Consider the following 71,897-nt stretch of genomic DNA (forward strand, 5'->3'; position numbering starts at 1 on the left):
GCCAAGAAGGTCCCCCCCCCCACCCCCCCAACCAACTAATTCAGCCCTATGCTTCTTTCTTGGATACTGTGGATTGATCAATTCTGTTCCGGTCCCGGTTGCGTATGTTTGAATCTATACGGTTTTCTTAAATTGCGGTTTTCCTTGCACTGTCGCTCTCCGTATTTAGTTACGATTTGGAAGAAGAAATTAATGCGTCCAAAGGCTCGTTTCCCCCCTTTCAGATTAGAGACGTTCTCACAGTGACAGTTTCCGTAGATCTTGAAGCTTCGCAGCTTTTGTGTATCTTGTAGCCTCGTTGGTGATGATTGATACGGCTGAATCTTCAGTACATGCGATTCTCCTGTGAAACTATCATGATTGCTCCTTGGCTTTGATAGTGATGTACTGTATCTCAGAACTTGAGGATGGATGGATTGTTTTTACAGGCGAGCGATTTGAAGAGCGTGAAGTCGCCACAGAGTGTGTCCGCGAAAAAACGGAGAGACCCTGGTGATGCAGCCAAGAAAAGTACCCCGGACTCCAATGGTGAGAATGGCTCGGTTTCGCCATTGTCTCTGTCGGGTGCAGAAAATAAACCCAAGGATGAGATTGCTGTCCTGCGCGAGCAGATTGATGACCTGCAGAAGAAATTGCTCGAGAAGGAGGAGGCCCTGAGGTACGCGGAGAACTCAGTGAATGAGATGAATGTGGCATACGCGACCATTGATGAGCTAAGGCGCCAGGTGGCTGAGCAAGAAGCTCTGATCAGATCTACCAATTCTCAGTTGCATGATGCAAAGGTAAAGTACTGCCAACTGCTCCTAGCCTCCTACATAGTGATTTACTAGTATTCTGAGTCCATATTGTAAGTTAATAGTACTGCTCCTAGCCTCCTACCTAAGTAAACATGTAACATTGTTATCAAACTGTATAATCAGCCTAACTTGTAAGTTTAGCCCGGATAATCGATAAAGTACTTTTACTTGTTTCCGAGGGCTATAACAACCCTTAGAGCAGTGGTAACAACATCAGTGACAAAGGCTCGTGCAGAAAATCCACCTCCACAAGTAGTATGTCTTGCATTGCATTCAGCCATTCACACTTAAATTCTGGCTGTGCTTTACTAGTGCAGTTCATGGTTCTATATCTTCGAAACCTGGGTTATTGTTTGATGGCATTATGTGCAGTTTGTGAAAAGTTTCTTATCCTCATTTTGAGGATATTGCAGATTAGCTATGCCTGCTGTTCCGCACAGGTTGCATAATACTCGTGCTTCCAGCTAAACATTTGATTGAGGCATTGAGTACAATACAGTTTTTTTTATAAATCAACTTGTGGGTATTACATATTCCATCTTAGCTGATCACACATAGTGATTTCTATTCATACATGTTATGCCAAAAGAATATATTTTTTTGTTGGTAAAGATGCTCAAATAAAATGTTTTTTATTTAAGTGATGGCAACAGCCTCTTTTGACCTCTTCTTTGCCGTCCCACAGATTATGCTTGCGGACAAACAAGCGTCTTTAGAGAAACTGGAGTGGGAGGTGAAGACGTCAAATAAAAAGGTTGAAGATCTTCAAGGAGATATGTCCAATATGGAATTCGAGATAAGTTCATTGATGGCGTTATTTGAAAAAGTTTCGGAAAATGTTTCAGGCGACTGTTATGATGGTAGTATACCATCATCATATGAACTAGAGGCACTTCAATCGACGGTAAGCATATGCATCCTTGACGCACCGTTGACCTGCTTAAACCATTAAAGTTAGTGATGGAATGTTAGTGTTGTTTCAATTGCTCCTTGTTCTCCTTATATGACAAGGCAGTCCTCCTGCTGTTTTTTCAAAAAAATTCTCTTTGCTGGTTACTGAAAATACAATTGCATTTTCTAAAATGTGTGCTGCTTTTACAAACACACTGGGAATTGTATAATACTGCTACTCCTTAACACATATTGATGTGAGGTTCTTTGAAATTTGGGGGGAAATGTTGATTAGAAGCGCTGGAGAATTTTTATGGAATTTTGTGGCTTTGAAATCTAATCATGGGAGTGAAGTCTTACGCTTTTCTATAATTGGAGTGGCATTTTCATCTTGCAATGGATGCTGCTTTGCTATTATGAAAATATTAACACTAAGAAAACTGAGTTGATGGTCTACACTTGTGTGAAGATAACAATTAAGTATTTTTCTCAGAGCGAAATTGACAAGATTGAGGTCGAGAAGATAGAGCAAGAAAGGATTACATATGCTGAAGCTCTCGCGGCTGCGAGAGAGAACCCTAATGAGGAGCGCCTGAATTTAGCTGCCGAGGCACGGTCAAGGCTGCAGGTCCTTGTACTATAATGCTCCTTCTGATTGTAAGTGTATGTATGATAATGTTGAACTGCTGATGTAATTGTAAGTGTTGGCTTGAGTTGAGGTGCTTGTGGAATCGCTCTGGTGGTGATGGATTAAGCACCACCAGAGGTGATGGATTAAGCACTGGAAAGTGACTGTTGTTCTATTTTGTAATCATATTTATTCAGTTTTGAGTCCTGCATTGTTCATTATGAAATTTCAGCTGTAGTTTAGAATACCTGTTATAGTTACTACCATTTAAAGATATATGCAAATGGTTGAAGCTGCTTATGCAGATTGTTCCTTAGCTTAAGAGAACTTGAGAATTGATTACTCCCGTGAAAAGCTATGCAGTAGCTTATTAGCAAGCACAATGCCGTCCCATAAACTGTACCTATGAAAAGCTATGCAGAAAGCCACATCTGACCTGCGCCCATGGCCACAGCTGCACCGTGTGAGAGTTGGGAACAGAAAAGCCTTGGTACACCACTGGGCCTAGTTGAAAGAGCACACCATCCGAAGGAACAAGCCTGCAGGCCCACCAATTTACTAGACCGAACAGAGGCCCATCGGACACACCAGCCATAATAAACGGACAGACCCCACAAGCCAGTGGATCCCTAGCCGTTTGAAACAGCAATGGCGCGCAACAGCCGGGCAGCCATCATCGGCCATGCTTTTCATCTCCACCTCAAGTTTCCGCGTGAATTCCTCACGTCCTCTCAACCTTACCAACATGACCCCTATAACAATTCTTCCCCATCTTCCTTTACAACTCACCCCACAAAGCAAGAAACAAATCTTGCACCCCTCCCTCCAACAACTAATCCAAACTTTCCTCCCAGTTGTGGTATTGCCACCACCCTATCTAGCCAATAAAAATGTCACGTGTCTCAGTTGCAATCCTCTTCTACATCCTCGCCGTCGCTGCCCTCAGCGCGGCCGAGGTCCCAACAGAATCGCCAAAGGCATCTAAGGCCGCCACTCCTGCCAAGGCACCTGAAGCTGCCAAGAAATCTGACCCTGCTAAGGCCCCTGAAGCCGCCGCCGCCGCTCCAACGTCTAGGAAGTCTGGCCCAGCTGCCGCGCCAGCCACCACCTCCACACCGTCTTCTTCGAAGGATGACGCATCAAGCCCTCCCTTGCCGTCAACCTCCGCAGCATCCCCTGCTGCTGAGGGGCCTGCCGAGGGACCAGCTGATGCTGATCAATCCGGAGTTGCCACCCTCAGCAGTGGCGCTATCATGGCCAGCGTTGCCGCTGCTGTTGCTACCATGATCTTCTACTAAACTTGCGGTGTGTGTGTGGTGGGGTGGGGTGGGGGGAGAGGGATGTCGTGGTGAGCCAGAAGGAAAGATCGGTTGTGCCAAAATTGCTCATCTGGTCTGGAGGGACCGAGTGTTTCTTTGCTTTGCACACTTCGTTTGCTCTTGCAACATTATGGGGTCAACCATTTATATAAGTGAATGGAGTTGATTATTTGGTACAACTTGTTTGTCATGGATTGTGATTGCTTGTTCTCTTATTGGTTTACATATTAGTTAACTCAGCTTGGAACTGTAACAATGTTAATTAAAAGAATCTTAAAAACACATATCTTGGAGAATAATCTTTGCATGGCAGGGCAAATTAAAAGTGGGGCCACACATTTATGTGCAAGTAACCTTAAAATGTTGCTAAATGTACGAACTGTATGTAATAGTTCTTATGACTACCAGACTTGTATTTGGTACGTTTTATATATACACCATTAGACCAATACACAATTTTGGATTGCTCAACAAGTATCAAATTTCTTTCCTGCTGTGACGACCGACCCCGAAATCTTCCGAGTTAATCTTAATCCGAGCCCCTGATCACCTGTCTTAGTTTTTCAAGCCTAAGTGATCAACCTCCAGTCCGGTCCCGACCCCTGAGACCCGACCCCTCTCCGCTATAAAAGGGAATGCGCGAGCCCTGTCGGAGTCCCCTTCGCCATCGCTACCCTCCTGCCATTTCTCTTGCTCCCTGTTCAAGCTCCCAGTGCCACCACACGAAGTCCCTGAGGAACTCTCCTCTCCGCTCCACACCGTTTTTCCCAATTCACCCAGCCGCTTGCTCCTCCGTGCTGCGTAAGAGCTTACTTGTGATCCACAAGAAGCACCGCCGCCGCCGGAGCACCGCCGGACATCGCCGCTGCAAGTCTTAGTGTTCCAGTTCCTCCGCCCGAACCTGCTTTTTCCCGACCCCAAGCTTTCCTTGTAAGACGAAGGTAAGCTGCCGACCCCTTGTCCGCCTCGTCCGACCCTTCCGTCCGCCCGACCCCTTTTCCGTCTCGCCCGACCCTGTCTGTTCCGCCGACCCTTCTCCGCCTCGCCCGAGGACTCGGCTGTATCCTTTTTCTTTGAACCGAGGGTGTATGTGTAAAACTTGGGGACCTTTCAGCGTTGAGTCTGAGGACCCCTAGCACACCAAATCCTTTAGATTAAGGGTCAGATCTTAAGTTCCTTTCCTCCGACCCTTACCTCTTGATCTCCACCAACTCCTTTGAACCTCCCCACCCTCCTGTAACTTGTCGCAAGTTTCTGGACTCAGACTTGCAAGTGTTGCTGTTGAAATAACCGTCTAAATGCTAACTCTTGCATTGCATTTCGTGTAGAGCTGCGTCTCGCCGACGGCTACTACGAGCTGCACCCGACGCTAGAAGACGACAGTGTAGCCGAGCTCCTGCCCCCAGAAGCCGAAGCCGCCCAAGCAGAAGAGCAGCTTCCTCCTTTCTCGCTTGAAGGCAAGCCCCGAATGCATGAAATCCCCATGTTTGTTTTTTCCAAACTTGTGCATGCCTTCGTTAACATGCTTGTGCATTTACGTATAGGAGTTGTTTGGAACCATAGATGCATGACTTAGTTTTTCCCATGATCTGAACACTAGCTGTTGGACCGAGTAGCTGCTTTGCTTAACTAGGAAGCGGTAAAAGTCGAGTGATGTCCTGTCACTCGCGAGTTGTAGGAGTTGGTTGTCTTCCTCCTGTCACAACTGTAAGGACGATGGACGGGGCAGGGTTTTGGGTAACTCTTTGGTGGTCGGTTGATCACCCCGTCTGTCTATGAAACTTGCTAAGGCCCGACAGTGGTGGTGTTCGTGATCAAGTGTTTGAAAGTACTAACCTCATACTTAGTATGGGATGAGGAAGCCTAGTACCGGATTGAACCTAGATGTGAGCGGTCGCCCCATTGTTCTTGGAACGGAGTTTCCCCTGCTGGTTGTCGCACGTGGTGGCAAGCGTGATCACAGAACGGCAGAGGCCGGGTCTGTGGAACCTTGCACCAAAGGAAATGGGCCCGACACGGGTTAGGGGATTGATGGGGAAGGCCGACACAGGAAGTGACCTCTAGGTGCGCGGATGTCGTGAGGTTAGGTTCACCATGCATGGTTAAAGAACTCGAATCGATTCGTCTGCCTCTCACAGTTTGAGATTGCTTGATCGCTATGCTACCCTGAGTAAGAAAGAAATCTAATGATGACATGGTCTTGATGATGTTATATATATATACTCTTGGGTGGTTCTATGATTGCTTAGAATAGGTTGCAAAACTTAGACCGGGTAATGAACTTAGAACCGGAGCTAAAAACTTGAAAATAGGGTTTTACTTAGTGCTTCTTGGCAATCAAACCCCCCCTCAGCAAAAGAGCCTGGCATGTCTAGTTTTTGTGGAGTAGTTACTCCCTATCGGTTAAGTCTTGTTGAGCTTAGTAGCTCAGCCTTGTTGTGGCTCTTGTTTTTCAGGTGAAGTTGCTGCTCCCGAGTCTTCTCCCGCTGGCACTTGGCCGCCCCAGCTCCCTCCGGGTTGGACGGTCGAGTGGGATCCCTCCTCGGACGGCGAGGAAAGGGATCACTGACGTCTTGGGTGGCCTCACTAAGGACGTCCGACCCCTGCGTTTAGCTTCCGCTTGCTGTTTTACCTTCGGTCGTTTTCTTTTGAAACCTTGTAAAACTCTGAGGATTTGTTTTTCTGGCCGAACTAAATGGTTAAGTTGATCAACTCGGTGGACTTGTTGTATTCTCTGGAACCACTCACCTTCGTGTGAGTTTGCTAACTCGATCCTGTTCACGTGGTTAATCGGATGAAATCCGATGGCACTTCGTGTTAACTTGGCTTAGGCATGGGTGTTGCATGTTAGGCGACTTAACCCTGTTTAATCAAGTTAATCCGAAGTGGATCCGCCACAGCTGGTACCAGAGCAGGTTAGCAATGCAGAGAACACAACAAGCCCTAGCACACTTCTTTGAAAAGATAAAAGTTGCAAGAAATTCTTTGAAAACTGTCTCGTACGATCGTTAAGGATGACTTTAGTGCTAGAGGCCCTAGGGGATTTTGGGGTTGTTTTAGGTGGCTAATATTTTATCTGGTTATCTTGCTAACCCTTCCAGCACTTCGCCACGTTTATCATACGTGTGCCGAGTTCCGCATCACGAGTATGCGAGGGTTGATAGGGAGTTCTATTCAAAGGACCCTATCGTCGCGGTTGTTTCGCCCACGTCTATCATACGTGTGTAGGTTCCGTATGTAATCCATACGAAGGTTGGTACGGTTCGATTCCAACGAGCCTATCAGCACGGTTGTTCGCCCACGTCTATCATACGTGCGCTGATTCCGCATCGCGAGTATGCGAAGGGTTATACGGTTCCATTCAAAGGGAACCTATTTCCACGGTTGAGAGCTGTCCATGCAGCCTTAAACGCATGGGTGCCGTTCCTATAGCGAACGGTAATGTTTGGGAACGCTTTCGTGGGTGCTGGCACGAAAGATTCATGTGGTGGTGTTTTCTGCAGGTACACTAACCGCGTTCGCTTAGGAGACGTTGCTAGAACCGACTAGCTATTATAGGGAGAGACGTACTTGTTGCCTTGCCATTGGCACTAACTGCGTAAGACCAAGTTTTGGCAGTTGTTTTGGTTGAGAACGAGGTAGGCCGTGCATGCGACATAAGCTAAAATCTGTAAAGTCACCCTCCTCAAAAGCAGAGAGCTCTTCTTCGGTTCTAAGGATTTCTAGTTCTTCAAGCTTGTTTTCAGTTAAAAATCTGGATGCTTCTCTGTCCGACCCCTGACCTTTGGAGTCCATCTCACGTGGTTTTGGTTTCTTGGTTCCAGATGGTCGTCCCCGGACACGTTCTGTTTGGAGCGGATGACACCTTCCATTCAACGTGTCTACACTTCGAGGGCTTCCCCGCGATCTTGTGGGATACCTTGAAATGGTTTGGGTACCAGTCCCCACCATTGTATGTGGGACGACTGTACCTGGAGCAAGGCGTCCAGACGTGCAACGTACAGGCGGTAGTACCTCCTCCTCCTGTGCGGCCCGACTGGCCCTCGTTCGGGATATCCGCATATGGTCTTGCCCCAGAAGACACCTGGGAGTCCGCCGCTCTTCATCTCCTTACTCATTTCTGTCAGCTGCACCCACTGGAGATCACCCTAGACCCCATTGGCCTGTTCCCTGCCAGGAACCGGTTGGATCCGGCGTGGCTCGACAGCGTCGGCAATATCAAGGTGCTAGATACCACCTACTCTATGGTCACCATCACCACCAACATCCGGTGTATGTCAGCCCTCTATCGGATGATTGAGCTCCAAGGAAGAGCCATGACCATTCTTGCTCGGACCGCCGTGGATGCCCAAGGACACCTCCAGGCAGCCAGAAGAGACCTGGTAGGCCAAACCTATCAGCTTATCCAACGAGGCGTTCAGATCCATGACATGCAAGACAGAATCTCTGAGCTCGAAGGAGAAGTAGCCGACCTGGTGGACGGCATGATCGAGCTATCAGAGGAGAAAATGGAAGTGGAAATGGAGCTGGCGGTTGCCAATGCTCACCTGGACGAGCATCAAGCCGAGCTCGACGATATGCACGCCCTCCATATGCAACTAGAAGCTCAAGAGGACCCCAAGGAGGTTGAGGAAGTGTCCAGTATGGACATTGAAGAAGACGGCGCCCCTTTTCCTACACATAGTGTTCATTTGTAGATGAAGAGTTGCAAGAAACTCATTCTTTTGTTGTACTCCTCGGCAGCCTAAATTTTGGAAAGAATTGTAATAGGTTAGCCTTGAGTCGAGTACTCCCTATGTGGGAATACCTCTGTAAAAAGATCCCAATGAAATCAAATCCTGAGTCTGACCTTTGACTCCTTGCAAATGTTGGAATGTTAGACTAAGTGAGTTGTGCTGCGACCACACACGCTATTTTCTGTGGGTCTGTTCAAGTTTGGCCGACCCCGGTTCGCGAGATCGGATGCGCCCGACCCCTCGAGGCAGTTCTCCGCCTCGCCCGACCTTTCGAGGCAGTCTCCGCCTCGCCCGACCAACTCATATTTGGTTGGTCTTAGCCAGGCTTGCTGGAAACGCCCCAGGTCGAGCGCCTTCACGGAGCCAGGCTCTGCGCATACACCCTCTCAAGTTGGCTCACCTCCCGCCCGCAGCAACCTTCATTTCTTCTCTTCCTCGTCCTCATCTTCTTCACCTTTCCTCACCTTCCCATTACCTCCCACCGTTTGCTCGGCTCCACGGATGCAGCGCCCCTCGCCGGCATCGGCGAGGCACCCGCAACTCAGCTCAGCCCTGACTCGGGAGGGTCGTAGTGCTCGCCACCGCCGGTGTTTAGGCCGGGCGCTTGAGCTCACCTCCCGCTCCCTATGCTTCTTCTGAATAAAGCCATGGCATGCCTGCTCCAGATCTCCTCTGGTCGTCGGAGCCAAAGATTGAGCAGCCTCCAAGTATTCATCTTAATCAATAGAACAAAACGAAAATAAAAACAAGAACTCCGATTGCGGTTACATCCCAAAATTACTCATCCAAATCGATTGCAGATGCATCCCAAATCGATTCACCAAAATCGATTGTGGCATTAGTAGCCAGGAACCCACTCAAATCAATTGAAATCAAAAAGAGGGGAACAAGAGGCATATAGATTGATGGAGGCTACAACGGGATCCAACATCCCCACCTGTAAGATCATGCTGCTGCGAGGAGCTCTTCTCCAATCTCCTAGATGCTCTAGCTCATAGCCAACATTCCCATCCAGCAGTTCCTAGCACCCCCGCCCCTCGTCAATCAAAAAATAAGTGCAAATATCTGAGTCAAGGAGAATAGGACTGAATTGATTGGATGGCAAGCTAACCTCGTGCACAAAAGTGCAGGTTGCCACGCCGAGGGTGCGAGGGATGAGGGCGTACGATGGATGGATAACCAAACACAATCTTATCCTAGCCAGGCTTGAGCCGACCACGCAACCAAATACAACTCAATTGCATAGTATTAGATGGGTTTAGGCTGGCCTGGCTCCAGATTCTAGCCTGGCAAGAATAAACCCACAAACCATACAGACCTGGGCCCACTGGAAGGTTTGGACAGTCCTAGATATAGGGCTGGACACCGAGACACATCTGACATGGAGACCCTAGCATAGGACGGTGTAGTCTACATGGAAAGATAGGAACTAGTCGAGGATTAGAAAAGTACTCGTTGTAATAAAAGTAAAACTCCTCTAGTCGTATCCGACTAGTATTCTTGTAACCAACCAATCTGTAACCCTACCCCCGGCAATTTAAGGTGAGGCAAGGACCCCCTCCAAAGCAATTCAATCCAACTAACACACATGACGTTGGGTATTACGCAATCTAGCGGCCTAAACCTGTCTAAATCGTGTGTCAGCGTTTACCTTCGAGTTCCTGATCTCGACGAGCCTCACTAACTAAAACACTACCTCGGGCACCCTCCTTAGTAGGTTGCCGGGTTTAAACACCGACAGCTGGCGTGCCAGGTAGGGGCACTCATCGAGAATCCACTGGCAAACTCGATGGCACAAGTCATCATCAAGCCAATCATTGTGTTTGAAGCAAGCGCGACATTCGTCTTCGGCTCCTAGGTTTGCATCGCAGACGACGCTCGAAATTTCCACCGCCACATTGCATAGACTCCGGAGAAAAAACATCAAATCATAAAGCTCCAACGCCAAGCTCTAGAAGATCTTGTCGAGAATTTCGGTGAATTTTCAATTCTTGACCTATTTAGAGGCTGGAGGGACGTACAACTCGACTTCTCTCACTGGTCAGATTGACTTGCAGGTGCATAAGCCATCGTGCGAGTCAGATTACCACTAGAGTCGATTCCTGTTTGGACTCTGCAACACGATCACTGCTTATCAGACAACCCTATCCAAATCACAATCCAATACGGATGCGATCGAGGACCTTGACTATTACTCGGATCCGGACGAAGAGACTCCTTTATTAGGACCGCAGCAGGGCCTGGTAATCACATCAACCCCTCAAGGCAGATTCGTGTATTGGCCCAACATGAAGCCACCTGTTCTTGCCAAAGACGATGATTTGTGCCTCATCGCCTACCTCGACACTCTCCCGTACCAGGAGGGAGCTCCCCTGTCATCCATCTATGAGGAAGGTGGCACCACGGAGGTCATCGCTTCGAGCTCGGGAAGCCACTCTCCAGAGAGAGGGCTCTTCACTCTCATTACTGGATAAGAGGACAAAGAAGAAGAGCAACGGGATAGAAACCCACGACATGAGCGCTACCCAGATGACGTCTCAAAGGACAAGCTCACTGCCAATGTTGTTGGTGAAGAGACTGAAGCTCAAAGAACTCGACGACGAGCAAGGATCACTGCAAGAGCAGAGCATCACGGTCGCCTTACAGCGGACCTACCAATTTAGAACTTGGATAAAGCCTTTGAAGTAGTTCAAACGTGCCACCATAAAACTCTCTTGGCTACCGTCGCGTCTATTGATCTCATCACCCGCGCGATGCCCTAGAACAAGTACACTAGACAGTTGGCTGAACTAGCAGAACTCGTGTAAGAACAACTCGATCAGCAGAATCCGATACAGTTAGTCCAATGCACCGTATCCTAGCGTAGTCAGTACGGCAGTAGCCATAGAGGCCCTCCATCCAGACCAAGTCAACTCGAAGGCGCCAAATCAAGCAAAGCTGGAGTTGAAGGTAGTCGGTAGGACCCTTGGGAGGCCGTGGCCATCGTGGGGCTAACCTAGAGCCTGAACGCCCAATAGGAGACCTCCTCAATAAGATCAACATCAGCCGTGACGCCCATACCATCATCGATGGACGGTGTCACGAGCGCGAGTAAGAAATCAAACACCCAGTAGATGACACTGATGGGTTCCCCACCTTCTCTAGACATGAGGAGGACAACTCTACCCAAAAAATTCAAACCTCTAAGCATCACAAAGTACGATGGCATGCAAGACCTAGAACAATGGTTCCGGTGCTACTCTCTATTAGTACAAGCAGCGGGAGGAAACGACGACACCAAAGTCATCTACTTTCCCATCTGTATGGAGGCGGCGCCACTCACATGGCTTGAATCGTTGGACAAAAACTCCATCGACTCATGGAAGGACCTCAAGATGGCGTTCACCAACAACTATGCGGGGGCAATGCAACGTCCTGGCAATAGGATCGACTTGTCTCAAGTTAAACAATAAGAAGATGAGACCCTGCGGAGCTACTTACGTTGCTTCTTCGACAAGAGGGCCACAATCGTGGATGTAGCGGAGCATGACATTATTGACTGCTTCCAAAATGGCCTCCACGACTGCCGGATGTTCATGATTTCGGCAGAAAATGCCCCGCTAATGTCAAATCTCTCAAGATCATGGTACAGACGTGGGCAGATGAAGAAGATAGGGAGATCGAAAGGTTTGAGTCCAATCGCAACAAGGGTCAGAACAACAACAATCCGAACAATGGCCAACTTAACGATAAGAACCACAACGATCACCCCAACAATGACAACCGAAAGAACTACTCAGAAGGTCACAACTGCAAGCGCAAGCTAGACAATACTGCCACGACAATTTTGCAATCGTCTAAGAAAAGTGGTGACAAGAATCAAGATAGGCCCTCGTTCAACGAGCTCCTGAAGAAATAGTGCCCATGGCACCCATACCACAAGCACTCTACTATAGATTGTTTCAGTCTACGTAGAGTCATGAAGGACCTACCAGAGCCTTCCGGCACCAAAGACAAGGGCAAGGCCAAAGAAGATGAAGACGGTGGTGACAATGGCAAGTTCCAGAACCTATGCAACACCGTCAACGTCATCTTCGGCGGAACCCCGGGTACTGCTACTAAGCGATCCCAGAAGCTCACTCTTCGAGAGATATTGTCCATTGAACCTGCAACGCCAACGTTCCTCAAATGGTCCGAGGTGCCAATTACCTTCTCCAGAAAGGATCAATGGACTAGTTTCTCAGACCCAGGACGGTATCCCCTTGTCCTGGACCCGGTTGTCACTAGCTCTAGATTTACTAAAGTACTCATTGAAGGCGGTAACAGTCTCAATGTCCTGTTCGCCAAGACGCTGAAGAAAATGGGCCTTGACGTCACTGATATGCTCACCCCAACGAACTCTTCGTTCTATGAGATCGTCCTAGGCAATGCGGCTGTACCCCGCGGACAGGTCGTTTTGCCAGCTACCTTTGGGACCAAAGGACACTACTGGACATAATACATCCAATTCGAGGTGGCGGACTTCGAAATATCATACCACGCCATCCTCGGAAGACCATCATTGGCCAAATTTATGGCCATCCCACACTACGTGTACCTAGTGCTCAAGATGGTGAGACCCAAGGGGGTACTCTCCCTGCACGGAGACTTGAAGAGGTCGTATGACTGCGACACAGAAGCTGTGGAGCTAGCAGCAACTACTCAAGCACCAAACTCGATGATGCAACTCTTGACCGCATCCAAGAAACTGTTCCCGTTAGAACTCGAGATTCCCGAAAAGGAGTCGAGGGCAACCTAGGTCAAGCTGGCAAGTGAAGTTGACATCAATGCCATTGACCTTGAGACTGGTGATAGCTCCAAGACATCCCTGATCAGCACAGAGCTGGATCCTAAATTGGAAAGCACGCTCGTCAGCTTCCTCTAGGCCAACCGAGATATCTTTGTGTGGAAACCGGCGGACATGCTGGGGGTGCCCAGGGAGTTGATCGAGTACTCACCCAACGTGAATCCAAAAGCTACACAAAAAAGGCAACGCCTGCGACGATTCGCCCAAGACAGAAGGGAAACCATCAAGAAAGAGCTAGACAAACTACTTGCAGTGAGCTTCATAAAAAAAGTCTATCATCCATAGTGGCTCGCCAATCCCGTTCTAGTTCGAAAGAAAAACAACAATGAATGGAGGATGTGTGTCGACTAAACAGACCTCAACAAGAACTGTCCAAACGATCCCTTCGGGCTCCCTAGGATTGATCAAGTCATCGACTCCACAGCTGGATGCGCCCAACTCTGTTTCCTCGATTGCTACTCAGGGTATCACTAGATAGCTCTCAAGGAACATGATCAAATTAAAACCACGTTCACCACCCTATACGGAGCTTTCTGCTACACAACAATGTCGTTTGGGTTGAAGAATGTAGGCACCACTTATCAACGGGCAATCCAAGAGTGCTTCAAGAAACAACTACACTGCAATGTCGAAGCGTATGTGGATGACGTGGTCGTAAAGATCTAAAATCCCGACAATTTGATCGCTGACCGGGAAGAAACCTTTGCCAGCCTGTGAGAATTCCGGTGGAAGCTTAACCCGACAAAATGCATTGTTGGCGTGCCGTCTGGGAAACTAGTCGGGGTCATCATTAGTCCCCGAGGCACTGAAGCTAACCCCGAGAAGATCTCCTCCATCACCGATTTGCATGCCTCATCAGGCATCAAGGACATCCAAAAGCTAACTAATTGCATGGTGGCCCGAAACAGATTCATCTCAAGGCTTGGAGAATGGGACCTACCCTTCTTCAAACTACTTAAGAGGCAAGAAAGGTTCTAGTGGACCGAGGAGGCAGACCAAGCCCTACAAAAAATTGAAGGACTTCCTATCAAAGCCACCAGTCCTCACGACACCAAACCCTAACGAAGACTTGCTGCTCTACATCACCATGACTACTAACATCATTAGCACAACAATTGTGGTTGAAAGACTAGAACCAGGTCATGTATACAAAGTACAAAGGCCCTTTACTTCGTCAGTGAGGTATTGTCAGACTCCAAGGCTAGATATACCCGCCGGTCTATAAATTGCTATACGCAATACTGCTCACCTTGCGGAAGCTGCGATATTACTTCCAGAAGCACAAGACCCCCGTCATCACCGACTTCCCCCTAGGAGAAATTCTTCACAATAGGGATGCAACAGGAAGAATATCTAAATGGACTGTAGAACTCGGAGCATTGTCCCTAGAATTCAAGTTAAGGACTGCGATCAGATCCTAGGCACTAGTCGATTTCATGTGGCGGGAAAATCTACTACCAATGCCAGTAGAGCGTCCAAAGCATTGGGTCATGTATTTTGATGGATCACTCAAGCTTGAGGGCACTGGTGCAGGAGTACTCCTGATATCTCCCAAAGGCGAACAACTCAAGTACGTCCTGCAAATCTTCTGGGAAGTGTCCAACAACAAAGCTGAATACGAGGTTCTTCTACACAGGCTCCGCCTAGCAGTCTCGCTAGGAATAAAATGATTATTGGTCTACGATGACTCGCTGTGGTGATTAATCAAATCAACGATGAGTGGGATCACCACAAGGAGAACATGGATGCGTATTGCCTAGAACTAAGCAAGCTAGAGAACAAATTCTCTGGTTTGGAGTTCCACTATGTAGTTCGCGACAACAATGTTGCCGTGGACGTCCTATCCAAACTTGGATCTACTCGTGCTCAAGTTCCAGCAAGGGTTTCAATCCATGAGCTACACAAGCCTTCCATAACGGTGCCGACACCATCAAAAGCACTGGTCGAGGTCCTACGACACCAGATCGGGAGGTTATGATGATTGACGTAGACCGGAAAATTCCCTTCATCGACTACATCAAAGAGCACAAATTACCTTCAGGCAAGCCAGAAGCAGAGCAAGTCTTACGACGCAGCAAGAACTATGTTCTAGTTGGAGACAAGTTTTAAAGAAGAGGCGCAACATCAGGAGTACTCATGAAGTGCATCACATGGCAAGATGGCAAGGACATACTGGAGGAGATCCATTAAGGTGTTTGCAGCAACCACGCGTCTTCACGCACGATTGTGGGCAAAGCTTTTAGAGCAGCGTTCTATTAGCATACAGCTCTCGTTGATGCCGAGGAACTAGTTCACCGATGCCAAGGATGCCAATTCTTCATCAAGCAGGAGCACGTCCCTGCCTACAAGCTGATCACCATACCACCCTCTTGTCCCTTCACATGCTGGGGGATCAACATGATTGGCTCACTACCCATGGCGCTTGGAGGATTCAACCGAGTACTGGTAGCAATTGACAAGTTTACCAAGTCGATTGACGTGAAGCCAGTAAACTGCCCTAAGGCAGATAGAATACTCAACTTCCTCGATGAAATTGTCCACCACTACAGCTTCCCAAATTGCATTATCACAGATCTAGTCTCCAACTTCAATAACCATGAGTTTTGGGAATATTGCGAGAATAGTGGGATTGATGTCCAGTATGTCTCTATCGCTCATCCACGAGCCAATGGCCAGGTTGAGCATGCCAATGGGATGGTACGGAAGCTCTCAAGAAAAGACTACATGATATCAGAAACATGAAAGGAGGCAAGTGGCTCAAAAAACTACCCAATGTCCTCTGGAGTCTTTGTACCCAGCCGTGCAAGCCTACATGACAATCGCCCTACTTCCTGGTCTATGGATCCGAAGCTGTCCTACCTGTCGATACCATGTGGAAATCTCCAATAGTCAAGTAGTACAAGGAAGGGGCAGCAGAAGAAATAAGGCATCTAGACTTAGACAGCCTCGAAGAAGCTCGCTGTGCAGCACTTGTCCAGTCTGCAAGTTACCTTGAAGGAATCCGCCGCTATCATGATCGCAACGTCAAAGAATGTTCGTTCAATATAGGCGATATGGTCTTGGAGCGTATGCAAGACTCTGGCTGCAAAAGCTAAACTCACCATGGGAGGGACTGTTCATCGTCTCCAAGGTCATTGGTCCTTGGCCGTATAGTCTTCAACATCTCTCTAGTGAAGATGTCGACAACTCATGGAACATCGAGCAACTCTATCGATTTTATCCTTAATTTAGATTTATAAAATCAGCCATCGACCCTAGTTGTAGATTTACAATTTGATAAAGCAGACACAATTTTTTGGCGTAATTTGACTACTTATCTCTACCTTATCGCACCTTGCAGAAGCAAGTTCGCAGTACTCCTAATGAGCTATTCAGCTCCCCAGGCAAAAATCGCCCAAATACAGCTTGTATTAACAAGTCTGCAAAATCCCAATGAGTTATTCAACTCATTGGACATAATCATCCAATTGCGGCTTGAAGAAGCAAGTCCGCAGTTCACCAAAAAGGTTATTCAACTTTACTGGGACAAATTTGTCCAATCGCGACTTGCAAAAGCAAGTTTGCACTAGTCAAGGAGTTATTTAACGCCTGACGACAACTTATTGGACAACTCTGTCCAATGCGGCTTGCAAAGACGAGTCAACACTTCTTTAGGGATTACCTAATCATCTAACAAACTACTCATCAGGCTATTTAGCTTAAGTCGTGGCTTGTATAAACAAGACTGCAGTTCTAGGCTTTCTAGAGCGTAACATCAATACAACTTAGAGAAGTTGTAAAGATAGGCTCTAATCGTCGAAACCATGAAGAAATTACTTGCCCAGTGGTATACTATCTAGATACCTTGAGTACTTGTGCTGCACAAAAGGGGGCGCGTCCTAAGTACTCTACGTTGTGTATCTGATGAGGCTCATAAAATAAACCTTGTGCGCAGACACTTACATCTACCGTACGAGCAAATATCAGGGCAAGTCGAAAGTAATAGAGATTGCGAGAGGACTTAGAAAGATTTACATTACAAAACATTCATATCATATTTTCAATACAGAACTAATATTTGCTTTAATACAGAACTACTTAAGGACTAGATGATTGGCTACTTCTTTTGCAATGGGGTCCATCTCCTGCATGTACTCCTGAAAGAGTTCATCAGAGCAGTCCTCTACTATACCCTCCGCAACAGGAGCCAGATTAGCTTGAGGATAGAAAGACTTGACGAAGCTCAACAGTTGCTTGGAGACAGACTTCTCCATCTTTTGATTATAGCCAGTCAATTTCCGTGGCACATCCTTGAGTACTTCAAACAGTGGTCAGGGCTACACCTTCAACTGCAGGCTCCACCATGTCCGCTATTGGTTGGGCCGCTTCAGATATCTCCTTCAGAGCGAGTTTGGCAGCTTCCATCTCAGCTTCACGCTCTCGGATGGTCTTCATGGCATTGACTAGATCAACCTCACCATCCTTGCGCATCCGCATCTCCTTCTCCAGATCATGCTCCAACTTCTCAACATGACGCACCAGCTTGTCATGTTGATCTGTCACCCGGTAGAAAGCATTCTTCCAATTGGTGATTGACGCTTGAAGCTCTCGTTCCAATTTCTTATATTCTGTGCAACATTAGCATGGGGTCAGTAAGATCATCAGACAATCAGTAGTCGAAAGACATCAAAGGAGAGGAGACTACCTTCAAATTTCTGATTGAGACTTATTGCGAGAAACAAGATGATTCTTTTCATCCTCCAGGTCTTGAATCTGGTTCCGGAAGGCCACCGGTGTGCTGTTGTGCTTCATCATCAAGTGGAGCATATCCCTTGAGCATCTCTGATTTGCGGTGAGAGCAATTGATCGAGTCCTGGAATTTAAAAATTAGTACTCATGTTAACACATGGGTGCCAATCATCATGCCAACAGAGCAAAACAATTTCAACTCACCTCTACATAATTGCCGAGATGACGGTGCATCTCCATGATAGTGGCTATCATATTTGGGTTCAGCAGCGGATCATCAATCAACTGGATATCCTCCGGTGTTATCTTTCTAGCCCCACGTGGAACCATGGCAAGACCACCAGATGTCCCAGGCTCGAAGGATGAATCAATAGCCACAACCCCGAAGGCTGCCGCCACCCTGACTTCTATCTCTGGCTCGGGGGCTACATCTGCCACCACAATGCCAGGGGTAGTGATCGCCTCATCTGCAATCAGTTGCTCAAGGGCTGCAGAAGTAGTTACCACGTCCACAACAACTGGCGCCTTCTCGGGTACTTGATGCCCAGAGGTCGAGATATCAACATTGGTCGCCGCACCAGAAGCAGCCATCACCTTTTGGGTACTTGTTGCTCGGGGGCTTGCACTACAACGTTAGTCAAAAATGATATGACATCTCACATCAATGCTGCTATAAATGATATGGCACCTAAACTACTTGTTGTCGCAGGGTGTTCCTCTACCTGCAGATTTTCTTGGGCCGCAGCAGCATCCTGGACTAAAGGGCCATCGCCATCAGTCACGGGTCTCGAGCCAAGCCCTCCAAGTTCCATATCAGAGGATTTCCTGCATAAGACAAAGCTTTAGAGACACAACAAGTTGATTATGAGCTACAACTAGTACTGAAAAAGAACACATAGATTACTTTGATGATCTCCTCAGCTTCAGCGTCGGTTCTCCAAACAACCGCAGCGGCTTGACAGCTGGAGATGGTGCTTTCAGCATGGCCTGCACATCCACAATAGGATCTTGGCTAGCTTTGAGATCTGCCTCTGCTGCTCGAGTTGTATCTGCGCCAGTGGGGTTCATCACCTGAGGATCACCCTAAGTGACATCTTGAGGCTCTGGATCGTCCTCAATTTCGATTGGCGATTTGTTTTGAGCAGCTACAACAGCGGCCTTCTCTACTTCGGTCGCCTCTTCGAGTACCTGCATCCCACCAAAGTCATCTCGAGTAGACATGATGGTGGTGTTTTATACACCTTGCGGGAATGCATGATCCTTAGGATCCTGTCCTTCTTCAAAAGTAATTACCGTGGGAGGCACAACGTCTATGGTTACATACTTCTTTATGGGCTTCTTCCCAACTGCAGTCCGCTTCTTCTTTGGTAGCGGAGGAATTGCAGCTTCAAGCTCATCATCAGCTGAGCGCTTCCTCGATCTAGAGGATGACCGACCTTAGTAGATGGCCGGGCCTTGACTTCAAAGTCCTTCGCGGCATCGAAACTAGTGTTGTTGGAGGCCTCGAGTACTTCCTCTTCCTCGTCATCAAGCAGCTTGGCAAGTAACATCCAATGCGGGAGGAGGAGGAGCAGAGAAGTACAAGCCGACATCTTCCTGCACACAAAGACAAGTTAGCAGAGAGCAAACACTTCAAATAGGTACTCAGGGGCTACAGCCATGGGTACTTACAGGTTTTGGTGGGCGTGAGGCGCTGAATTCTGCAGAACTGTGGGGATCTCAGTCACATGTTTAAACATCTACTTCAGCCTCACCATAATTTCATTTGTGCTGAGCTCATCAGGAAAAGTCTGGATGGATCATTGACACCAGTATACTCATAGCCCCAGTGGCATCGCTGCTGCAAGGGCTGGATTTGTCGTTTCATAAAGCTGAAGGCTACTCCAACTCCAGTGAGTCCTTCTTGCTTCAGCTTGGATATTCTATCAATGAGATCGGGTAGTTGGAGGCAATCCCCATGCGTTGGCTCATCAAGCCACCGGTTGTTCCAGGAAGGGCGGTGTCCTGTCAGTTTGGGTAGTTTCGGATCATGATTACCAATGTAGCACCATTTCTCCTTCCACCCAGCATTGAAGTCTATCAACTCATAATCTAGATACAAGCCGTTGAGTTTCTCCCTCATCTGGATACCGGCGCCTCCGACTACTAGAGTGTGTTCCCTCATCGGTTGCGGCTTTACACGGAAAATTTTTTGGAATAACTGGAAGTGAGGCCTGATTCCTAGAAAAGCTTCATAGAAGTGAACAAAAATGGTAGCGTGGAGAATTCTGTTGGGGCTTAGATGAACCAACTGCAACTTATAATAATCCAGAAGACCCTAGAAAAATTCAAATGTTGGCAATGCATGACCGCGCTCGATGAAGTGAGCGAAAATTACCGTTTCAATGGGGTGTTCTTCCAATGGCCACAAATTGTCGTAGGCGGATCTCCAACTGATGAAGTCTTGATTTTGGAGCAGCTTGGCGGCCACAAACGCCTGGACCTCCTCCTCTATCAAGGATGACCGCTTCCAAGCGCACGCGGCAGTTGGCGGCGCGGTCTGATCGGTTTTCCCGTACTTGGGAGCCGGCAATTGAAAATCTTTTCCCTTGCTAGATCCTTTCTTCTTCTTTTCCTCCTCGGTAAGCTTGACAGCAGCAGCCTTCCTTCCCATCCTTGATGTCACAAGCTTCTTTTGTCGCATACGCTCGGGGGCTGAGTGGTGGGGGAAGGGCGCGCTAGCGCTCGGAGATTGGGCTACGGTGGCGCTAGGGCTACTGTACAGGAATTGCAAGGGTAAAATGGAAGGTATAACTTCCTCCGTTATTTTTAACAGTGGCATAGTAAAAACTGCGCAAATGAAGGTATTTCGAATCATAGGATTCCCAAAAATCAGGAAATCTGATTGTACCTTTATTTCTAGGAGGAGATAAGATTTCTTTTCAGAGATGGTCACGTTGACCAAAAGTTGACCCTCATACCCACCAAACTAGTCGGCTAAAGGCTCAGAGACTGTGTGCCATGTGTCCATTGACAAAAAAAATTTCTCTAGGGGAAAGTGATGCAAATTATAGATTGACCCTCAGCCTGATTATTTGATTCAACCTAAGGCTCGAGGGCTACTCCATCTGGAATGCGACTTTTGTAGCACTTCCATATAAAATTCAAGGTTGAAGGATATGAGACTGAGTTAAATGAGACTTGAGCACATTCTAGCCGTATGGCAGTTTTCGGGTATCTTTGAAGATTCAACCAGATGAAATATTTGAAAAGTACCAAAACTATTCGGTGAAGTCTACCAAAATACTCGAAACTGTTGCATTTGACTAAAAGGTATTCGAGGGCTTGTCGTACATACATTTATGGCCCCACCAGAAGGTTTGGACAGTTCTAGATATGGGGCTCGACACCGAGGCGCATCTGACATGCAGACCATAGCGCAGGATGGCGTAGTCTACATGGAAAGACAGGAACTAGTCAATGATTAGAAAAGTACTCATTGTAATAAAAGTAGAACTCCTCTAGTCGTATCCGACTAGTATTCTTGTAACCAATCGACCTGTAACCTTGGCTCCAGCAATATAAGGCGAGGCAGGGACCTCCTCCAAAGCAATTCGATCCAATCCAACCAACACACAGGACATTGGGTATTACACAATCTAGTGGTCCGAATCTATCTAAATTGCGTGTCAACGTTTACCTTCGAGTTTTTGATCTCAATGAGCCCCACTAACCAAAACACTATCTCGGACACCTCCCTCGGTAGGTTGCCGAGTTTAAACGCCGACAAACCCGACGTTTCTAGTCAAAATTTCACCGACCAACCTTTTTCCAGTAGCGCATTCTCTGGATGAATTCTGCCCATCTCTTTAGCCATGTACATCTGTGTCACAACGTCATAAAGGTCAACCATTTTTGTCATACATACTGGCAAAGATGGCCCCAGCTCACATGTGTAGCTGAGCATGGTTGTAACACGAAGAGAGCTACTACAGGCCACATTTTCCACTCCACTCTACCTAGCGCCAACGTTTCCTCACATAGTATTTCCAGTTGTTTGCACCACTGTCATCCTGCCAAGATGCGGAGATAAAAAGGGTAAACTGGACGATGCCTGCAGCTAAACATCAAGGTTCAAGGGTACCACAAACAGCATCACTTGAATCCAGCACGCAAAAGCTAGCAAGTATTTATGTGCATTTAACAACGCGTCAATTTGGGAGGAAGAGAAATTCCAGATTTCTTTCCTTGTGAAAAGATTCCTGGGTGAGTTGTGAGATCACACCTAGTTTCTTCTTATACATCACTGGATTTCAACTTGGGAGGTATGGATCTCTTGGATTTCGTACCATTTGAATGGTACATGATTATTCTTATCGTTTCATCGTCAGGCATATGCAGTGGTTAATGGATACACCTTTTTTCTCTTTAAGGATCCTAATAACTTGCCAGGTTATTACTAGCTTTTATAACTCGCCATACAAGTCTTTAAAAGATGATATACATATATTTGGAGAAAACTCTTTGCAAAACAAGACACGCTCTTGCTACTCTTATGCACTCGTGAAAATGTGCGTAATATGTCGTGCTGCAACACAATGTGCTAAATGTTGCAAACTTATCCACTTATCCGTATGCTCTAAAATGCACTACGTAATGCAAATGCATGGAAATGAGCAAACGCTGTTAACATACAAAGCTTGGATCCAAAATACCAGATACCTAACTGACTGATGCTAAGCAGAGGGGAGAAAACCTCTGATTGGCTATGCTATCATGTTGGAAAGGCAGGCACCTCGAAGCTGCCCATGAAAACCAGCAGCGCTCATGTGAAAATTAGAGATATGGACTAGTGGAAACTGCCCCGTCCAACCTTTCCAGCATTGTATTCTGCATCAATTTTGTCCATCTCAACAAACGTCCTGCAGCCAACCATTTTTGTCATTCATCCAAGTAAAGATGGTCCCATGCCAGCAGAACACTGCATTGCAATACAAACAACGGCACATCTCACATTTATCACTATCGCTTTGCACCACTATCCCCATCACCTAGCATTTCCAGTTGTTTGCTCCACTGGCATCCTTTCAAGATGGTGAGAAAGAGGAATCACAAGACACCAGCTAAACATGAAGAGCAGCACAAATGGCATCCACTTACAACCTACTCCCTCCGTCCCAAATTACTATTCATTTTAGCTTTTCTAGGTATATGACTTTTACTACGTGTCTAGACATACTATACATGTAGCTGCATAGCAAAAACTATAAATCTAGAAAAGCCAAAACGAATAGTAATTTGAGATGGAGGGAGTACAAGCAAAATGTAGAACTTGTTTATGAGCATTTGAAGTGCGATGCTCAAGCATCGGCGTAGAACTATAGTATATGTGATGAGGTGGTCTTGGACCGTTGGAGGTGTCGTATGGTCTGGACCTAGGTTGAAGGGAAATGCCCGTTTCTCCCATTCATTTGCGACAAAAAATGACTACTGGTGAGTTGTGAGATCACATCTTGATTTTTTTCATATGGGTCACTTGATTTCGATTCCGGAGGTGTGGACCATGTGACTTTAATTTGATACCATTTGAGCTGCACGGTACATGATGCTCGTTGTTTGGCACGCTCTGTGGTTTACATATATGGGGGCCTAAACCCTTCCTTTCCTCTTGAGCACTGCCAAACCAAACACACACCCCCCAGGACACAAAGAAAGAAGCCTTCCTGTCCCCGAGCACAATGCGCCTCGCCGGAATCCTCTCCGCCTCCACCGTCCTCCTCCCCCTTCTCCTCGTCCTCGGCGCGTCTCCGCCGTGCCATGGCGCCTCAGGCCACAACATCACGGACATCCTCGCGGCCCACCCGGACTTCACCGAGTTCAGCGCCGCCCTGACAAGCACCGGCGCCGCGGCGGAGATCAACAACCGCACCACCATCACCGTCCTTGCCGTCGACAACGACGTGATGTCGCAGCTCAAGGCGCAGCAGCTCCAGCCGAGAGACCTCGAGCGCGTGATCTACCTCCACTGCCTCCTGGACTACTTCGATGCCACCAAGCTCGGTAGCATCCGGGGTGGTTTCGTCCAGGCCACTAGCCTCTACCAGGCAACCGGCAAGGCGCAGGGAGGAGAAGGAATGGTGAACGTCACCATGTTCCGCGGCGGGCGTGTCGCGTTCGCTCTGTCCGGCACCTCGAACGTGCCGCCGGCCGCGTTCTACCAGAAATCCATCAAGGAAGAGCCCTACCAAATCGCCGTCCTGCAGGTGAGCGCCCCGATCTGGTCTCCAGCGCCGGTGGCCGGGGCGCAGGCGCCCGCTCCAGAGCCGCCGGCGCCGGGATTGGCGGATCTCCTGTCCAAGAACGGGTGCGGGGGCTTCGCCAGCCTCCTTGCCGCGACGGCCGACGCTGCGGCGAAATTCGAGCGCAGCGCCGGCGGCGGCGGCGGGCTCACCGTCTTCTGCCCCGACGACAAGGCGGTGACGGCCTTCGACGCCACCTTCAAGAACCTCAGCGCCGACGGCCAGCTCGCGGTCCTGCTGTACCACGGCGTGGCGGCGCACTACTCCGCGCAGTCTCTCAAGACGATCAATGGGGATGTGAACACACTTGCCACTGACGGATCCAAGGGCTACAAGTACAACCTCACCGTCCGTGCTGACGGCGACACGGTGGAACTGTCGTCGGCGTCCCAGAGCGCGGCCAAGGTGACCAAGACGGTGGTCGACAAGGGGCCCCTCGCAGTCTATCTCATCGACGCCGTGTTGCTGCCAAGTGAGCTCTTCAACGCCAGCCATGGCCGCACTGCGCCCGCTCCTGCGCCGGCCTCGTCACCTGCCCATGCGCCGCCACCTGCTCCTGCGCCGGCCTCATCGCCTGCACATGCAACTCCACCTGCTCCTGTGCCGGCCTCGTCGCCTGCACAAGCACCCACACCGCCAGCCATTGCGCCGGCGACTCCACCTACGCCCAGGCGCCACCCCGCGCCACCACAAGAGGCGGACACCCCTGCGGATTCGCCGGACGCCGACAGCCAGCCGCCTGCAGATCAGAAGAACAACGGAGCTAGGGACACGGTGTCTTGGAGTCTTGGCATGGTGGTGGCCGCCGCGGTGCCGGTGATCGTGCTCCTGCTGCAGTGAAGGGTTCATGCTGGTTAGAATGATTTCGATTTGGTGTTCCCGTGACCAATCATCTTGATTACAGGTTAGCATGGAAACAGTGTTTATGGGCATGTATTGGTCAAAATAATATGATCCTGATTATTGTGCCTGCTTAACAATGGTGTTCTTCGTGGTTGGATTGGCATTTCTGTATTGAATCTTTCTTCTAATTCTCTCTGTGTTTCTCCTTCCTGAGATTGTTACTGGACTTCTCTTTCTCTATGAGCATCAACCCCGATTCTCCATTTTGAAAAATATAAAATAAAATAGAAGACTGATTAAAACTCCACCGAATTCAAACGGGAGCGACTGAATGCAAGGGCAAACACGTTTTCTGGACTTCACTGTCGACCTACCAAAACCAATTCATTAGGCAGTATTAGTCGCAGCAGTTTCCTAAACATCTTTTTTAGGAACTTCCTAAACTCACATAAAAGATAGAAAAACTTTCTAAATTTCTCACCTGACAACCTGGAATCTGTTGGAACTACTCATCACAAGACAATGCAAGAAACCTTTGACTAGAGAGCTGTGGAGTTTTTCTTCTTTTTCCCCCATAACCTCATGATATGAAGGAAATGTGTTCGCCAAAGTTAATTTACTTTGTTTGGTGATATATCAGGTAGAATTATCTCATCAATTGTTTTAGCATCAGGTTCCCGTGTTCCATATACATCTGCCAAGCAGATGAAAAGAGCAAATAATATAAAATCAGAAAGCTAAAGTACCAAGGTTGACAAAATTAACCGGACTTTCCATAAGCTTTCTACATTGTATACTTCTGTCTACACATTCAATTTACATCTAAAAATGTGCAAATGATAGACCGAAATCAACGCATGCAAAAGAGACCATATTGAATTCAGCTGATCACGACTCTTGATACTTGATACATATAGAGGAATTAGAACATAGTATGATCCGACAACAAAATTAGTATACGTAGGGCTAAAACTAGAGTTTGGTCCAACCTAAAATTTAGACATCTCAACTTTAGCTGGTTAAAATTAGCTGTCCTATTTGGATCAAGGGTTAATTTTCAGCCCATATATTGATCTAAGTCTATTCTACCCCTGGTGAGGCCTATTGGAACACATTCCCTCACACCGTTCATCCTTTTGGTTGGAGCATATTTTGACCTTTTTGCATCTGTGGTCTAAAACTAGCCTCAATTAGTTAGATTTGGAGGGCCAATGAACTAAAGATTAGTTGGAGGGTTGGCTTTAGCCCACTTTTAGCTCCCCTATTTAGATCATCAGTGGTTAATTTTTAACTGACTAAAGTTTAGCTAATGGATCTAAACATGTCCATACTGTCTATAATTTTTGAAACGAGGAGAGTATGAGCCTGCTTGGTTGTATTCGAATTTTTGCCTAGCCAAAACTATGGCATGTCAAAATAAGGGCATGCCAAAAGTTAGGACAGGAAATTTAGGAATTTACTTGGTTTAGTGTCAAAATATGGCAACCAATATTTCTTCCACTTATGAGATTCAACAAATTTCTATTGACTTGCCATAGTTTTTGCTATAAATGTTGGTGTGCCAATTTCTTGTTATTGAACCAACTGGTAGCCAAAACTTCTAGGCATACCTAGATTTTTGCTGGGCAAACATTGGAACCCAACCAAGCATGCTCTACGTCAAGACCTGACCAAGAACATCAATTTTTTTAAGGACTTATAAACCTCGCGAAATTTACATCATGATTAATTTCTTGAGTGGGGGATACACATTTGGCGAATGTAGTGTGATATTGTGATACCAACATAGTAATCTCTGCAATTTTCTTCCATTGAAATAAATCATGGGAAAACCAGTGAATAGTCAGAAAGTGTGTATGTTTTGTTTGATTTACACTTATTTGTCTCCTTTCTTTTGCATTGATGTCACTTACACTGGTCATTCAAACGAACACATACGTTGCCCTGAACCCTATGAATACTGATGTATTATATCTAGTGCTACAATATCTTTAGCAATTGTGGAGTGAGATCGTGGAATTATCATTGCTGGATTGATGCCCTTAAGTGAAAATTGAGTGCACACTGGCTCCCTAGACTGGAATGTCCACGAACCATGATAGGTGAAAAATAAGGTAGTGATCTTTAAATCCAGCATTATATGAAACCATGATAGGTGAAAAATAAGGTAGTGATCTTTAAATCCAGCATTATATGAAAGCTAAGGATTAATTCCTTATTTTTATTAGAATTCTAGATTTGAGCACTGCGAGCGTGCAGTATAAACATGGTGAGCAGCTTCCTAAAAGTTCTTTTTTTATTTTTTCCCGAGCTTGTGCTATCACAGGGATAAAAATGGAGAATAACAGCCACCCTCCCTCCCCCCTCTCTCTCTACTTTGCTGAAGTTTTGGATGTGACAGCGAGATTCTAGACTAGCGGTAAGATCCACGCCATGCTGAGGTGGAGGATTTCGACGAGAGCAGTGTAGCGGAGCTCTATAAAAAGGTAATATGTGACGGTTGAGGGGCAGAAGCTCCATAGGAGCCGAATGCTAGGTCAAGGCGGAGCTGGCCGATCGAGCTTTGTTTTTTGTTTTTGTCTTTTTTATTTAAATAAGTTTTTGAATGAATTTTTAAAGAGATATTATTTGTTAAATTATATGAATAAATGTTTACAAAACTTTACGTGAATAACTTTTAAGAAACAAAGTTATTCAAGTAAGTTATATGAATAACTTATGTGAACAAAATTATGTAAATAACTTATTTGAATAATTTTTATAGAAAGTGTTATTTAAGTAGTTTTTGGGGGAAAATATTCATATAAGTTTCTTTTGAAAAAGTTATGTAAATAACTTTCGCAATTTTTTAACTTTTGGAAATACTATATTTTCATTTTTTTAATGGTGAAGAACGGCTGTTTGTGTAAGTTAGAGGAGCACGTGGGATGGCTTATCTTTTTCCTGTCGGAGACCAATGAGGACCTACCGTCGTTTTCTTATTGGAAATTGCATGGTCACGTGCTACATGATGTGTGCGAATTCGCAACATCTTTTTGGTCTCTCTACCCGTGACATTTTTTTCCGACAAGGTAAATGCTGGACTTCATTTCATCGGTTCTTCTATTGTGTAACTATGTTAATTTACCATATTGAAGGAACAAAGGAAAAGAAACATTCACTTTTAGAAATAGTCGGTGATTTTTGTTTTATTGTTTTTTAAGGCTAAATGGAGAGGGCTCTCCATGTGGTCTCTCAGATTAACGAATCGATCATCAGCTCATGAGAAATCGATGCATAAATAATAACATAAAAATCCACTTTCTCAGTTAAAAAAAAAGACCCAGAAAGTCTACTTGTCATTTGACCAACTCACTTATAGCCTTCCAAAGTTCAAAACAATTCCTTATTTTCTTTCAATAATGTCACGTATATGCTAGTCATTTTAAAGAAAAGCATATGCGCTTCAGTGCATGTAAATTCTGTGAATTGTGATTTATCAGTACGCCAGAGAAACTAATTCTGTATGTGACATTGGATTTATACTCATTGATAACCATTCAAAGTTGGAAACAATTTATTATTTTTCTTTCGGATAGTGTCACTTTTGGTTTTTATTTCTGAGAAACCAAACGAACTTTTAAGACCTACAAATTATGTTAATTTTGCTCTTGAATGAGTTTCACATATCATTGACTAATTAGGCAAAAGTAGTATTACATTTCTAATATAATAAAACATGATGAGTAGAGATACTTGCATGCATTTCTCTAACATACTAGTTATTAGCACATTCACAAACTAGAAAAACATGATTGGTATTTAAGTTGATCATACTCCACCTCCACTATCAGGGTGGGAGTAAAGATTTCACCACTTCCACCATTCTCTTGCCATATATATATGGGCTGCCTTTGATGTTTATTTGGAATTTTCTGAATTAATACATGGCCCAAGCCCATATATATATAGCACACATTTAGTGATGGTGCACTGTATATATAATCAAAGAACAGAGAAGCATTGCTATCCGCGCTTGCCACGCGGTACATTTAGTGATGGTGAAGAATATCGTAAGGTTACTTTGCACAATAATCCAAGCACAACTACAAAAAGGCTCATGCTGACAGTGCTTCAATATAGCAAAACTAGTTGACGATGGAATTCCTCACGTGTAGGAAACTAGAACGAAAAATGTTCGTTGTCAATTAGTAAAAAGGGGTGAAACTCTAGTCAAGCTATGGTAAACATTTTGTCCGTTTTTAAAAGACTGGAACATCGCCATTAGTCGGAATAATACTGATATGTTTTAGAGGCAAAATTGCCAAGAGCGTTGACTTTTACTCGGAGTATGCAACTGAACAGGACCACTATATGATTGAAAACATAACATAGATCTATGTGCAGGAGGTTGCGCATTTTGATGGGACCAAATATTGGTGTTTGTGTTAATGATTTATTCATGATTATAACGTTATATTCCTTAAACAATAAATATATTATTTTCTCCAAAAAATATTGCCATACATTTGGTAAAAATTTGCAAATTCCCCCCTAAGAACAATATGGGCGGACATTGCACTAGGGTTGAACTTTTAGGGTGGTAAATATAATTATTTCTATTGTAGAGGGTATTTGAAGGATATCCAACTGGGGTGGGGGTTATTTGTAATTTTGCCTAAATATTTATTGTAGCATTAATTTTACTTCCTTTTTTCTTCTACCCATTTATATACTTCTTAAATTTTCTTTAGCACATCAATATTTCCTTTTGTCAGACTTTACATGACATGTGGCTTTTCATTCAGCTTTATATGACGCGTGGCACATTTTTATGCACCTTTACTTGGCACATGGCTTATTTTCATCCAACCTCTTGTGACATATGGCCTTATTCATCAGCAATGAATGACAAGTGGCACTCATGCAAGGCTCTCATATGACATTTGTAACTCACTTTCTTCAGTAGATGGTTATAAATAAATGGGTCCTATTGACCAAGAGAAACATCTCGGATGGATATGGACAATTTTCAAGCAACCGGTCATTACGATGGTGTAGGAGGTAAGTGAGATTATGTTCACATATCTTTTGGTACCGTGTATCTAGGATGAATAAAGGTGTAGATATATATAAAGGCGGGAAAGTCGCTACCGACAAAATTACGAGTTGGGATTTGAGAAAAATAGCAGGTTGGGTTGGAGTTTGGTTGGAGCATGGGCGGTACTCCGTGGCATGGACAATATTGGTAAGAATTGGCCATGACGTAGACCTGGTCTAATAACACAGAATCAGCACAAAGATCTTTACCCACTTTGCTACAGTTTACTCGAGACAAGGTAGGATGAGCAAAATTAGACCAAGCCACTTTGTAAGTCTCATGGAGAGATGCAAGTTTTAGGACTAGGCTTTATTCGAGGAGGATTAGCAACACAGAACACATATGTTGTGGCCGTCTGTAGACATTATTTGCAAGCTGTTTAGAATGCATTTGCTTCAATTCACTTTCTGCGGTATCATGTTCTGGTTTTATATATCAAACATCATTGTTTTCTTTTTTGTTAAAAACAATCAGAAGGCAAGGAAGCACCGGAAGCCCGAAAAGCTACCCTGGCGCGTATGAGGCAGCCTGCCATGCCGGCGAACTCCAAGATCGCCGGCGACGCGAAGGAGGCCATGGACCTGTGCGTCGCGGAGTTCACTATGGACCTCATGCGAGCGGCCTGGCAGCAGTGCAGGCAAGACCAGCGGTTGACCATCACCGGCGACGACCTCATCCTTGCCATGCGCAGCCTCGGATTCGACAACTACGTCGGACCCCTGACGAGAGCACCTCCGCCGCTACCGCGTCCGGCACAGCGTGATGCCACCACCATCAACTGCCCGGCATCAGATGGAAAATCCGATTAGAGCATGGTGATATGAGAATAAATCTTTGTTTAGTTTTATTATTAAGTCTTGCTACGACGCATGGACCGTGGGATGGCACGGCCAGATCGCGTCGTGGCGAAAGATCGAGTCTGGGCAACAGCCCTTGTATCGGCATATATGTTTCAATGTTCCTTTTCTTTTCCGTAGTTATATACAAAGAAAACGCCACAAAGTAGTGGGGTAGAGTGGCACAAAACTCTCATGTGATCGTTCTGCCGGAGCCTAATTCGTGTCCATGTGTTCATATGCTTCTGTGGGTGGTCGAACGTCAATGTCTTTTTTCCCCTTAATTGCATACTTGTCATGAGGGTTTGAGATTGCGGACAAGATTTTTATTCAGTCACCGGCAAAAACTCCAAAATTCACTAACATTTCAATGAAATTAATTTCACCAAAATTTAATCTGGACTTTGACAACAGACTAGTTTTTGAGCATTTGAGTCTTGATAGTATTTAACATGAATTCGCATCTTCATGCAATGGGTAGGAAGTCATAAGGCACTCTAAAAAGAAAAATGCAAGCCTAGAATAGCATGCTTGGAACAACGCACAAAGACCAAGCTAACTGGATTTATTCTGTTCCCACCTAGAATAGCAAAATTTCCTGAAATTTTGAACCCCTCTTCAGATAATATAATTCCATGGATAACACGGTGAAAACCAAATAGCAATATATATGTTGTGAGATTATAAGCTTTTATAAGTGTGATTACCTCTTCCTGGAGTAGCTCCATCATGATTCTTGCTATCATCCGTTGGGGTAAAATTTTCAGGAACAATTCCAAGTTTCCAACGGAATTTGATTGCCTATAGAATTATATATTGAATAGCATTAAACAATTGAAATTGAGTAGCTAACAAAGTTGAAACATTAGAATTCCAGACTTTAGAAATTGGATCTCAAGGATATAATCAACAAAACCCTAAGATCAAATCCCTCTCAACTCTGCCACGTGATGACCTGATGATCAAGAAATTGTATCATAGAATCTCTACTATAACCATAAATCTCATAGATTGGCTTTTGAAGACCCAACCTCAACACCTATGTCACCATTTTTATTTTAGAACCATATTTTATGTATAATTTTTTTATTCCAGACCCATTTAATTCGCTCCCACAGGGATTCAAACCTGCGCCTGCTGGGTGCTACTTAGGTGCTCTAACCATTAGGCTAGAGGCCCTTTCGCTATTTTCAAACCATAATTAGAGGATTTTAAATGAAAGCCAAAACTTCATCATAGCTTAGTCAAATGCTCCAACAGTGTTGTCGCCTCCGCCAGCCCCTCCCCCTAGAGGAGTGAAATAGTCAAGTGTGTGTGTGAGAGAGAGAAGGAGGGAGGGAGGGAGAGAGTATTATGGGTGGAATCAGGGGACAAAGGAGCCCATGGGGGTGGTAACCTTAAGTAGTCGAAAATATGGCGCAAAGGCCAAAGCCGTCTCCCACCAAATGCCACATGCACGCCTAACCATTAATTTTGCACCAGCCCACACCTTGCAGCGCATGTTCCATGGTGCCCAACCTGTGCCCTTCTTTTTGCAGTAGAGCGGCCTCGCACCCCCTCTAGCATACCAAACATGCCAAGGTGCACGCCATAGGCCTGGCTAGAGACCTCTATCAAACACACCATTCTCTCATGCCACCTATACTCATTGCTTTTAAAGAATCCAAGCGAATGGCACCCAAATGCATCTTAGAGGTTCTAGATTGCTATTGTGTGATTCATGACATATTCCGTGGATCGGAGCTCAACATTAACCCACACTTTACCATTACTGGACACACCACATGTCTCAAACTTTGATGGCATCCACAGCGGCAAGAGGCCATCGCAGGCTCGCGAGCGATGTCACGTATGTTATCCTTGCAAATTTCTCACATAGATGTCAGATGACGACCTCCGCTCTTGTGCCTCACCTGATGACCTACCATATGGTGCCACCTTGCAAGCAGTGGTACTGGACAATAGCTAGGGTTTAGAGGGCTAGAGTATGTACCTTGTTGTAGGATTATTTAGATGCATATTTTGTTATCATAATTTAGATGGTTATTAGGGGATATATTAGATTGTTTTTTGTCATGACAGAGGTGAGTAATTAAGAAGAGGGTATTGAGGGTTATTTAAGCTACTCTTTTTAATGGTAAAGGTGGGTAATTTTGATACAATAGGAATAGATCCCATGGCTATGTATTTTTCAAGTGTGCATTTACCATGCACATAATAATAGAGACAAATGGTGGGAAATTATTAATAAATCATTTTAAGCTCAGTTGAGCCAAGAAATAATAAGTAAAAGTGAAGGTAGAATTTTTAGCGAACTATAAAGAAAAAGAAGAAGAAAAAGGGAGATTTTACTTAGGAGAGCAGTTATAGAAAGGGAGGCCGCGGATATAGGTTTAAGTAAAAGAAATTGTTTATGTGTTAAACAAAGGGTGAAAATAATTGAAGAACTGAAACACGTAGAGAACCAAGAAAAGGAGTACGCACCAGCAAGAATAAATGGAATACATGTAATTCATTGTATGTAAGCGCCTGCTTGGCAAGGCAAACGGCAAGGCTTAGCCAAAATCTAAACCAGCAAAATGGTAGAGAACACATAAAGTCCCACCACTAGGAAGCCGGCAGCTGCCCCACATATGCCTGGGTACGTGCCCGTGGCATCCCACCAAACCCAAGTGCAAAAATGATCGCGGGCCAGCAACGTGAACTCCGCCACCTGAAAAATTATATATTAATCACGTGACATTCTTGAGAGGAAATCAAATTTTTCAAGCTGATGTGTTGAAGACAAAAGCTTATGCAATCCCATGGGAACAAATTATCTAATATAATTATTTTGGTTGAAAAGGGCTATTTATATCTTGAAATATTATATTAGGTTTATTTTCAAGTTTGCCTAAAAGATTTAGCTTCATTAATATCTTTCATTTTTTCCTTGGATCCTTCCACGTTTCCTTTCATTTACCTTCTCATGACACTTGGCTTTATCTTATCATTCCCTCGACAAGTGTCCTTCATGCAAATCTTTATTAAGACAGCGTGTGGCTTCTTATTCTCAATAAGATGGCTATAAATAATTGGCAATTCCTGATGCAAGGAGACCCCAAATAGGACTATGGATAACCAACCTAAGAATCACCAAGATGGAGGTAAGTCCTCCTTTCTTTGCATATTAGTTTCCGTTATGATTGGTTATAAATAGAAGGATTCGGGTGGGAGAAGCGCACGCTACCGACAAAATATTAAGTTTTGGCAACCTCTCAAGTTGCGCACGTTACTTGTGTTCGAACATGGGCCGCTACTTTTTTTCTTGGATTCGCAAGAACAGGCCCATGATGCAAACCTGCCCTCCTCAATATCCTAGTTTCAAGAGAGAATTCACCAGACAAGACTTGTGTATAATTTTCATATCTTGTATCTATAGTCAAGGCCATGTTAGGATGGTCGAGAAGAACACTTGCATGACAAGTATATCTGTAGTATTTTTTTTTGAGTAGCTAAGTCATGGATTTGGTACAAGTTCTTTACACATATCATGTCCTAGGAAAGGCCATCAGGAGGCATAGATAGCTTGTAACAATGCATTTGTGTGAACTTGGTTTTCGGTATCATTTTTGCTGAATGATTGCTTCATTCTATCGGTTAACACCAGACCCCTTTTTTCTAACACATGCAGCCACCGAAGCACCCGAAGAGCACAAGATCCCAAGAGCCACCGTGGCGCGCATCATGCGGAAAGCCACCCCGCCGAACTCCAAGATCGGCGCTGACGCGAAGGAGGCCGTGGACCAGTGTCTCGTGAAGTTCGCCGCGTTCGTCACCCAGGTGGCCGCGGAGGAGTGCCGGCGGGACAAGCGCACGACGGTGACCGGCGACGACCTCATCCTCGCCTTCAAGAACCTTGGGTTCGATAACTACGTCGGGCCCCTGACCTTGTACCTCCGCCGCTACCGCGAGATCGAGGGCAACATGCCACGCGCCCGGCACAGCACTATGAGGTCGCAGGGAGCGCCGCCGGCGCCTGTGGCGCTGACAGTGGAGGCCGCGGCGGCGCCGTCGTCGGGTCTGACCTTGCAGCTGGGCCCGCCGTCGGTGCCTGACGTCACGGAGCTGGGACTTCACGCTGACGTGTACGCGGTGTGGCGTGGGGCTGGACCGGCACCGGCAGCAGGCACCTCGCAGGCGCCATCTTGTGCTGACGAGGAGGAGTAATGCCCTGAAGATGGCAGATTTGCTTTGGGATTGCTGGAGAATCCCAATCTGTCCTTGACATTGGTGACTGGGATTTCTCGAGAATAAACATTTGCTTTAGTTCCGCTGGTGATGGAATCCTTGCCAGTTTGGCTACACCCTCGATCGTAGTTGTAATAATAAATGAATGAGACATTTCATTGTCCCTTTTTTTTAATCTTTGGTACTGGCAGTATATCGTTTTATAAAAGGTGTTTTGTAGTAGGATGAACTGTTAAACAGCCTGTGATGTCTATTTCATCATGATCAGAATCTGCTCAGTCCGGTTGTAGCCATGGCTTCAATAATCTTTGTTCCTCGGGTGATGAATTCTGCATGCTGAATGTGGCTTTACTTCATTAGTCTGTTCTTCTCAGTGTCCTTGCAAAATTCGTGGCTGGGAAAATCAGAGCAGCAAGTAGCAAACGTGGGATCAGACGGATCCAACTGAAGAAGCCGGACTGGCCGTGAAACCAGTCTAGCCTAACTGATTCATGGACGCTTCCAAATATGCCATCATTACAGTGGCCAGGGAATCCTATGACAGCTTTGAATGCACAACTTTTATAAGGTTAGAGCCCAAAAAGTGACGGACACAGCCAAAAACCTTTGGTGTGCATGGTGAACCTGACTTTAGCCTATACATGCCGCGTCACCTGCTGAACTGAGTTTGCCCACGTACGGCAGAAGACGAGTACGTCCTCCATAGTCGACGAACTAACTTGAGGGAACATTGGCCACGGCTGAAGACGAGTCCGCCGTAGTGACATCCGGCACCGACCCAGCACTGGCGTCTATGCCTAGTGCCGTGTCTCCAACCTCGATCGTCTTCCTTCCCGGTGTCACCAGTGGCGGCGTCTTCCTTCCGGCACCGACCCGCCAGCAGCACCGGCGTCGTCTATGTCTAGCGCGGTGCCTCCAACCTCGTCTTCCGTCCGGTGTCACCACCTGTCATGCCTCCTGGGTCCTGACGTATCCATATGTGCTGTCGGCAGCGGCACGGCACCCTCTTGATCCATGGCGATTTAGCCTTCCTTTTTTAATCAGTATCGTTTCAGTTGAGCTTCTTTGGTGCTTGTTAACATAATAACATTAGACACCCAATTGTTTTTTAAAAAAACTACCAGCGCCGAAGCACCAGAAGGATACACTATTCTGAAAGCCATCTTGACGCGCATCAAGAACCGCACAGTGCTACCGGACTCGAGGATCACCGGCGATCCATTCTATCATGAAAACTTTTCAGCATAGCACTTTTTAGCACAACTTTTACGCATGACGCTTTGCTAACAAAATGATCGCAACAACTTCTCAAACATAAGTTTTCTAGCACAACTTTTACATAACAACTTTTACAAAATAACATGTACAAGTGATCAACGTCTTAGGAACTTGGACACATCTTATTCAACACAACTTTTTTGCATAACTGTCTTTCCTAACAAACTTCTCAAACATATATATTTCATTAAGCATATAGAACCGAATATATAAAAAAAGATACAATAAAGTAAAAGGAAAAGATAAAACATTCGGCCTTTAGGTCCATGATAATGATCCTAACTGCCCATTTGGAAAGGCTAACTCGAAATATATCATGTCATGCACTTCGTTACATACTAACGGGCCGTGGCCTGCTGAGCGTGAGTGTGGGCTGGTGGTGCTGGGCGCCTACTGCTGCAGGCCGTAACCCAGTTTTGAAGGAGAGTGGGCTACTTTGGAAGAAGGATGGGCTGTAAAGCCTGTGAACAAGAGGGAGTTTAGGCTAAAAAATAAAGGAAAAAATGAAAAAAATAAATGTGTTGGCCACACTTGATCATGTGGTAATAGTACCCACTTGACTATGTGGCAGTTTTCTCGGAAAACATATCGATCTACGATGAATAAGCATGTCATAAACTTATGACGTTCACCGATTAGACTTTACGACAAAATAAAACTCATCACGTTATGGCATTGCACTAGTTTATAACGATTTCTAGTTGATCATAATGACGAACACCTCATTTTCGTCACTAAGCCATAGTGATTCATATAGAACGTATAAAATAGAATCCCATAACGACGAATACCTCCAATGTTGCGAGGTAATCGTTAGGGAAGGTATGATTTGTTGCAGTGATAGTAATTAAATTTCCCCCGTCCATGTTTACTTTCATCCACCGTCACTTGACAAGTGGGCTTCCTTAGTCCACGTTCAATGATAAGTGTTATTCATGCATACATTCATTACGACACCTGCGAATTTTCTTCCTCTTTTATATCGCTATAAGTAAATGGATTTTCTTGATGGAAAGAGACACAAATAGAACCATGGATGAACACCAAGCTAACGATCAACGAGAAGGTGCAGCAGGGGCGGGCCTACTTGAAGTCAAGGGTATTCAATGGAATACCTATTATTTTTGCTAAACATTTAATTAATACTTTTATGTGTTTTGAACACTTTCAAGTTTTGATCTCAAATCTACAAATTTAAGGATATAATGCTCAACTCTGAGTTATATACCCTAATTTGTTATACAATTAGCACTATGTGATGTTATAATCTTTTATGCATGATAAAATCTAGGCTTAGGCTTAGGCCCCTAAGGCAACTTGGTCAGACCGGTTTGTCTAGACCTACTAATTTTGGTGGTCAACAAAAATGAACGTAGAATTTTTACCCAAGTATAAAGAAAAAGAAGAATTTTTACCCAAGTAGCAAGAATAAATGGAATACATGGAATTCATTGCATGTAAGAGCATGCCTGGCAAGGCAAACGGCAAGGCATAGCCAAAATCTAAACCAACAAAATGGTAGAGAACACATACAAAGGCAGCCCCACCACTAGGAAGCCGCTGCCCCACATATGCCTGCGTACGTGCCGGTAACACTCCTCCAAGACAAACCCAAGTGCGAAAATGATCGCAGGCCAGCAACGAGAACTCCTCCACCTCCTCTGAACCAGAACCCGTTCCCGCTAGCCTAAGAACACTGGACAAGCTAACACTGGAGAAAAGGAGACGAGAGACTGACATCTAGGCCCAAGGCATATATATGCTATATATATCATGCCGGGGCTATTTTCTATCTTCTTTGATAAAAAATTATATATTAATCATGTGACATTCTTGAGACGAAATCAAGTTTTTCAAGCTGATGTGTTGAAGACAGGCATATTCGATCTCTTGGGGACAAATTTTTCTAGTATAATTATTTTGGTTGAAAAGGGCTTTTTATACCTTAAAATATTATATTGGGTTTATTTGCAAGTTTGCATAAAAGATTTAGCTTCATTAATATCCTTCGTTTTTTCTAGGATACTTCCATGTTTCCTTTAGTTTACCTTCTCATGACAGTTGGCTTTGTCTCATCATTTCCACGACAAGTGTTCTCCATGCAAATCTTTATTAAGACACGTGTGTCTTCTTTTTCTCAATAAGATTGCTATAAATAAGTGTGATTTTCTTATGCAAGGAGACCTCAAAATAGAACTATGGATAACCAACCTAAGAATCACCAAGATGGAGGTAAGTCCTATCTTTGCATATTAGTTTTCAGTGTGATTGGTTATAAGTAGAAGGATTCGGGCGGGAGAAGCGCGCGCTACCGACAAAATACTAAGTCGGTTTTGAGAACCCCTCAAGTTGCGCCGTTACTTGTGTTTGAACATGGGCTGGTACTTCTTTTTCTATGAAGATATTGGCAACAACCGGCCCATGATGCAAACCTGTTCTCCGCAATATCCTAGTTTGAAGAGAGAATTCACAAGACAAGACTTGGTATATAATTTTCATATTTTGTGTCTATAGTCAAGGCCATGGTAGGTTGAGAAGAAAACTTGCATGAAAACTATATCTGTAGTATTTTCATAGAGTCGCTAAGTCATGGATTTGGTACAAGTTGTTGTAACAATGCATTTGTGTGAACTTTGTTTTCGGTATCATTTTCGTTGAATGATTGCTTCATTCTCTCTGTTAACAAACCCCTTTCTAATTTTCTAACACATGCAGCCACCGAAGCACCCGAAGAGCGCAAGATCCCAAGAGCCACCGTGGCGCGCATCATGCGGAAAGCCACCCCGCCGAACTCCAAGATCGGCGCCGACGCGAAGGAGGCCGTGGACCAGTGTCTCGTGGAGTTCGCCGCGTTCATCACCCAGGTGGCCGCGGAGGAGTGCCGGCGGGACAAGCGCACGACGGTGACCGGCGACGACCTCATCCTCGCCTTCAAGAACCTTGGGTTCGACGACTACGTCGGGACCCTGACCTTGTACCTCCGCCGGTACCGCGAGATCGAGGGTAACATGCCACGCGCCCGGCACAGCACTATGAGGTCGCAGGGAGCGCCGCCGGCGCCTGCGGCGCTGACAGTGGAGGCCGCGGCGGCGCCGTCGTCGGGTCTGACCTTGCAGCTGGGCCCGCCGTCGGTGCCTGACGTCACGGAGCTGGGACTACACGCTGACGTGTACGCGGTGTGGCGTGGGGCTGCAGCGCCGGCTGCAGCAGGCACCTCGCAGGCGCCATCTGGTGCTGACGAGGAGGAGTAATGCCCTCAAGATGGCAGATTTGCTTTGGGATTGCTCGAGAATCCCAATCTGTCCTTGCCATTGGTGACTGGGATTTCTCGAGAATAAACATTTGCTTAGTTCCTTAAAAAAATATAAATATTTGCTTAGTTCCGTTGGTGATCGAATCCTTGCCAGTTCGGCTCCACCCTCTAGCCTAGTTGTATTAATAAATGAATGAGGCATTTCGTTGTCCCTCCTTATCTGGCATACTGTACTGGCATTATATCATTTTAAAAAGGAGTTTTGTAGGATGAACTATTAAATAGCCTGTTTCTACAGGGTGGTCGTGTACTCACCGTGTGATGTCCATTTCAATATGATCAGAATCTGCTCGGTCCAGTTGTAGTCATGGCTTCAATCTTTGTTCGTCGGGCGATGAATTCTGCCTGCTGAATGTGGCTTTAGTTCATAGCAAAGTGCCTGTTACAGATGATCGACACTCCTCATATACAATGTCTGATTCAGCAGAGTAAGCAAGACTATCGCATAAGCCTTATCTACCTCAGATTTCTATTAGTCTGTTTTTCTCAGTGTCCTTGCAAAATTCGTAAGACTGGGAAGACAAAGGAAAATCAGAGCAGCAAGTAGCAGACGTGGGATCAGCCGGATCCTACTGAAGAAGCCGGCCTGGCCATGAAACAAGTCTAGCCTAACTGATTCAAGGACGCTTTCAAATAGCCATCATCACACTGGCTAGGGAATCGTATAACAGCTTTGAATGCACAACTTCTTTTTTAAGGTTAAAGCCCAAAAAGTGATGGACACAGCCAAAAACCTTTGGTGTGGTGAAACTGACTTTGGCCTATAGCACGGCACCTGCTGAACTGAGTTTGCCCACGGCACAAGACGAATCCGCCATAGTCGACGAACTAACTTGAGGGGACATTGGCCACGGCTGAAGACGAGTCGTCCGCCGTAGTGATAGTGACATCTGGCACCGATTGCCTACTGAGGTATCCATGTGTGCCGGCGGCGCCCTCTCGATCCATGGCGATATAGCCTTCCTGCCTCTCGCTTGAGTACGAATTGAAGGTGAGAAGCCTTCCTACGCTGCTTTGGCAACTTGGCCTCAGCCTACCGAGCGGCAAGCCAAAGATTCACAGTTTTACATGATAAGATTATTAAGTGATTTGGATGGTTGTCATGATGCTGAGGCAAATCTACGATTGAAGTAAAACAGCCCAAGTTTTTTTTTCTAGATTACACAGTCATATGGTATTGGTCCTTTGCACACAACACAAATGGTTTTGGAAATGCGGTCAGGAGACATTTTCAGGCAGTAAAGAACGCGACATCATTTTAGTCGAACCTTCCTTTTTTATCAGTATCATTTCAGTTGAGCTTCTTGATAACTTGTTAACATTAGAAACCCAATTATTTTTTTTTAAAAAAAACTACCGGCGTGGAAGCACCTGAAGGATACAGCATGCCACACTGATGCGCATCAAGAACCGCACCATGCCACAGGATCACCGGCGATGCGAAGGAGGCCATGGACCAATGGCCACCGAGTTCACTCATGCGGGCATATATAGCTAGTCCTCGCACGTGCGGTTGGAAACTAGCGATCTATTCTATCATGAAAACTTTTCAGCATAGCACTTTTTAATGCAACTATTTTACGCATAAAGCTTTGCGAATAGAATGATCGCAACAACTTCTCCAACATAAGTTTTCTAGCACAACTTTTACGTAACAACTTTTACAAAATAACATGTACAAGTAATCAACGTCTTAGAAACTTGGACACAACTTACTCAACACAACTTTTTTCCGCATAACTCTTTCCTAACAAACTTCTCAACCATAGAAATTTCATTAAGCATATAGAAGCGAAATATATAAGGAAGATAATATAAAATAAAAGGAAAAGGTAAAACGTTCGGCTTGACAAGTGGCTTCCTTAGTCCACGTTCAATGATAAGTGTTATTCATGCATACCGTTATTACGACACCTGCAATTTTTTTTCCTCTTTAATGTGGCTATAAATAAATGAGTTTTCTTGATGGAAAGAGACATAGAACCATGGATGAACACCAAGCTAACACTCAACGAGATGGTGCAGGATGCATTTGTTCCTATCGTGTATTATCTTAGAATGAATATAGTCACTACTTGTCAGTTGTGAGTGATGGAAACTAGGTCGGAGAAGCAACTAACGGTAAAATAGTGAGTCAGCTTTGACACCCCATAAGTTGCGCTCGTTACTTAGGCTTGAATGGGCTACTACTGTTTTCTTGGATGACATTTGTAAGAACTGACCCAGGATGCAAACTATATCCTAGTTTCGAGACAGAATTCATCAAGCTTGGTATAATTCTCCTTTTTGTTTATGTTCCAGTCAGGGCCTAGTAGGATGGGAAGAAAATCTACATGATGATGCTTTGTTAGTAAAGTGGTGACTAATGAAATATCTTTGTGCCTAACTGGTGATGGAATCGGTCTACAACTTAAACTGCTAAGGTGTGACAACCGAATAAAATATGTTAAGCAAGTTTGTTTCAAAAAATAATACAAGCAATTGCCTATTATTCTGTATACACTCAAGAAAGGTACAGGATAGAGTTTTACCAGGACTCTTCAGATACAATTGTAATCTAACTAGGACTCATACATTATAACTGATTAAGGTACTTGCCATTGAGATTGTGTGACAAACGAGCTTCAGATCCGAAAAGCCCCTCCAAACAATCTACCACCAAAAGAATATCCATAGATGGACTATTTGTACAAACATTGATATTATCCTTACTTTTCAGGGACATGTTGTCTGAATAGAAATTATAACATTGCCTAGGGATTCATATGAAACTAATTTATACCAACTTTGTATGCATAACTTGGAGATAGTCTCACGTCAACTTCAATTACTACTGCAACTCACTACTCTAGATTTTGCCTAGAACCCGAGAGCTTCATTGGTTTTCCCCGACCCCCACCCACACACTTAATATCCAAGTGATCACCTGGATCATCAACACGCTACTTCAGTAGATACAGGTTTAACATTGGTGACCAATGGGAAATTTTTTTTGCACATTTTTTTTATCATAGTTAACCAACTGGAACATGTAGACCAGCTTTATCAGATGAGCTGTGATGTGCCCTCGGTTTTAGATGGATGCCTAGAGCAGCAGACCATCCTTATTTTGGTGGTTAGTGCTAAGTGGGATGACGAGACTACGTCTGCCAGATTGGCAGGCTTGGTGGAGGTGTTGACGCAAAATCTGGACTTCAGGTTTCTGCGTCGAACAACACGAAAGACTTGGAAGATCTGCTTAACTCCAGTACAGGCTTCAAAATGGCTTGAGAAGGTGCAAGGCATGGCAGTCAATTTGATCTTAAATTGACAAGGTAAATATTAAATTCCTGAGCCAATCGGCGGCGAAGCCTTTCGAACTCATGGGTAGACGTTCTTGGAATAAACACCATGACAGACAGGTTTTCAATGTAATCATGCGGTGCAAATAAACAAAAGTATTAATAGCATGTGCCATCGGCTATATGAGCTGACAGGCTAAGATAAAGCATTGTAAAGCAACAGTCATAAAAGGAGCTCTTGCCAGTCATGCGCACATTAGATAAACTAACAGATCTAGTTAATATCATGACACATACATTGAACTTAGACAAGGTAATACGTATGAGAGGGCATCAACATCAAATATGTTAATCTAAAAGATTAGAACATGATAACAAGAACCTTTTGCCTACCGCTTACAAGCCGATTAAGCTAATGGATCTTATCAGTGTCAGGATACGTATATTGAACTTAGACAAGGTAATACGAACAAGAGGACGTCAACTTCGGCCCACTAACTTAACAGACACCAAGCTTGCGGCGGCAAGGCCTCGCACGCGTACCTATTGGCTCAATGACATCATCACGCTTTTATGAGATATGCATGATACCCAGCCGATGTATCGGCTCTCAATAGTAGCGTTATGATGTTAAGGATCCGACGGCTAGCAATACGAGGGCAGGAGTAAAAATTTATCGGATCTAGCATATATAAAGCAAGTAAAGCATGCAAGATCTAACCAATTGATATGATCAGATAACTAGTGAACGCTTAAACAAGATCAAGAAGCCGATAAAGATAACCTAATCAGATCTAAACCATTCGATAACTGTGAGCGCTTGATAAAACTAAGAGATCAATACGATGCAACTTAATAAAATCAAATAACTCGATAACTGTGAGCAACGTTGAAGACAAATAGAATATTGGACAAAGCCTAGAAAGTTCTACTTGCAATCTAAGTTAACTTGATAACTAGCCACACGATAAAAGATCAGAATATTGGACGATGCCTAGAAAGTTCTGATACAGATAACGTAATGATCAGGTGCCGATACTTACAAGCTCGCCTGAGATTGAAGCCAATGCAGCCATGCGTGCAAGAAGAAACCCATTGGTTTCTACTCTACTCCTACTCCTAGGGTTTTGGTGGCGTGGCGCCAAAAGGTTATATTGATTGATTGATGATTATTTGTTACAAGGCCCATGGGTTTATATTAATTTATACCCTAGAGCAAGCTAAAATCCTAGTCGGTTATGACATGAACCGTTACAATAAATCTAAAAACTATTAAAGATAAATCTTCACGCTTTTTCTTATTTGGTGGAGTCGATTTCGCTTCGGATTGGATCCTCCCGATCTTCTATCGGCTTCTAGAATTCGGTTAGCTGCAGCTGGCCTTGGTTGACGTTGGGTTATCAACAGACTCTTTCTCTCTCCTTCATCGGCTGTCAGAACCTTATCTTCTTTGGTTGACTTTGGTCAAAAATCGGTATCAATAGGAGGTGACAATGGAACTAGTTTCACGAGAGTCCTGGGGATGCCATCAGAGATGAAATACATGAGCAGATTGGATGAGCACATCATGTTGGTATTGGAAAGGAGAAATCATCAGCACCGGAAAGAAGACACAAGATAAATGATGCATGATTTCTAATCAGTGGATTACAAACTATTGGCTTGTGTTGGTCAATTGGAATGAGACATGTTTTTAGGAAATTGAATAACATCATTACCTTTTATTTTGTAGCTACATTTGGACTAAATAAAGAAAAATAATATACTACAATCTAGGTGAGAAAAATTACAGGTTTGTTTAATCGCACAATTTTTTTCTGCAAAGACTACAAAAACTGCTAAATATTTTTGCATGCATAAAGTTTTGGGTTACTCAGTCCGCATTTTATTAGTTTATTCATGGAAAGTATTTTTACATGAATTAGTTACAAAAATTTAAAAAAATACCATTGTTTGTAATCCACTGATTTAGTTACAAAAAATCAAAGACAATATATTGTTTCAAGTTTTCTCATTTAATGCATGGCTTAACATGAATTTTGATGACACCTAATAAATTCATAAGAACCATTGTTTTTCATGTTATTTTATCTATATTGCTTGATGAAGGTAACTTTTCTATTTCTAGAATAGGATTGCAACCCTCCTTTAATTGTCATATTATCACATTTACTAATAATTTCTAATAGTAAGTATATCATTCTAATATTGGAAAAACAAGCATTTAATCAAAAAATATTGTAATCTTTATTTTGTTGAATTTGTAAATTATAGGGTGCTTAAATATATTTCACATCTCTATCTTATATAGCTTTATTTTCATCTAACAATTCGTTAAAATATATTGGTATGGTTCTTGACTGATCACGTCCAAATTATCATGTCCATTTACTTAGATATTTATGTGAATTCCTTATTGATGCATGTAGAGGCTAGAAGTTATATATTCTTCACCTAAAAAAACGTGTACTTTCTTAAAAATTATTAACCATTTACTCAAGAAGAATATGGTGACCATATTGTGCCACAGTATAGATTGCATAAGTAACATTGAATAGTATGTCTTAGGGCTTGTCTATATGGTATACAGATTATAATAATATGGAATTGCATCAATGGATTACAATAATTTTGATTGTAGATTAAAAATAGCTGGATGAAGGGAGATAGTTGGATTATAAGAACCATGTATAGTTTGATTTTATGAAACTAATTTCTACCACCTTTTTATGCACAACTTGGAGATAGTCTCATGTCATCTTCAACTACAAGTACAACTCACTAGTCTAGATTTTGTCTAGAATGTGAAATGTTGGTGCCACAATATAGATTGCACCGGTCAATGAAATGACCATATTCTGCCACAGATATGTAAACACAAAAACCATGTTTCATTGATTGCTGCTATCAAGGACTGTATCAGAAGTATCCTTGGTGGAATTTAATTTCTTAGGCATTTATTTGGAACATCGACTAAAAATGCATACGTCTAATGCCTTATAAGAACTCGTCAAGGATGCATGGAATCTTTAGTAATGTTTTGGGTTTTATATCCCTTAAAAAATTTGCCATCATGGAAAATGTGGATTTCTATTAGACGCATTCCTATGACTTTTGATTTTCTTGCAGTGCTACTTGGAGTCTATGTATCTTGGCAGTCACACAACCTCTGCAACTTTCTTAGTTAGTAAGTAGCAAGTCGAGCCACATTTGGACATAAATTTTTTGCATTGCAAACACTATCACAAAATTAATCAGTTATTATGTTATAAAAATGGAAAAATAATCAAAACCTTTGTATGAATCATTCAAGGAACACTTATTTATAATGATTCAGTGGTGAAAATAATTTCCTTCTTTAGGTCAATATCCATGAGGCGCTTAGCCTTCCTCGAAATAACATTGATGACCCAGCACCCCATGACTTACATTTAGCTATGAAATGTTTGCAAACTAAAATAAATAATTTGTTGTTGCCTGCAAATGATCTTTTTAGCTGTGTGTATGCAACATCATTTGATTTGGTTGACTAAATATATTCCGTCTATCAGAGAAGTGATGATACTTTGTCGCCACCCGAAGATACGTTGCGATGCAATAAATATGTGAGATTTAGTGTAATCACTATGCTTATTTTCGCAACTACACTCTACTACTTCCTCCAGTAATAAATAGTTTGTTTTGACCAAGATTTGGTCAAAAAATTAAAACTTGGAGCGCCGATAATTTTTAAAATATTTATTTGCTTGCAAACTTAAAAAGATATGCGCGGAATCTTCTTGGAAATTACTTTCATGATACATATATACAATTATGTGGTATTATAATTAGAAATAAAATAGTACTCGGACTTTTACGTCGAATGGCAGAGTATCTCTTTGTTCAACTTATTAAGTTTTAATTTAAAGTTAATTTTCAAATATAATTAAATCACTTAATATGCTCTAAAAATTTAACGGTAGCATCATCAGCCTGCAATCCATCTGCATCCAGCGAGCCTGACTCTAGAGAAAGGCTCGAATTTCACCATTTCTACTCAACACCACCAAGAAGCGTTTTTTTCACCCTCGAAAGCCTCCTTCGTTGGCCATCAATACGACGGTATCCAAACACCACATGGCAACCGGATGTTTTCCTATTTAACACCCCCTAGACTGACAAGCACAGAAGACCTACACCCACCATACTACCCATGTCTATGGATCCCAAAGGCCCTAGAGCCGGTGCTTCTTGCACCATGCCAACGGAGCCCACCGCCGTTGCAAAAGAAGCAGCGGCGACCGAACTGCCGCCTGTGCCCAGCACAGAGCCGCCTGTGATCCGGGAGCAGGACCGGCTGATGCCCGTAGCCAACGTGTCCCGCATCATGCGCCGCGGGCTCCCTCCCCACGCCAAGATCTCCGACGACGCCAAGGAGGTGATCCAGGACTGCGTGTCCGAGTTCATCAGCTTCGTCACCGGCGAGGCGAACGAGCGGTGCCACACCGAGCACCGCAAGACCGTCACCGCCGAGGACCTCGTGTGGGCCCTGGACCGCCTCGGCTTCGACGACTACGTCGGGCCCCTCAACGCCTTCCTCCAGCGCATGCGCGAGATCGAGGGCGGCGGCGACGGCGGCCGCGGCTCCTCCTGGCGCGGCCCGCGCCGCGGGTCGTCCCTGCAGGTCGCGCTCCACAGCGCGCAGACGATCCGCCCGGCCGTGTACCGCCACCCGGCTTACGCCGTCGGGCCTGTTCCCCGCCCGGTTCCAGGCAGCACCGCGGCGGCGCGCTTCGGCGGCCGGTACCAGATGCCCAGCGTCGGCGGCCAGCGCTCCATGGCTCCCTACTACGGAGGAGCGGCGTTCCAGGCCGGGGGAAGCCGCCATGGGGCATTCTACGCCGACGAGGCAAGCTCGTCGAACGAGGCGCCGCCGGCGCCACGTGCTGGCTCGCGCCGCTAGACGAACTAGCGGTAGTTTCCCCGTGTCTAATAAGAGGCGGCGCCGTTCGCCACTTCGCCAGGCAGCAAGCTGAGAGCTTATGCTCCAGTTTACCTGCTGCTGGTGGCGGCGCCGTCGTCGCCGGCCGTCGTAGCGGCCGTCGCCGGCATGGATTTTTCCTTCTTGTTGTTAATTTATCCAGTTTGTAGTTGTAATAATCATGCTCCTGTATCATCCCATCATTTACCATGTTTCTCACCATGCATATGAATAATGAATACAGTAACTACTAGCTGTACTATTGATTACTGCTACATGCGTTTCTTACGACGGCCGGTCAAGCTAGTGCATGCATATGCATGCTCCTGTGCAGGATTTACTGGCCGGAGGAAGGCTCGGCGGCTCGCTCGCGTCACTCTCACACACTGACACACACACTCTCTGTCCAACGCTCTGTTCGGTTGGGAAAGTGGCCTTGCTCTTGAATGAGTTTTGGAGCCACGTACGTGCACCGAGGTCTGACCCCGGCCGGTGACAGCATCCTGCTGGCGCTCCAGAGGAAACTGCCGTGCGTGACGCCGCTGCTGTCGTAGCGAGGCTGGCGTCGAACATTGTCGTGCGTGTGGTACAGTAGACGGTCCGTGTACCGAGCTTGCGGCTTGCGCCTCTGCGCGCTCCGGCGACAGCGGCGGCACAGGACTCAGGAGTGCCGCGCGCCAGGCGCCGTTGGCGGGCTTCCACCAGGCCGCCGTGTTTTGTAGCTCGCTCCCTCACCCTCAGCTACGTAACTTCTTCGTCGCCGCCTCCCCGAGGGCACAGAAACTATAAGCAGCTTTAGACGTGGCGGTTCCAGTTTTGCGACTATAAAATTTGTGGTCTCTTCACCGCGCCACTCGTCGTCTCCATGACACGTGGGCTCAGATAGACGTTTCTCCAAAACAAAACTCCGGATATTACAAAATTGCTACGAACGATCGTCCCTGCAAGATATGACAGATATTTTGTAGCTGGTACATTATTTTCCATGCAAATAAAACGTGGATCATGCCCACGTTTTTAACATCTAAGACCCTTCCCTAGCATTTTCACTCCATCTTTCAATATAATCAGCCATCCATCTCCTCACTTAGTCGCATTTTCATATTCTAATGAGCTCTTAAGAAAGGTCCAAATAAAGTTAGAAAGTCTTTATTAATTCACTCCAACTTCTTCAAACTTGGCACATCCCTCCCCCCTCCACCGGCCCCAAATTAAAGGGCGCTCTTTATGGTGAAAGTGTTTGCTTGAGAATAGTATACCACTTGCTACAGTAATGAAACATAACTCAATACGAATGGCTATGTTTACAAAGCAATCTCTTGTAGATTATCATCATCTAACATATAGATTCTATGTGCTAAAGCTAATTTGTGAAGAGCCACAATTTTTTGTTTAATTGTGAAGCCGGGTTTTACTCAGTATATCAAAACTCCATTTTGATCCTTGTGAAATTTTCCCTAATTATTCTTGCATACAAACTATGAAAAAAAAATGCTCTCTAGTCGTATTATCATTACATTCAAGACTGCAACAAACTTTTTTGTTGCTATATATCTCAACAATATCACTCCAAATTATAGTTAGTAGGTGGGGAATGGCTATTAAAAACAACATCTATGTACGTAAACCCTTTATATAAGATAGAAAATATGACCAAAAAATGTGAAAGAGGTAAGCGTGTATATGAACTAAAGTTTTAGTTCACGTACCATCTTGTCATTAGTATTTAGTTCAAAAGGCATATAGCCAAAAAAGTTATATAAAAGAATGTTGCTTATCCGAAGCCTTTACTCTCCGCTTCAATGAAAAAACTATTTTAACAATTACTATCCAGCTGCTAGTAGATAGAAAAAAGTAGTTGTGCTCAAGCATCCTAGTCTAAAATACTAAACAATGATATTCAATCTTGCCAACCAAAATGATTTTCTTATACTCTTTTAAATAAGTTTTAATATTATAAATACTAAAATATAAGTGTATGGTCCATTTTTTTAATAAGTTATAAGTTATAACTTTCTATCAATTTATTTTGCTGTTTTTGACATGTCCCGATTAGAGATACAGATCGTCATCCCAAATTATTGTTGTTGACGCATGCATAGGCTGTTATTTGATTTTGCACCAACTTTGCATGCTGATGCCCCTACTTAGGTGGTCCTTTTAGAACATGGTAGCTACCATTGGTGCACCCTAGGGTGCGATTGGTTCCCTGCACCAAGTCGGATTCGAGCTCCCCGTGTGCGACCTCCATGCGATTGATTCCCTGCACTGCTTGTTGGGCCTGGCTCGCAGCATGCAAAAGGACACCTAGAGCCTGGGTCCCGCGGTGTGACCAAATCCTTCGTATCTCCGGAGCCAAGCTCCCGGGATGCAGCGGCCGATGCATGGGGCGAGCGTGCAGGCAAAAAAACGCAGTGGAGCAGGCAACCAATCAACTTCCCACGTGAGCCTGGCTACATGCAAACATCAACCAATCAAAAGGGGTTGCATCTGGCGAGCTTGGCTGGCAGGAGCCTGGATGAGTGGTGCGAGCCAGGCTCGATAGAGAAGGAAACCAATCAGACCCCTAGTGATTCGGCCATCACTTTGCCACATGCTAGCTTGCCTCAGCAAGCATGAAAACGCTTGCACACGGAGGAATGCTCGTCATTGTTCTTTTTTTGACCAATCATTTATTAGGCTAACCTGTCACGAGATCCAAAGGCATAGTTGGATGGTAGCCACCGTTGACACACTCTGTGATTTGGCTGTCACTTCATCAAATCCTAGCTTGCCTCAGCGAGCATGAAAAAGCTTGCACACGCAGGATAAAAGCGTTAAAGTCAACAAAATGCGCTGGCGTACGCTCATAGGGGACGTATATAGCATTGGGCTAGGCCAATGGGCTTGTGCTTTTATAACTAGCTAACATTATGTTTAAGGGTCAAGGTGTGGTAGGGGGCTAACCTGTTATCCAAATGATCCCTAAAGGCACAATTCAACGGCACACTTACCAAAAAAATTTGGTAATCCCCGGGTGATTTGGTATCACTTTGCCATGTAGGATAGAGCCATCTGGCTTTCCCATAGATAGTGTAAACTTGTGAGGTTAACACCCAAGCCAACAAGAATTTGCTACTCTCTCTCTCTCTCTCTCTCTCTCTCTCTCCCTCCCCCCTGATTCTTACACTTCCATTTTATCTTACAAGGCAATTTTGTATCATAAATTCCCTCCAATGCTCAATTTCATACTTAAACTTGGAAATCACCATTTTAGTCCCTAAATGTTCTTTTGTGGATCAAACTCATATTTGCCTAATATTACATGCCATGCTGAGGTGCCTAGTCAAGCCTAAGTGTCCCTTGCCTCGTGAAAATGTTACTAATCTTCCATTTGTTCATCTTGAGTACTCCCATTGTGGTTGGCCCCTACACCTATGTTTGTTGCAAGGTGGGGAATAGAAGTTGTCGGAAGGCCATGGAAAAATCTCTACCTTATCCTAAGTTCCTAACTAACATGTTCTCTTTATGTTGTTACAGAAATTGACATGAATCTAAAATATAGCAACAGAAAAATGTGGATCGATTCAGCCCAACAGATAGCTTGTCCTCAATATGCAAAAACTTCTTACGAAACCCTAAATCAAGTTCTCCCTTGCCTCACCTATGTGATGCTAGACTATGATTCTTGGGACCTTTCCTTCATCTCACCTTCCCTAGCGTTGATCCTCTTTCCATTTACCTTAGCAATAATCTCAAACTGCAGGCTGCAGGGCTTGATCCATAATACTACAATTAATTCTAAATATATTCAAAACACCTTGCAAACCCTCTTTGGAATAGTACGAGCCCTACATGATGTATGCTGGCATGGATAGTTGGTTGCTGTTTGTGGGGTTGTTTCCTTGTAGAAGCATCCATGTACCCATCTTCAATGACAATGATAAGAAAGTAGTACATGTCATGCTTGTTGCTTCAAGAATGTGGGGGGAAAGGGCCTTCTGGTAATTAAGAGGAAATTTCTTATCTGATAGTAAAAAAATTGAGACTTCTTTATTTGACATTTAAAATTTGAACTTTTTTGTTTGACATTGTGACTGTGTTGAACTTTCATTCTTTTTTGACACTTTCTTCCAATCCAAACCCGTGGATTCTCTCGCCTCTTTTCTTGAACAAAATGACGTACAAATCACCTACTAAGTTCATGAAACTTTTGTAGTGATACAAAACATGGAGATAAACTCAATTTTCATAAAATCACTTATGTAGAATTTAAAATATTAAACTTATAATTCTCCAAAATAGCCTAATTTTGAAGAATATCCTAATTTTTAGGGCACAAAAAACTTTCCAAAAATTGTCAGAAAATTCTTAATATTCCTATTGTAGGAAGAAGTAATTTTGACGTTTAGTTTATAGCATATGTTACAAAGAGAATTTTGATTGTTTTTAACAAAAACAAAATTTAAAGTTCTTTCACAAAAATGTATGAAAATAACTTCATAATTCTCTAAGTGACTTATGATAAAAAAATAAATTTATATATTACTTTGTCCTATGAGAGGTATATTATAGATTTTCCACAATTTATGGAAAGTAAGGGTGTTCCCTAAAAAATTGGAAATCTTCAAAAGTAGCCTATTTTTGGTGAATTTTAGTTTTAAGCTTTTATGTGCTACATATTCATTTTTAAGCAAAATAGGTTTATCTCCATGTCTTATATCACTACAAAAAGTTTCATGATTTTTGGAGGTGATTTGAAAGTCATTTGTAAGAAAGGGGGGAGGGGAGAATCCATGGATTACTATTCATGTGAGTTAAGTGACCAAATGAATGGAAGTGTCAAATAAGAAACAAAACTGCAACTCAATGTTAAGTAAGAAAGTTTTAATTATCAATGACAAGAAAACAAAACATCTATTTTCCTAGTATCAAATAGGATAATTTTCTCTACAAGCTAGTGTTTGCATGGGATACATTTATTTATTCATTGTACTGAACTCCTCTGGGCTAGTGGGACGAGAGGGCCAACTGCCCTGCCCACAACACGCGCAAGCCCCTGCATATTTCATAGAGAGATAATTGAACGACCCACCACAAAGAGTGACCGCTGGCAGCAGCCCATAAGAATGTAAGCTGTGTTTTTTATTTATATTTTCTTAATCCTTTCCTATATAGTGAATACTTCTTTTATCTGAAATTATAAATCATTTTGATTTTTCTATATATATAGTTTTTGTTATTCATTTAGATATACTGGAGCTACTCGAGGTCACACCTGCGACTGGCAAGAAGGAGAAAGAGCGGCAAGCTACGGCAAATCTCCGAACCCTAACCTAGCAGCACGACGAGCTGTGGCGGTGGCAGGATCTCCTCTGGACCAGCAGTGGGCCGCTGGTGGGCCTGCTACAATGTGCATACTCGTCGTCGCACGCGTAACTAGTAGTATTACCGGATATACAATATATCGAGATACATGGTATAAACTACGTATAAAAAAGCTAAAATGATCTGTATTTTGAAAAATGGATGGAATATTTTTTAATATTTGAAATAAAGGATTCTTTTTTACGCTAGTACAATATAAAAAACTTATCTGGGCTGAGCAAACACTCAACTGGGGCGGCGTGACTCACGATCACGGGTTTGTTCCGGGCCCCTCCTATCCGTTGCGCGGCCTGGAGAAAGAAAATTACAGTCCAGCGGGCACCTGGGCCTCGCTGACCCACATCCGTCCAGCCCAAAAAAGCCACGGTCGGCAGAGCTGTTCCCTGCCCCTCCCCGACCGTTGGCGTTCAAACGCGCCAATCCGACCGTTACCCCATAAAAAACACCCCAAATTCCCTGCCCTGCGCGCCCGCACGGATTCCTCCCCCCTCCGACCCACCCTGCCTCCTCCCAAGTCCCACCAGCATCCCACCATGCTCTGCTCCTCCCCTGCTCCTCGTGCTCACAAACCCAGCTCGCATTAAACCGCACGCGCGCCCCACATCACCTCCCATGACCCGGATCCCCACCTCTTCCCTCCACCACCGATGGCCGCCGCTGTCCCCCGCTTACTGCCGCTCCTCCTGCTGCTAACGCTGACGGCGCCGCCCGCCGCCGCCGCAGCTGCCTTGGCGACGGCGGCGGCGGCGAAGAACGTGAGTATCGACTCCGCGACGCTATCCTTCGCGGACCTCACGCTGCTGGGGGACTCCTTCCTCCGCAACGGCTCCGTCGGGCTCACGCGCGACACCGGCGTGCCGTCCTCCAGCGCCGGCTCCGTCCTCTGCACCCAGCCCGTCGCGTTCCGGGGCCCCAACGCCACCGATGCCACCGCCGTCGCGTCGTTCGCGGCGAGGTTCTCCTTCGTCATCGACAACCCCAACGCGGGCGCCGCGGGTGGCGACGGCATCGCCTTCTTCGTCTCCCCTGGCCGCGCCACGCTCGGCGCCACCGGCGGCTACCTCGGCCTCTTCAATTCCTCCGGCTCCGCCAAGAACGGGTCCGCCGCCGCCATCGTCGCCGTCGAGTTCGACACCATGGCCAACCCGGAGTTCGCCGACACCAGCGACAACCACGTCGGCCTCGACCTCGGCTCCCCGGTGTCCGTCGCCGTGGCCGACCTCGCCGCGTCCGGGATCGACCTCAGGAGCGGCAACCTCACCACGGCGTGGATCGACTACCGCAGCGCCGACCGCCGCCTGGAGGTGTTCCTCAGCTACGCCCCGGCCCCCAAGCCCAAGCGCCCCGTCCTCTCCGTCGCCGTCGACCTCTCGCCGTACCTGAACGGCGCCATGTACGTCGGCTTCTCGGCGTCCACGGAGGGGAGCACCCAGCAGCACACAATCAAGGAGTGGACCTTCCAGACGTTCGACCTCCCGTCCACGGCCAACTCTTCCTCCTTCGAGTCAAACGCCACCAGCAACTCATCGGATCAGGCCGTGCCGACCTCCACCGCCCACCACAAGAGGGTCGGGCTCGCGCTCGGCATCCTGGGCCCCGTCGCGCTCGCCGTCGCCTTCGTGTTTTTCGCCTGGGTCTCCATCAGGAAGCTCATCCAGCTCACCGCCAGGAACGACGGCGCCTTCTCGCCGGAGCTGCTCAAGGGCCCGAGGAAGTTCAGCTACAAGGAGCTGAGCGCCGCCACCAAAGGGTTCCACGCGAGCAGGGTCGTTGGCAAGGGCGCGTTCGGGACGGTGTACAAGGCCGCCATGCCGGGCGCGGCCACGACGACGACCACCTACGCCGTGAAGCGATCTACGCAGGCGCATCAGAGCCGGAGCGAGTTCGTCGCCGAGCTCTCCGTCATCGCCTGCCTCCGCCACAAGAACCTCGTCCAGCTCGAGGGCTGGTGCGACGACAAGGGCGAGCTGCTGCTGGTGTACGAGTACATGCCCAACGGCAGCCTGGACAGGGCGCTCTACGGCGAGCCCTGCACGCTGTCGTGGCCGCAGCGGTACACGGTCGCCGCCGGCATCGCGTCCGTGCTGTCGTACCTCCACCAGGAGTGCGAGCAGCGGGTGATCCACCGCGACATCAAGACCAGTAACATCCTGCTCGACGGCAACCTGAGCCCGCGGCTCGGCGACTTCGGGCTCGCCAGGCTCATGGACCACAACAAGAGCCCCGTGTCCACGCTCACCGCGGGGACCATGGGCTACCTCGCGCCGGAGTACTTGCAGTCCGGCAAGGCTACTGAGCAGACCGACGTGTTCAGCTACGGCGTCGTGGTCCTCGAGGTGTGCTGCGGGAGGCGGCCCATCGACAAGGACGATAGTGGCGGCAAGAACGTGAACCTGGTGGACTGGGTGTGGCGGCTCCACGGTGAGGACAGGCTCATTGAGGCCGCGGACGCGCGGCTGGCTGGCGAGTTCGACCGGGACGAGATGCTGCGGCTGCTGCTCGTGGGGCTGAGCTGCGCGAACCCGAACTGCGAGGAGCGGCCCGCGATGCGGCGCGTGGTGCAGATCCTGAACCGGGAGGCCGAGCCAGCGCCCGTGCCACGCAAGAAGCCGCTGCTGGTGTTCAGCTCCAGCGCGTCCATGAAGCTGCAGGAGATCGCCTTCTCCTGCGGCGACGACGTCCGGGGTGGCTATTCGGTCGCCAACCCAACATCCCCAAAGTCCGAGGGAGGCGACATTGAACGCTGACACAAAGCAGTTGATACTTATACAGATTTGTTGGTTTGTTGTGTTTCATAAGGGGAATATAGGTAATAATCCCCATTCCTGTCTGCTGCATGGGTCTTGAAGTGCTTATGCAGGGTCATCTACCAATGTCGGAGGTACTGATAGTGAATTACTACTGGTGTGATTCCTATATGTATTTGTTGTGTGTTTATGAGGGGAATATAGGTAATAATCCCCCGCTGTTGTATGAGTGTTGAATTACTCAATAATTGAGCCATCCTCTACTACCAAATTGTTGTTTCTGCATATTTCAGACGTCTTAGCTAGATTGTGTCTGGGTATCTGCAGTCAGTAAGCGTTGAAATTGACTCCAGATTTGCACAATCTAGGATCAGATTCAGAGATGAATCACACCGGCAAACTGCAATTCTGCAGCTGTACAAGTCACGGAACATTTAATTGAGCTTTGGATCGGTATCTTCAGACGCCACTGCTTTCATTTTGTTTCCCTTGTTCAAGGCCTGAGACGCTTGATAAGAGATGGACCTGCTGGTTTCTGAGTTGAGGCTACATGCCAGTCGCACCTTTGGCCAACTGCAGTCTGCAGGGCGGAAAAGAATAACTCTTACAGAGGAGTCGTCTGCGAGGGAGACCCCTAGCTTTTGGACGGCAGTGGCAAAACCAAAATTTGACGGAGCGAAACTTCTGATTTGTGCGAACTTCTTTTGGCGCAAACGATGGAATGTGGTGCCTGACGACACTCTTGTTTACTGTGGTCATTCCGATTTATTATGAGGCTACTGAGGATACAAATTGCGTTCATTTTATTTTGATTTCATCTGTAGACCTCTGTTTTCCAAATAGATTTGCGATATAAACATTTGGTTTAATTGAATGCGCTATCATGTAAAATCAAGAAAATGTGAATTATCATGACGCACAGTATCTCAGTCACACAAATACCGCGAGATCCTTCACCACCTGGTACGGTAATCACACGCCTGTCCCTCTGAAAGCGACTTGCGCGCCGGCGCCGGCGTCCTCCCTCCGTCCGCAGCCGCCGCAGAAGCAGCAGCGGCAGAGCCGGTGCAGGTTCAGCAGCTCCACCACCTCCCGGCGTCCGGACGGGCACCGGTTGCTCCGGACCCAGAAGTGCATGACGAGGTGCGCGGCGAGGTAGGTGACGACGGCGCCGACGAGCGCCACCACGTACGCCGAGGTGCTCACCTTCCGGCAGCTCCCCGCGGTGAAGGCGCCCATGAGTCCCAGCAGGTCCAGCACCATGGCCGCCTGCAGCGCGCGCACGCGGTACCCGTGGAAGCTGAAGCTGCTGCTCAGCAGCAGCACGATGATCACCAGCGACGCCACGAACGCCGTCGCGTTGCAGTAGAAGAACACGTTGTACCGCGCCGCGTAGCGCGCCTGCCGCCGGTGCATTAATATTAAAAGACGACGAGGCAAAGAGAGTTGCATTACATGTAGTTCAGCGCGTGACCATTATTCAAAGTTCATACTGCACCTGGAGGATGGGATCACCGGCGATGTGGCCGTCGGCATCGTCGGCCCAGACGCCACCGGGGGAGCCAGGCCGGCGTTGTAGGTGACGGTGGCGGCGAGGATGGCGAGCAGGAGGAGGTACTTGTGCATCCGCTCCAGTATGCCCTTGGGCCGCAACTCCTCCGTTGACGAAGCCCGTTCCGTCGTCTCCGGCGGCGGCGCCATGATGGAGTAGCAACGTGGCGACGACCTACCTAAGTCTAGAGCAACTCCAGGAGTATCTAAAAAATTCTTCACCAAAACTATATATTGGGAGTTCTCCCAAAAAAATTTTCCCCCAAAAACATATCAGTCTACAGCAGATCGCTAATAAATAACCCTCAATATTTCAAACACAGGCCACGTCATCGTATTGGGCCCATCGGAAGGGACACACAGGCGTGCGGGAATCAGAATTGGGGGAGGAACGCCAACGCTAAAATATACGCGGTGGCAGGCTGTTTTTTAGCGTCGCTAAAAAATTAGGGAAGATTTAGGTGGATTGTTGGAATTCATTTTTTTCCTTTTTTTTTCCTAAAACAGCTATTGGGGGTAAGATTAGCAGCCCCTTGGAGGTACTCTAATGTGCCTAAATTTGGGTACGTTTTATGGTGAACGTATTCGTGTCTACAACGTAGGAACAAAGCCAAGTACTAGGTTCTTTGACTTTGCATCTTTTCAGCTGTTTAGCACCCAGATCAAGGTAGGAATATGTTCCAGGTGTCTACACACTTAGGCCTTGTTTAGTTGCCAAAGTTGGGAGGTGCCAAATTACTGTTACAGCACTGTAGCACACTGTAGCGTTTCGTTTGTATTTGTGAATTATTGTCCAAACATTGACTAATTAGGCTCAAAAGATTCGTCTCGCAAAGTACAACAAAACTGTGCAATTAGTTTTTAATTTCGTCTACATTTAGTACTCCATGCATGCACCGCAAGTTTGATGTGATGAGGAATCTTCTTTTTGCATAGTGCTAAAGTTGGGAGTTGGTGGTGAAGTAAACAAGGGCTTAGTCTCATTTTGACGGACTAAGGCGGCAGCGGCGCCGGATTAGGATTTTATAGCAGGGCAGGTGGAATTTTTTTTACGCAATTTGATAAAACTATTAACAATCTGGTAAAACCATATTTTAATTCGGAATACCACATGCACTAAATAACATGATAAGTCTTAAATTCAAAGATTAAGGTAGAAATAATAACAAATCATAATATAAATAGTCCAAATGAAATACAAATAGTTCGAAATATAGCATAAAAGAAACTTACAATATTACTTGTCTGCTTTGTTTACCCGTCACTTTTTGAATGATATAAATGTCTTGATCATATCATCTTCGTTCCCTTGGGAGAAAATATCCCGCTCAATGAATATGACTAGACAATTGTCCAAGACACTCGCTGCTGCCACTGATAAAAGCAATATCAATTTGAGAAGGAAGGAAACCATATCATACATTTTGTGCCTTCGTGTTTAAACAAGCTTAACTGAGAGATCAACGATGTTGTTTAGACCCTTGATGCTATCATCTCGTCGCATGTCATCAACATAATTATTAAGTTGCAATTCAAGTTTTAGCAAATCATTGTTGGAGAAGTCCTTAGGATAAAATTCGGCCAATCTACGTACCTTCTGTGCATCAAATGAAGCAAATGAATTGGAAGAACTGAAGTCAGACATACAAGAAAGTAGTAAACCGATTATCAAACCGATTATCAAGCTCTTGACTAATTTGATCAATGACACCAATATATACTTCTTTTCTAAAATGGTCATCATTTGTTTGGTTTCGGGCACGGGCATACGTTGCTCATTTTTCATACGGTAAATAATCACCATCCATAGCGGGAACTTCAACATCACGTTTAATGCAAAAAGAAGTGACCCTTTCATGGAAGTGGTCCCAACCATCAAACCTCAACTGTTGCATTTTATTCTTTGCCATATTAACGAAGGAAATGGCATTAAGAATATCTTGATCCCTTCTCTGCAAACACTCGGATATAAATTTAAGAATGTTGATGGATTGATGGTCCATTCAATAAACTCTTAAACTGAAATAAAAAAAATACTCATACATAAATAAATAAAAATATTTAAGAATATAAGTTTTTTCAAATAAGAAAAAAAATAGAAGATAGATTAATCTTAAACCTTCTCGTAGACTATCAGAAGTTCTCATTGTGGAAGACTAATGAGGTGTTTGCATATGAGGTGTTAAACTTTAACAGTGTCACATCAGATGTTCGGATGCTAATTAGGAGAACTAAACATGAGCTAATTATAAAACTAATTGCAGAACCCTGTGCTAATTCGCGAGACGAATCTATTAAGTCTAATTAATCCATCATTAGCAAATAGTTACTGTAGCACCACATTGTCAAATCATGGACTAATTAGGCTTAATAGATTCGTCTCGCGAATTAGACTTCATCTGTGCAATTAGTTTTGTAATTAGCCTATATTTAATACTTCTAATTAGCATCCAAACATCCGCTGTGACGATCTCGTGCGAGAAGTGCGACAGGAGGCGGCGGAGCTCAGGGTGAGCTCTGGTCGCTGCAGAACTGCAGAAGAAGACTCCCACGCGCAGACGCGCTGGCCCTGGTGCGGCGGCGGAGTCGTGGCGTGGCGGCTAACATCGGATGACCACGCGTCGGGACTCGGGCGTATACCAGGCTCAACTTTGGGCCAGGCGGCCGGCGTATACCAAGTGTCCCGCGTCCAGGCGTATACCAGACTCAACGTTCTCGCCCACGCGGAAGCTCTCCAGGAACGAGTCCAGCAGCGACCCCGGCGTATAGCTGCCTAGCTGGGCCGGCCCGGTGTATGACGTGGCCCACCCAGCATACCCTGTAGGTCCACCCCTGCAAGGCCACCAGGGATCGCAGCAAAAAGAATGTTGAGGCAAGAGGTTCAATCTCTTTTCATGGTGTGAGTGAAACCCTTTATTGAAAGTTTCTAATTTTAACGCTGGAAGATGATCAAATTGGTGGCATGCTTCGCAAACATTATAGTACGGTGATTGCTTCATCACCTTCCGTTTGGATTCTCTCTGAGATTCAACTGCTAGATCATTGATGCCATGCATGCTGTGTTGCCAAATCACATAATATTAGAATAAATTGAGGGATTGCCGAGCATGGAGAGGAGCAAATGGAGAAAATAATACTGTATAATCTTCCTTGCAATTGTGTGATTCTTAGCCGGCCTAATGAAATTGGAACACATCTAACTAAGTAGGTGGTTGTTTTGTTAAGCAAGGACAATACTCAAACCAATTCCGGGAAGACCTATGATAGGGCAAAACAGAGTTATGGCCGATCGTCGTAAGGGAAGGCCACTATCTCCCGCTAAAGAGACAAGAAAAAAGGGTGGTATATAGAAGCTCCAGGTTAGCGATCATCCAAATGCTCAATCTCATTTCTTTAATGTTACTCAAAGTGTGAGTGAACCTCTTCACTGAAACGTCCTTATTTTGACGCTGGAAAATGTTATCTTATCAATTATCATAATTGGTTCATCACCTTCGCTTGGACTTCGGATTCTTTCTGAGATTATTAATCTACAAGATTCTCTTGATGCCATGCATGCTGTAGCTAAATTTATCTCATTAGTTAATATTAGATATAGATTAAGGTACCGTCGAGCACGCAGCAAGTTAGCAATGCAATAAAGATGCGAAAATGTTTCGTTAGATACAGAATGTTAGCAGTGCAAAATACTATGAAATCCCTTATTTGGTTACTAAAAAATATTTCTTTTTACTTTACTGTGTGTAATATCAATTGTTTTAAATAAGCATTATTTTGAGATATTGCAACAAACATTATTTGAATGTTCCTAACATTGCTTCCATTTCTAGTAGACTTGCATCCCTACTAGAAAGAAATCCCTTTGTTGTGGGTAATTTTTCGGTTGAGTGGGTGTAAATACACAAAAAGGAACAATACATGAACAAAGAGTTCGATAATTGCATTGGCATCTGGATCTGGTTGCTAGCTAACTGAACCCAGAAGGCTCAAGTCTCCTCAAATAAATCAATCAACGTAGGGATAGATCACACTAAATCAGAGCAGAATAGAAGGGCAAACGGCCTTAATTTATCATCATTCATCAACGGGTATCAATTAGGAATAGAGCACATTGGTCCAACAACTTGTAAAATGTTCAATCTAGTACAATATCTTGCAGATTGATCCAACAACTTATAAAATATTCAATTTACTGCAGTAACTTGATAAATTAGTGCATTCGCAGTCCAAATGTTATAACGAGCAACATACTTGGTAATGTTGGGTCAGGATATATATTCGCGTCGGAACAAATTTTATTCATACTTGGTAATGCATCTAGGATTTTGATTTCATATTTTGTCTTTAATAAGGGAAACAAAAGAGTTATAACATACATTCCTGTGTGTATATGAGCATCTGCATCTGTACCGTGTGTTTGAAAAAAATACAACAAAAGGAATATGAGTATCTAATATACTCTTAATGATAGATGTACACCTGCTCTACAATTTTAGGTAATTAACGATCAAGTATTGCCGATCGAGGGATGACCACAAGATTGTAACATCCCAAAATTTAAAACATTTAAAAATGAGAACTTGTTAAAATTTTCTTCTTTTCTCCCTAATAATTAAAATTATTTCAATGCATGTTCGCATTATGCATAAACATCACATGGTTGTGCATTTGTGTGCTGTAGAGTTTAGGAAAAGATCCAAAGCTTATAGGTATCTTCAAATATGAACTAAGTTCAAATTTGAATTTAAACTATATCAAAAACCTTCATAAATAAATACTAAACCCTACTATTCCCTAACAGGCCGCAACCTCCCTTTCCTTCTCTCGGCCCAGCTAACCCGACCTACTCCACCCTCCTCCGCATGGCCTAACAGGCTGCCAGGCCTGCGAACACCACGGTCGTAAGCCGGCCCAGCTAAGCCCGGCCCGCCTAACACCATCGTCTTCCTCCCCCACTCCCCTTTCTCCATCTCGCACCGCTCGTTCATCCTCCCTCGCTGCCGACAACGGCCGCACGCTGATATCCTCCCTCCAGCCACCTTAGCATCCCGTGATGAGCGCACCGGACTGTTACGGCCATGCCTCGCCCACGCTCCTTGTCAGAAGTCATCTCCCCTCCCTCACAACCTCGGCTGGCCGCACCTGCATGTACGACACCATGACATGGCCGTGATGGTCGCTGTCTTGATCCCCCTCCCCTGTCCGCTATTCACTGCTCCGAGCAGCGCACTGGAGCCGCCCCGTCACGCCACGTCGCCCTGACCCCTCACCCATGCCAGAATCCCCACCCCCTTGTCTCTGCGCCCGCACCAGAGCACCGCACCGGTGCACTGCACATCCGCCCACCATTAATGGCCGGCAAGTTCATCCGCTTGCCTCCAGCCTTATCCACCGGCCCGAGCTCATCCACGAGCCCTTCCTGAGGCTATAAATAGCACCCTCCAGCTCCTCCTCACCCCCGCACCACCTCTCCTCTCTCACCAGTTTTAGGAACCGAGCACACCTCCTCCACTCGCCACCGAGTCCTTTCCTCATGGTCCAGGCTAGGTCGAAGCCGAGGTAGCCGTGAGCTCGTAGCCTCCTTTCCCGCGCCACAACGCCGCTTTACTAGCCACTCCACGCTGACCCGCCACCGCCGCTCAACCCCCGCAGCTGCCGCCCAGCTCCAGTCACCGTGTTGCTCGCAGGAACCACCCAAGTAGCCCTGTTATGCTGCCCGCACCCTCTCCCGAGCTTCATCCCCCAACCAGCCTTTATCTCCTCCTCTAGCCGCCATGCTGCTCAACCCCGGCCAGTTGCCGGTGTTATTCCAGCCATCCGCCGGCCTATCCAAGCACACCTACACGTCCGACACCTCATCCTGATCACACCCATGACCCTAGCTCGACCTTAAACCCTTCCCAAGGCCAGCTCCCTTTTCGGCCGCACCACCGCTGCTACTCCGGGAAGTAACGCCAGCCGCCGCAAACCCCGACCTACCCTAAGACCTACCCCAATCGACCCATCGTGATACCCTAAGAACGTAGAGCTGCTTCTCATCCCGAGCACTGCACTGAGGCGGCTGGCGGTGAGAATTCTGACGAGCTCCTCTGCTCCACCGCTGCGCCCAACGCCCATCTTGGGCTGCGCTTCCCCATGGCACCTGCATGGCGGCCATGCCAGCACTGCCCCATGCGCCAGCCACACACACATGCCATGCCACCGCCCCGTCGGCCTCCCCTGTCCTCCGTGCCACCCGGTCCACTGGACCACGCACCCACTCCATGCCTAGTCCACGAGTCCAGGCACCGATCCACGGCACAGTCGCTCCCCACGCGTGCCCCGCTGACCACGCTAACCGAGCCCCGCTTGTTAGTCCCTCAACCTCACCAAAAATGCTAGATCCACCCGGACAAATGCACATGAAATGTTATTCTGTCCAATTCTCGTCTCCAAAAATTCCACCAAAATTCCTTAAAATTTTAGATAGATTTCTAAGCCTATTAGAACCAACCAATCTCCTTTTGCATATCATTAAGATCCTAAACCAAATAAATCTATTTTTAGCCAATAGAAAGCCTTCGTTAGTGTACCCCAAGTTCCTCCATTTACCTCTCATAGCCCTAAAAATGTCCAATAAATTCCCAAAAATGCTAAGATATATTCTAAAGCATTTTCATGAGTCACCTTCCAGAACTCATGTCCTAAACCCCCAAAACTAAGGAGCCACTTAATGAACCTATAGAAATTCTATTATCCTTATACTAGAAATCATGCCAAACCTCCAAACCTTTCCTAGAAACTTAGGAAGCTCACAGCACATGCCCAAGCCCCTAACCCATGAACCTACACCTAGAAAAACATGAAATATAGGAGATCACCGGAAACTTAGGAAAATCCATCCCAACCCCCTTTACAACCTTCCTTAAATTCTTTCCAATAAGCTTTGGATTACTTTGCTTGGTGATTGATTGTATGTTTACTTATTTTGTTTATCTATTAACTTATGTTCTCCCCGGGAGTATCAATATTCACCTTGGAGATAGTCATCCATATAAGGATTCGGTTTCACTGCTAGACATGCAAGGCAAGTCTTAACACCAACCCCTTGATCATGCTATATTTTGCAATACTAAAATTAACCAAGATAATAACATGGTATTTCATATTTCATAAACCCCTTTAAATATAAGGTTAGGCATATTCCTAAAAGTAAACTCTCTTTCCTCCTCCTTGTTTAAAACCCTAGGAATAGGCCTAGTATCCAAGGCCTAATAGATCTCATATATTTTCCATTGCCTTTAGGTGTGGGTTGTGGTAAAGGAAATGAACTATAAAACTTGACTAGCAACCAACTAAGGTGGACGTGAGGTAAGTTGGGCAACCTCGCGAGGGGACCCTATCCAGCATTACCTCGACCATTTAAGGACCGGCTCATTGAGAAAGCCTTTCTAGTGTATATGTGCAACCATACGAGCCAAAAAGGTATAGCCTTTGGGAGTGCCTATTTATGTGAGTATTTGATTCACACTCCACTACAGAATCTAGTAAACTATCCCAAGGGGGCACGGTGGGCAACGGATGGACTGGAGTAGGACCTTCGCAGAGTCCCAGGTCCAGCCAACACAGGTCGTTGGTTAAGGTCCGTAGAGCCACGTATGATGCATCTTTATTTACTGGGATAGTGTCCCTAAGTGGACATGGAATGATCCCTGCTTAGGACCCAGTGTCATCCGTGGATGCAGCTTGAGGATGTTGTCCAGAGATGGACGCCGGTGGGCATAGGTCTCGTAGGGTAGTACCGCCAAAGGTCTTGGTATGGGCTACCCAAACCATATGGGTAAAGTGTACAGGCTCTGCAGAGTTGGACAAATCTATTCAAATAGCCTAGGTTCTCATTCATGAACTCACATGGTCAAAGCTCTCTTTGATTAGCCACACCTCTTTGATACAAGTAAAGAATTGGGGGCAGATGCCCGTGATAAGCAGGATCCTGACGATCGCTACCTTTAAAATATGGGAACTGGTAGAGGAGGCTTAGTTTCCCCCTCCATGGCCAAAACAACATTATTATAATAACAACAACCCCTTTTAAAGCCCAAATGATGCTACACTTTGCATACAAACAACTTTCTGCATATGAACCTAGCTTTCCTTGATTTACCTTACATGTCATTAACTTTTCAATGTTAAGATACTTGCTGAGTACTTCTGGTAAAAGTACTCAATCTTGCTTGTTTTGCTAGGTCTTCTAGGAAGCCAGCTTTCGTCTTTTTGCTGTGCATTGATTGCTGCTTGATTATTTCCTAAAGGTGAATATGACACCGACATAATTCCTCCTATTTTCTCTTGTTCTTACTTTGATAATCATTCCGATATACGGTGGTGCCAGATACTGATCCAGGGCATGACACTGTATTGCTTAAATGTGGACGTCTGAGGGGCGGTCCCCACAAAGATGGTCACAATTTTCATAGTCGGAGTACTTCTTACTTTGTACAGTACATACTTGGTATCCAATAAACCAGTACCATGCCTATTTCTTGGGAGCAAACAAAAATTCTTTGTAGTAGTAGGGCTAATACTACTGTCAACCATGAGATTTAAAACTTCTAATCAGTAATTTGCGTGATAGGTCCCACACATCTACGTACTTATACTCTCTCACTCCCTTTCCATTTTTCCGTGGCCCCCTATTCTCTCTCTCTCTCTATATATATATATATATAATATATATATACATATATCCCTCTCTCTGCCTGCTGATGACCTCGGGAGTAGACACTATCCTGCGCCTTGCCGATGGGACATGATCCTTGCCCGCCCTAGCATGCCTTGCTGTCGGGATGCAGGCCCATCTCCTCATGCCTTAGCCTTTGCATTGGTAGGTGGCTTGGACCTCACCATACCACTGAAGGAGGTGGCTTGGTCTTCCCAGCCTTCTCTCCTTGCCAAAGAAGTAGTTGGGCCCCTTCCCAGCCCACGCGCCTTGCCAACTTTTTGGGCCTCCCTGAAGGGAGAAGGCTCGAGCTTAGGGAAGACGAATCCATGTGTAAGGAAGCCAAATCCATACGGCAACAAAGGAGGCAAGCACGGCGAGCACCATGTTGATGGACCCATGTGCTAGGGTGTGGATTTTTTGTATGGAAATTTTATTTTTATCTAGATTTTGTTTTCAAAATTTTGTTTCCATTTTTTTTTTGAAATTTTGTTTACCAAGAGAAGTTGAAGCCTAAGGAACACAACCATTGATGTAATGAAAAATGTTTCATTACGGGGCAGCTCATGATCTTCATATCGATCTATTGTCCACATCTTCATCTAATCTTTCTTAGCCAATAAATGGATAGAAGATCCATCCAATTTAGTAATATCATGGACTCACATGTATTTCAAAATTTTGAATCCAATACTTTATTTCAAAATTTGTGCATCCAATTTTTGTTATCCTTTTTTTCTTTTTTTGCTCGGATTTCTCTTTCCATTTTTGAAATTTTGTTCTCTCTCTTTTGTTTCTGAGTTGTGTTCTCAAAATTTTGATTCAAATTTTGGGGTTTCTGGATCCAGAGTGTTTGGTTCCTAATTTTTCTCTAAATTTTTGTTCCAAACTTTTTCTTCAATGTTTATTTCTCTATTTTTCAAATTTTTGTTCTAAACTACATTCCAAAATGTTTTGCTTCAAACTTTTGACTTTGTTTTCTAATTTTTCATAGACATTTGTTCACATAAACTTTTTATGTGTATAATTTTATTGTATTTTTTGTGTGATTTGCGGGGAGAATGGAAAGGCGTGGAGCGCACGTGGGGGGCGTGATTGGTCTTGGCAGTGGTTTAAAAAGGATTCCCACAATATGTCAGAATTTGATCGGGAGGAGCCCTGCTAACGAGCGACCATCGATTCAAGCCTAGAAAACCGTGCAAAACCAATACTTCGCGTGTAAAACCCGAAGAAAACCGGCAATGACACGCCAAACGCCGTACAAAACCAGGCCTGCACGCAAATGGAAAGAAACCAAGCTTCACGTGTGGAAACCCATCCACACCAGTTTTTGCATAAAAGCCGTTTGACATATCGTTGAATCAACCTACAATCCTCTATTGTACAGTAATTTTCTTCCTTACACTATAAAACTTACTTTTCATTTACATTTATGCCTCTATGACCTTTGCAAGTTTATGTCTTGCTCATATGATCAGAATGGTGAGACTATAGTTGTTACTCCTTTAATTCTCGATAAATAGCATAAAAGGATATAATATGTCACACTTCTATAAAATCATGTCTAGTAATATAGTGTGATAGTATACACATATGGTTTTCACCCATAGCAACATGGGGTTTATGACTACATGATGTAGCATGGGCAGCCTCTGTTCTCAGCAGGTATCAATTAGGAAATGATGTCTACAATTGGCTGGTCCTTCCGCTTGGGTTTCACAACAAAAACAGGTATATACTGTTAGGTTGGCGAAGTGACTTGGACTAAAAGTACTGGCAAGCCTATTGAAAGCCATTCGAGTCTTGTACAGTTTATCTCTATTTTTAGCGATTCCCGTGCTCACGTCATCATAACAGTGAGATTAAAGTTATGAATCCTTCAATTCTCGACAATAGCATAAAAAGATATATAGTGTATACTTCCCGTGTCTCAAATTGTAGGTTGTTTTAGCATTTTTAGGTTCATAGATTTTGCTATCTATCTAGATATATGTTATGTCTAGATACATAGCAAAGGTTATGAATCTAAATATACCAAAACGACCTACAATTTAGAACGGAGGTAGTAATATATTACACTTTTACAAAATAAATCACTTTATTAGCATTATAAAGTGACAATATATACACGTGACCTTCACTTGTAAGTAAAGCATGAACATATTTGCTAGTTAAGATTACATGATGGAGAAACCTTTGCAGTTAAGATTACATGATGGAGAAACCTTTGCTCTCAACAGGTATCAATTAGTTAGGAATGATGTCTACAAAAACAATTGGTTGGGTTTCACAACAAAAACAGGTATACTATTAGGTTGGCAAGTAACGTGAACTAAAAGTACTGTTAGGCCTATTGAAAGCCTCCACGAGTCTTTGTAACTAAGAGGAATGTGTTAGAAATTTAGGCATTATTTGGTATATTTTAATTCCGAAACTAATTATGTAAAATGACAATATTTCTATGACTATGGTGAGTGAATTGAAGCATGTGCGAGTATTCATGTTTAACACAATTTTAAGCATGAACAGAATGAAACAAAGAGGTTTCAGTGTTCATGTTTAACACAATTTTGTAACACCCAAATTTTTAAAGAATTTAAATTCACAAAAATTTTCTCAAATTAGGATGTCATTTAAATTTCTAGGCATTTAATTTCACTTTCTCTAAATTTAATCAATTCGTCATAGGAGTTATTTGTGCATTACATGCTGGTGCATTTATTTTGATTGCTTCTGTTTGAATCAAATTTGAATTTCAAATTCAATTTCAATTTTCAAAATCTTTCCTTTTCTCCTTTTCTTTTCTTTCTCTTGGGCCGCATCCTTCTCCTTCCCTTTCTTTCTTTTCTTTCGGCCCACTCCGCTTTTTCCTCCTCGCGGACCAGCGCCTCAACTCCACTGGCCCACGCCACCTTTCTCCCTCGCCGGCCGCCTTTTCCTCCGCGGCCCGTGAAACCGCGCCAGCCCGCCTTTCGCCAGTGGCCACCGACAGGTGGGCCCCACCGTCATCTCCCACCTCCGGCCGGACTTCTGCCCCGCCCGCAACAGCCGTGCGAGATCTCCGCGCAGGAGCCGCCTCACCGACTGATTTGAACGCGCCCGCCTCTATCTCTTGACGCGCAAGCCGCCGCCATCCGCCCCTATTTAAGACGCCGCACCCTCCCGGCCTCGAGCACCCCGCGCCAGCACCCGAAACCCTAGCCGCCCCGAGCTCCAACGCCGTCGCCACTTCTCTGCCGCCAAGCACCGCCCTCCGGTGAGCCTCGGTCATCATGAACCGCCAAAATGAGATCACCGTGCTTTTCTCATGCTTCTGGCGTTTTCCGCGTGCGAAACCGAGCCCCGGAGCACCATTTTGGCTAACTCCGGCGACCCTGCCGCCGCTCGCTGCTTTTTCCGCCGCCGCCGCGCTACCGTCAGCGACCGCGACCGTCGGATCCAGATCCGATGGCTCGCAGCGGGTCAACCAGACCGCATACCGGTCAACCGTGTCGCTTTTGCACTTAAGCCCTCACTTTTTCTGCAAATCAACCTGCGGTCCAATCTAGTTCAAAAGTATTTGTGTTTTGGTCCTATTTTCTTTCGGTTTAAACCCTGAGTTTCTCTAAAATCAACCCACCATCCATTTTGGAGTTTTTGCATATTAAACCTTTGGTTTATACGTGTAATTATGTATAAGCCCTTGGTTTTCGCAGTTTGACCCTAGAAGTTTTGTTTTTCTCACAGAAAAGCCCCTGGATCTTGTTTTAATCATATCTTTTGCATCTTAACTCCGTTTTTCGCATTCTTTATATCCACGTGTTCATTTTAAAGCGTAGATCAATTTTACAAGCTTTTTTCCTCTGTTTAATTGTGATTGGTGTACTGTTTCTTACTTTTTGCCCATGTTTGCTTGTATGTGCTCGTGTGACGCGTGTAGACGTTCAGCAGTTCGAGGGATTTGAAGATCAAGCCTTCGAGGAGTACGAACAGCAGGAGCAAGGCCAAGAAGGCAAGTCATGTCCTTGATCACTACTTTTCAGTCCTATACACCTTTACTTTCTCGTGCTCAACTATTATGCTATGCACATGTTAAGATTAACTTGATGGGTCCCAATTAAGGTTCGCCTAGATTGAAACTACCTTTGCCTTGACCAACCGGGTTTACTTTTATCTTGGGTAGCTCATGCTTAGTGCTTACTTGGTATAGGGTGGTTTAACTGAACTCAATGTTTAATCTTGCTTTACTTCTGTTATACCTTTCTTTAATACAAGATCACCAATGTTTAATCGGAACATGGAGCGACCACCCAGGAAAACAGTGCTACCACAAGACTAAATGGCTCTGGTCTTGGCTGAATAATTAGAAACTCTAGTTTGAGGCGGTCTTACTGAAAGGGCAAGAGGGGGAGACAGTAGTTGGCGTATAGCACTCGCTCTCTTGAGAAGTGGGCTTGGCTAAGACACTATACCACTAGGGGACAGCTATATACTGCGCTGATTATGAAACCTTAGCGGACCACTTCTTATTAGGGAATCTTTGTAAAGGCCTCGTAGCGTCCCTATGCAATCACACCTCGGAAGTGTGGTATGGTGCCTTGCAAACACCGCATGGTTGGGTCCAAAGTTCTTTTGAACTTTTACGCGACTTGTGGGTAAAGATGCGCCACCTCTGCAGAGTGTAAAACTGATCGATCAGCCGTGCTCATGGTTAAGAGCGGCCTGGACCCTCACATGATAATATTATCGAAAGATGGATTTAAATTGTTGTCATTTTATGCATATGTTGTTTACTTTATTTATGCTCATGTCTAATTTTGGGTGATATAAACTTATACTTAGTTAATTGCTAATAAAACTTGACCAACTTAATTAAAAGATGATGCTAATTAAGCCTTAGCCATACCTTGATTTTTCTTACACTACACTATTCCCCATGATTTGTCGAGTACCAACCATAAGTGTACTCACCCTTGCAAAATCGTTGTTCAGACCAAGCTAATTTGGAGGAGTATCTGCACGACTTTGAGGAGTTCTAGGCGTACAGTTCTTCAGTCAGCTGCCTGTGGTGTCGTCGTCATTTTCGGAGTCCGCTGCGTAATATTTTAGGCTTGTGTTTTATTGAGACTTTCGGTCATGTAATAATGGTTAATACTCTCTTTATTTCGTTATGGCACTGTCTTTGATATTCGCTTATGCCGTACATGTGTGTAACTTGATCCTGGCGCACATGTATTTAATGCACTCGATTTTGTCCTTAAAATCGGGTGTGATAAATTTTAAGCAAGAACAGAATGAAACAAAGAGGTTTCAGGATGTACCTTGCGGCGGGGCCAGTGCCGGAGGCACCGGATGCATTGTTACTATCTGGATTAGTCATACCAATCGTGGGATGGTCTCAGTCGATGTAGTCGTACTAATTCAATGTCGGGAGGGGTTGATGCAGTGCAGTCCCACGAACGGCCTTCGGGAAGTAGAGGAAGTAGTTGAACAGTACAACCACCAGGATGTAGACGACGTAGACGAACAGCT

The 71,897-nt window shown here is 45.2% G+C and overlaps 6 protein-coding genes and 1 pseudogene across 6 annotated transcripts in view; 6 read left to right on the forward strand and 1 right to left on the reverse strand.

Moving 5' to 3' along the window:
• The window catches only part of LOC101775260 (protein MICROTUBULE BINDING PROTEIN 2C), a 3,099-nt gene extending 538 nt beyond the window's left edge, over positions 1-2,561 (forward strand). Inside the window, exons 2-5 of the mRNA XM_004965180.3 lie at positions 1-9; positions 429-782; positions 1,483-1,701; positions 2,182-2,561. The exon at positions 1-9 is cut by the window's left edge and continues 60 nt beyond it. Of these exons, the coding sequence (XP_004965237.1) occupies positions 1-9; positions 429-782; positions 1,483-1,701; positions 2,182-2,331 (732 nt within the window). The 3' untranslated portion in view covers positions 2,332-2,561. The remainder of the gene's footprint in view (positions 10-428; positions 783-1,482; positions 1,702-2,181) is intronic.
• A 21,033-nt stretch (positions 2,562-23,594) lies between these two features.
• LOC101776073 (fasciclin-like arabinogalactan protein 1) lies at positions 23,595-25,174 on the forward strand. Its single transcript, XM_004965182.4, has one exon. The coding sequence runs from the start codon at positions 23,642-23,644 to the stop codon at positions 25,040-25,042; it is 1,401 nt and encodes a 466-aa protein (XP_004965239.1). The 5' UTR covers positions 23,595-23,641; the 3' UTR covers positions 25,043-25,174.
• A 9,513-nt stretch (positions 25,175-34,687) lies between these two features.
• On the forward strand, positions 34,688-35,170 carry LOC101786201 (nuclear transcription factor Y subunit B-1). Its single transcript, XM_012845227.1, has one exon. It carries the CDS (start codon positions 34,688-34,690, stop codon positions 35,168-35,170), a length of 483 nt encoding a protein of 160 aa, XP_012700681.1.
• Positions 35,171-38,667: 3,497 nt separating this feature from the next.
• Positions 38,668-39,720, forward strand: LOC101786596 (nuclear transcription factor Y subunit B-1). The gene is made up of 2 exons (XM_004966850.1): positions 38,668-38,701; positions 39,185-39,720. The coding sequence occupies exons 1-2, from the start codon at positions 38,668-38,670 to the stop codon at positions 39,718-39,720; spliced, it is 570 nt and encodes a 189-aa protein (XP_004966907.1).
• A 7,580-nt stretch (positions 39,721-47,300) lies between these two features.
• On the forward strand, positions 47,301-48,005 carry LOC101786987 (nuclear transcription factor Y subunit B-10). Its single transcript, XM_004966851.1, has one exon. It carries the CDS (start codon positions 47,301-47,303, stop codon positions 48,003-48,005), a length of 705 nt encoding a protein of 234 aa, XP_004966908.1.
• A 5,863-nt stretch (positions 48,006-53,868) lies between these two features.
• LOC101776476 (probable L-type lectin-domain containing receptor kinase S.7) lies at positions 53,869-56,418 on the forward strand. The gene has a single exon (XM_004965183.3). The coding sequence runs from the start codon at positions 54,038-54,040 to the stop codon at positions 56,135-56,137; it is 2,100 nt and encodes a 699-aa protein (XP_004965240.1). The 5' UTR covers positions 53,869-54,037; the 3' UTR covers positions 56,138-56,418.
• A 476-nt stretch (positions 56,419-56,894) lies between these two features.
• Positions 56,895-57,848, reverse strand: LOC101752852 (annotated as a pseudogene).
• Between the last annotated feature and the right edge of the window lie 14,049 nt (positions 57,849-71,897).

This window comes from Setaria italica, chromosome IV (genome assembly GCF_000263155.2).
Source record: "Setaria italica strain Yugu1 chromosome IV, Setaria_italica_v2.0, whole genome shotgun sequence".
NCBI lineage: Eukaryota > Viridiplantae > Streptophyta > Magnoliopsida > Poales > Poaceae > Setaria > Setaria italica.

Excerpts from the sequence above, each read along its gene's own strand:
- LOC101776073 (XM_004965182.4), top strand. The coding sequence starts at position 23,642 with ATGCGCCTCGCCGGAATCCTCTCCGCCTCCACCGTCCTCCTCCCCCTT.
- LOC101786201 (XM_012845227.1), top strand. The coding sequence starts at position 34,688 with ATGCGGAAAGCCACCCCGCCGAACTCCAAGATCGGCGCTGACGCGAAG.
- LOC101786596 (XM_004966850.1), top strand. The coding sequence starts at position 38,668 with ATGGATAACCAACCTAAGAATCACCAAGATGGAG. Across the intron at positions 38,702-39,184 it reads TAAGAATCACCAAGATGGAG|CCACCGAAGCACCCGAAGAG; the intron begins GTAAGTCCTATC and ends TAACACATGCAG.
- LOC101786987 (XM_004966851.1), top strand. The coding sequence starts at position 47,301 with ATGCCAACGGAGCCCACCGCCGTTGCAAAAGAAGCAGCGGCGACCGAA.
- LOC101776476 (XM_004965183.3), top strand. The coding sequence starts at position 54,038 with ATGGCCGCCGCTGTCCCCCGCTTACTGCCGCTCCTCCTGCTGCTAACG.